The following is a 68,711-nucleotide window of genomic DNA, read 5'->3' as shown; positions in this document are numbered from 1 at the left end:
GAAAGTTTGAGGCCAACCCAAGCAACTTGCAAAACGTTATCTAAAAATACACAACAAAAAGGGCTGGGGATGTGACTCAAAGCAGCTCTGAATTCAATCCCCAGCACCACACACACACACACACATACACACACACACACACACACACACACACTAAAAATGTCCTTTTGTAGGGAACTAGGGGACTATAAAAGCTATGGTTCATCCACATAAAGGATAACTGAGCAGCTATAAAGAGGGACACATAATCTCCAGATCTGCTCAACATGATCTCCAGGATGTCTTTTTAAGTAGAAAAAAACAAAGCACAGGCTAATATAACTAATAGGCTACTTTTGTATGAAAGATGAATATAAAGATATAGTCTTAAAGACATCATGTGTGTATACATATCCAAAAAAAACCCTTTACTTTCAAAAAGAAACAAGAGAAGGGTAAACTAAAAGGAAACCTCAATAAACGGAGCCAGCACATACATGAGTTAGAAGCCTCTGACTAGGGAAGACGTCAGCCCTCCCTCGCTGGCATGCAGGGGAAACGCAGTTACTAGCAAAATACCAGCAGGAGTCTTTGGACGTACAGGCAAACGGGTTCTAAGGTTTATAGGAAAAGGCAAAGGAACTGAAATAGTCAAAGCATTTTTGAAAAATACAGATAAGCTGGAAGAATCACAGTATTTGATTTTAAGACATATTATATGACTATGCTCATCAAGATGGTATGGAGTCAGTACACATCAGCGCAGTAGAATAGTCTAGAAGTAGATCCACTCAACTACATGGCCTGATGTTGACAAAGGCACAAAAATAATTCAGTAGAGGAGGACTGGTCATTTCAACCCACGGTACTGGAAGGGTTTCACACTTGGCCAAAAAATCAAAAGGAATTCAATCTAAATCATGCCTTACACAAAATATGAGCTCAAAATGTAGAACTATAAAATTCTTAAATTCTATAAAAATCTTAAAATGTAGAACTATAAAATTCGTACGAAAAAAATATCAGAGAAAACTGTCGAGACCTAGAGTGTTGAGATATAACACCAAAGATACAATTCACTGAACAGGAACACATCAATAAATTGAACTTAAAATTAAAAATTTTTGCTCTGTGAAAGATCCCGTTGAAAAGATAAAAAGTTGCCAGGTACAGGGGTGCACGCCTGCCATTCCAGTGGCTAAGGAGGCTGAGGCAGGAGGATCGTGAGTATAAAGCCAGCCTCAGCAGCAAAGTGAGGCCCTGTCTCAAAATTTTAAAAAAATTTCTAAAGGGCTGGGGATGTGGCTCAGTGGTTAAGCACCCCGGGGTTCAATCCCAATACTGGAAAAAAAAAGATAAAAAGTCACAGATTGGAAGAGAATATTTGCAAATCATACATCTGAAAAAGAACTCTCCAAACTCAACACTGAGAAGACAATCTAACCTCAAAATGGAATGAAGACTTAAAAAGAGTTGAACAAAGAAAATGTGGGATTGCAAATAACTCCATGAAAAGAAACTCAACATCACTCGCCATTACACTATGACAAAACACCACACACACCTGTTAGATTAGCCAAAACTAGAAATACGGCAAATACCAAGTGTCGGAGAGAACACAGAACAACCCGAGTCCCACAGGCTACTGTCGGGATTGCAGTTGGTGCTGCCACTCTGGGAGAGCTCCGGCAGATCATTAAAAAGTACAATGCACACCTACGTACGACTCAGCAGCCTCACCCCTGGGTTCTCATCCTGTAAAACTTACTTTCGCCTGGACCTGTACAGAGCAGCTTTCTTTGTAACAGCCCACGCCTGGGAACAGGACCACATGTCCTTCACCCTATAAAGAATGGGAAAAGCAAAAACGGAGCTTCACCCATGCAGCGAAGAACTTCTCCACAGCAGAAAGGAAAGGGCTATCACTATTGCAGGAGAGGCAAACTTGACATCCACCCACCATAGGTTCTTAGCCAGCCTCTTTAATGCAAAGACGATTAACAAGAGAAAAATGGTTCATTAGCTCATGCAGTGCACATATCACGGGAAGGTAACTCAAGGCAGCGGGTACAACCTGCATCTTCAGCAAGGACCAGCCAAGGGCAGGGGCACGGCCCAGGGCTGGAGCACTTATTGAGCATGCAGGACTCTGGTTAGAGCCTCAGCACGGTGGGTGGGGGCTGGGGATGAATTCCTAGAGGAAACGACAGCACACAAGGAAAGCAGTTTTAGGCTTCCAAAAGCAGAGAACGGGGAAGGTGAATACAGGAGAGATTGCTAATGCAGTCAGCCATCTCTGCGCTGAGGTCCTAGTCATCTGCAGGAAGGTGAACTTACTTCCTCCTCTAGGCAGAAAAGCTTGGGGAGGGTAGAAAACCCGCCCCCTGGTGTTTGTGCTTCCCAGTTGCCTTTGGCTCAAAGCGATCTTTATGTCAAACATCTGGGGGTGACCCCTTCCTTCCGTACACACAACCATCTGGACGAGAAGGCAACCTCAGAAGCTTCCGTGTGTCCCCAGGGACACAGCTACGGCCAAGAAAGGGACTAATTGGAACATCAAGGACAGTCACAACGGCAACAAGGAAAACATCTGTAACACCTGGGATGGGCTGAACGGCTCAGCTCCATCATCATTCAAAACAAAACGGAAAAACTGAGCATCTTTGCGGATCACTAGGGCACCCCTGTTGGCCCGAAACCTGAATGACAGGAGTCAGCAATCCAGAAGGGAAAATGAGGGAAGGAGTCACTGATGCAGAGAGGGTGTTTTGCCTGGCAGGGGAGGGGAGTGGGCAGGGCTGCACAGGGCTCAGCCTCCGTTTCCCCGTCTCCAGTCTCTGGTCTCAGGCTGCTCCTCACTCTTCAATTTCAGCGAGCTGCAAGGGAGAAGCTGTTCACTCCACCCTCCCCTCCAAAGGTTTAATCCAGTAAAATAAACTGACAGTGGACAGATCAACAGGAGAAAAGATATTCAAATTTATTACGTGTGTGCACACAGGATCTCACAAAATCCATCTGCTGCGAGGGCCCATGAGGGAGGCTTCCTGTGCTACGGAAACCCAGGTCTGGGGCTTCTGTGGGTGGGCAGGGGGCAGCAGGTTCTGGGGGCGACAGGAGGAAGCACATGGTGGAAACCCAGTGTGGACGAGGGTTGCCTCCCTGTGAGATAAAGTTTTCTGGGTGATAACAGTTGTCTGCAGGAAGAACTGTCAAGGAGAGTAAGTGACAGCCTGTGACAGCCTGTGACAGCCTGTGGCATTGACCTTGGTTCTCCTGTGACAATAAATCTTCCCTGGTTGATGAGATGGGGGGGCTATGACAGCTGTGTAGGTTTTTGAAGGATCTACCTTAGGCAGGTGGGAACTGCAGGGGAAGCCCCTCCCCGCGCTCCGAGAGGAGAGAGAGGCTCGACGGGAGGTTAACTGGAGGCCAGAGAGACCTCAGTTCCTCCGCTGGAAGAGCAGGGAGGCCAAGGCGCCATGCTTCGGAGTCCTTTTACGATCCACAGCGCTGCCTTATCTGGTCCCTGGCCTGTGGAGTTGCTCATATGAGAGACAATGAGGCCGCGGTAAAGAACCAGATTGCTCCACTTGGCTCCCGCCACAGTAGCACGCAGACCAGAGAGCGCTGAGCCCCTCACGCACCTCAGGAAGCTTTTATTTTCCTCACCAGCCTATTAGTTGGCTGGCAGTTCCCAGCTGATCCCACCTGGGCCTGGCAGGACTCGTCATGCCTTGTGTCCGTCTGAGGGCCAGCTGGGTGCCCTGCTGACTGTGGCTGCCCGGATGGGGCCGCTGCAGGGACGGCCAGGCTGGTGAGGCTGTGCCACGTGCCCCGCCCTCAGCCGTCTAGCCCAGACACACGCTGCTGCTGCAGAGCTCCAAGAGAGCCAGAGGCCCGCAAGGCTCGCATCAGAAGCTTCCCACGGGGACAGGAGGTCACAGGGCAGCGCAGTTCCAAGGGTTGGAGAAAACAGACTCCAGCCCCCCTGCCAGAGGTGTGGACACCAGCGGGCAAGCAGAGCTAGGAGGGTTGATCCGCCACTCTGCCCTGTTCTGAGTTGGCTGAGAGCCGGCCCAGGCCTGTCCCCAAGGCCACCTTGAGCCTATGGATCCTGCATGGTCTTCCCGATTTTGTGCAGGGAGACCTGTGCAAAGATGCTTTGGTGAGAACCTGAACCCAGAAACTGAGGTGCAAAACCTCCGAGGCCTCAGGAATACACTGCGCACACGCACGCTCGCACACCTGGATGCATCCCCTCCGCTCCCTGCCGTGGGCTCCCTGGCCACTAACCTAATGTTGCACAAGTCTCTCGGGGGAGGAGGGTGACGGTCACATGGACCCCCTCCCAGCCCCGACACTCGCAGAGGGACCCAGCCATTCGCCGGCCTCTCGGGGCTTCCGTGCCCCTCCTGAGGATGGAAGGCTCCATGCTCTCCCAGAGCCCCGGGGTTGGGAGGCCAGTGACCCCAAGAGCAACTCCCTCAGCCCCTCCGCTGGCCCAGAGCCGGGTGGGGGCTCAGAACCAGGAGGGACTTGATCGCGTCCCAGAGGCGCAGCTCACAAGCAGAGCGACTCCCAAGCCCCACGCGAACAGCAAAGCTCTCACACACAAATGTGTGACTGCGGGAGAACAGAGGCGGCGGGGAGCCAGCGGCCGTGGCAGCCCGGTGAGTACCCAGCGCCCCTCCTGGAGGCCGGCCCCGGCCCCGGGGCATGATGGGGGGGCATGAGGAAGGGGGCGCATGGGGTCCCCAGGGAGGGAGAGGAAGAGACCACTGGACTGAGAAGGCTGGGCCCGTGGGTCTCCCCCTCACCTGGCACTCAGGGGGACAGGACAGTTCCCAGGGTCTCCCACGGGCAGAGATCTCCAGCTCAGGCCTGGGCCCCTTCTGCATGGGCAGGTAGGATTTTTAAAAAGGGGGTGTCTGTCTTCTCTGCTCAAAGCCAGGGACTGAGATGACTCATATGTCCCCGGAGACCCCAGGCCCTGGCCATCCTCCCAGGAAAAGCTCTCTCCCAAGCCCGACCCATCCCACACTGACCGGAGAGATGGTTTCAACCCGGATGCAGGCGCCCTGCCTCGCCCCTTCTCCTGGAGAAAGGGGAGGACCCGGCAGGGCTTCTGAGGGCTTCAGGACAGAGGTCGTCTCACCCTCATCCGTAGACGGGGAAATGGAGACTCAGGGAGGAAGGGCTGCCCCGGGTGGCACAGCAAGCACGGTGCAGCAGAACCCACCCAGGGCCAGTGGTGGGCGCGGGCGTGGAGCGATCCCTCAGGGTGCAGCCTGCCTCCCGCGGATGCCGGCTGTGCTGACATCCTTCCCAGGTCTGGGGGGCAGTTCTGGGCTGTCCTGGGAGGGCTGGTACCAAGGAGCCCAGGCCAGCCTCCTGGCAGCCTGATGCCCCCTGGTCAGACTTAGGCAGAAGGAGCAAACTCCTGTCTGACCCGGGCCACGGTGGGGCCTGGGGGCTGGGCTGTCAGTGGGGGAAGTGGAGCAGCAACCTCACCCCAGCCAACACCATAGCCGCCCATCTGACAGATGGGGAAACTGAGGCCCTGAGAGGTTAAGCCACTTGCCCAAAGTCACTTGGCCGGTTAAGCCCACGTGTGGCAGTGCAGATGCTCCCCAGGCCGACCCCCCGACCAGCACGCGAAGCTGCTCCTCCCGATGCATCCCGTGCATTTCATCCAAGACGCCCCACCAAGAGCCTCTCTCTTCCAGCTGTCGCGCCTCCCTAGGCAGCAGCTCCAGCCTGGGAATCCGGAGGACGCCCTGGCTGCCCAGCTGCAGCTCAGCCAGGACCACGGGCAGCCTCGGCTGCCCGCCTCTGACCTCAACTTCCTCATCTGCAAAATGGGGACAGTGATAGAATCCACGCCCACGCGGCTGACCACAGCAGAAGCTGGCGGGAATCGAGGCCCCCTGCGTGCCAGATACCACGCCAGGCACACAACGGGCAGTAGTCTCTTTTGAAAGCCACCGTGACTGTAGGAGGGGAACCGGGGCTGTCCTGTGGCTTCTCTGGCTGCTCTGCAGCCAAACAGCCTCCGAGTGTCCCGTCCTGTGCTGTGTGGCAGGTGAGAAGGGGACCGCGTGGTTCCCTCCTTTCCCACCGCCTGCCCTGCCCCGCGGCCGGCTCAGGTGGCATCTGAGAGGCGGGTGGTGGGGAAGGAGAAGACGGGGGCATGGGCTTGCCGGGGGCTGTCCTGAAGCCGGTCCTTCCCTGCAGGGACATTTCACGGGTTGTACAGAGATGCCCAGCACTGAGGGTCTCTCACCTGGTCCCCACCCCAAAACACCCCTCACTCAACCCCAGAGTCCGGCCAGTCTGACCCGCCGGGCCTGCGTAGGAGTCTCTCCCGCAGCCTCCTTAAGCAGCCTCCCTAAGCAGCCTCTGCCTTGTCTTGAGGCGAACGAGGGGCCGTCCCCCTCCTGCCTGCGTTCTAGATGCTCTCTCCCCATCTGCTCACCCGCTGCCACCCTGTGGGGAGGGTGTCACAGTCACCTAGCAGGTTCTCAGCCACCTCCTTTCTGCAGTTCCCTGCTCACCCCGTGTGGGGTCTCACGTCTCTGACACACAAGTCAGCCTCCAAGGCCACAGCCCAGCCCCCTCCGCCACACCACTCTTCTGACCCTCCATTTACCTGACTGCAAAATGGGTGCATCCCGGGCTGTGGGTAGGGTCTGTGTGAGAGCTCAGAAACCGGAAGGGCGGGCGCCCCAGGGGCTGTCACTGCTGTCACTGGGCGGATGGTTCAGCGGTTGGTAACATGCCCGTGGGTGTCAGGGTGCTTTCTTTGCCTCTGTGCCAGGGTGGGGGTGACTCCTGGAGGCAAGGGCTGTGCCTCTCCCTCCCTCCCTCCCTCCCTGCCACATGCAGCAGCCTTGGGCGCGTGGCTGGTTGGTGGGTCTGGCACAGAAGCCAGGCGGCTCTGGAAAGCCGCAGATGGGCTCGCCCCGAGGATGGGGGAGAGAGGTTTCTGAGTCCCAGGAACTCTGACACTTTCCTGCTTGTGATTGCCACCTAACCTGCCGGCGGGCAGAGAGCCTATTTTTGCAGTTGTTTTCTCCTCTCCTGAGGATCACGCGGTCTCTGTTCCGTCAGCCTCCTCACCTCCAGCCCAGGAGAGATGTTGTTCATTACGCACACCCTCCCTTCTGGGCCGCTCGGTCCCAAAGGGGCCCAGAGCCCCTCCTGACCCCAGAGAATATCCACAAAGGCACCCACAACCCACCGTGGTTTCAACAGTCCCCATGAAATGACAGCTAGGCAGGCAGAGTGGTGAGGCTTCCCGAGTTAAGTCCATTCCTTTTAAAGATTTTGCCCTTTTATCCTACAACGTCCTTCCTGCCTTGCTGCGGCTAAAACATCCTTCCCAGATGAACGCCAACACGGCTTTGTTTTTAATGAAGCTTCTTGGAGGAGGACAGGGTTGGCAGATGCAGTGAGCCCCGTTGGTTCTGAGTTTGAGGATCTGGGAATGCCTAGCGTTTCAGAATCATTACTCCAGGGAGTGAAGTGCACGCGTTGGTCCCTCACTCCAAAAAGTGCGGCTTCTAACCCAGAAGTGAGTGAATCCCGTAATGTCAGCGTCATTCCTACTGAGAGGAAGAGGCGCATGGATGGGATAGAGAGATGGAAGGAAAGGGAAGGAGCCAGCAGGAAGCAGCAGAGAGCAGGCTCCGAGGTCCCCTGCTTTAGGTCCTTGTCCTCCCTAAAGACGTCACGTCCCTGAGGTCCCTAGTCAGGGACGCTCTCCTGCCTCCCCCACCTCTCTCTTCTAGCAGTGGTCCCTCTACTTTGCAGAGACTCCCAGTCCCTGAGCTCAGTGCACACAGTAAATGCTCAATAATTGTTCGTTGGACTGAATTGCAAATTTCTCTTGCTTCTCCTTCCAGACTCCAGGCTCCTCAAGGGCATAGACCCTGGTGTCTGTGTGTGTGTGAGTGTGTGTGTGTGTGTGAGTGTGTGTGTGTGTGAGTGTGTGTGTGTGTGTGTGTGTGTGTGTGTGACATATGTTCATTTTGGAGGAGGGAACAGCCAGGAGAAGTCAGGTTATGCTGTTGTAACAAACATCTTAACACAACAGAGACTGAACTCTCCCTCGTGTTCCACGTCCCCTGAGGTGCTGCTCACTCAGGACCCAGGGGAATAGAATGCCCTCTTTGTGGAACATTGCTAGTCACTACAACACAGGGAAAAGGAGTTCTGTGGGATCCTGCGCTGGCCACTAAACTCTCCTCTCAGACGCTGTGCATTTACATCCACTCACTGATTTAACCAGAACAAGTCATGTGGCCACACCAAACCCTAAGGCAACCAGAGTGTGAGGACCAGAGCAATAGTCAAAGAACAGCATGATGGGGACAGGCAGCCATGGGGACAAGTGCAAGCTTTGCAAGGACCCATTTGGACTTGAATTCTCACCCTGCCAAGTCCCCCTGAGCATAGCCCCTCACTGCTCTTTTTCCTATTTTCAAGAATGTTCTTGTCCATTTTTGCACTTGATCCTATCAACCTCTGAGACAAGAGAGTAGCTGTGTTAGCCAGCTTTCCATCACTGTAACAAATGCCTGAGATAATCAACTTATAAAGACGAAAGGTTTATTCTGCTCACAGTTTGCAGGTTCCAGTCCATGATCCATCAATTGGCCCCATTGCTTTTGGGTCTGTGATGAGGCAGCACATCATGAGGAGCGCACAGCAGTGGAAAACTGCTCCCCCTAGAGTCAGGAAGTATAGAGGAAGAGGAGGGTCCAGGATCCCACAATCTCCTTCAAGGATACACCACAATGATCTAAGGACCTCCCACCAAGCCCCACCTCTGTCGTTTTGTTTTATACCACGGATTGACCCCAGAGGCACGCAACCACTGAGCCACATCCCCAGGCCTTCTTATTTTTTATTTTAAAACAGAGTCTTGCTAAGTTGCTTAGGGCCTGGCTAAGTTGCTGAGGCTGGCTTTGAACTTGTGATTCTCCTGCCTCAGCCTTCTGAGCTGCTGGGATGACAGGCAGGCGCCATTGTGCCCGGCTCCTGAAATTTTCTTTGACATAATATACATATGTACACATGCACGTGTGTGTGCACGTGTAATACATGATCTATATGTGTACATGCCAGTTGCTCAAAGTGAACAGCACGTGTGCGTCCTCCGATGCTCTGAGACCCTGCAGACTCTGCAGCAAATTTTCTGCAGTCCTGCCAAAGGCCTCAGCCGAGGGGTCTGCCCATGGCGTGTGTGTCCTGTGTGTTCTCCGGGCAGCCTCTGCCATTCGCTCTGTGACGGGTCTGAGCTCTGTTGGAGGACAGGCTGTGTGAGGGTCAGGGGACCAGAGGGAACAGCAGCAGGGGCTCTCAGGCGAGGCTTGCAGCGACGGGGCCTCCAGAGGCACCAGGGCGCACTGGCCGAGACTCCGCTGTCCTGAACGTTCTCTGTTCATTGCGAGTGACTGGTCTACGCATATTCAATTTAAGAAACTGTTTCAGGCCATAGCGTTATCACAAACCCCATGCAGAGGGTGGTGGAGGAGCTCACTGGTCATCTGGAGGGGCTTATGGACAAGGCTTCCCCCAGCCAGGGTGCTGTGAGCACTTGTGACCGCAGGGACAGGTCTCCATTGGGATCATGCAGCGCTGACGTGGTTGGGGCTCTCGTCTCCATGACCTCACGCTGAAATGGCGATTAGCAGGCGGGAACATCGCTTAGAACAGGGTTGGCAAGCTTTTTATTATAAAGAATCAGTAAATATTTTGGGCCTACGGAACCACAGGAGTTTCCTGTTGCAATCAGGAAACTCCTCTGCTGCAGTGCAGACAGGCGACACACACACAAATGGGCGAGGCTGTTTCCCTGAAGCTTTATTGACAAGAGCGGGTGGGGGGTCCTGTGCAATCAGTGGGCTGCATTGTGCCATCCCTGTTCTTAGAATACAGCCTGGCACATAGTAAGTGCTCAGTGAAATTCACCCACTGCTTTAAAGAACGGCTGTGTACGTTGATTATTTGCTGGGCAAGATGTGAGACTGCAGTGAGCTACCCCACCTTTCTGTAAGACAAGGGGAACAATGGCTGCTGCTGTAGTCTGGACCTTGAATGCTCACCTGTTAAAGGCCTGGTCCCCAGCTTAGGGCTCTTGGGAGGTGGTGGAATCTTTAAGAGGTGGGGCTTGGCCAGGTTCATGCCTACAATCCCAACAGCTCAGGAGGCTGAGGCAGGAGGATCACAAGTTCAAAGCCAGCCTCAGCAATTTAGCAAGGCCCTAAGCAACTTAGCAAGACTCTGTCTCAAAATAAAAAAATAAGAAGGCCTGGGGATGTGGCTCAGTGGTTGAGTGCCTCTAAGTCCAATCCCTGGTACCAAAAAAATGAAAGGATTTCAGGCAAAGAGTGTTGTAACAGGGCTGGGGAGATAGCTCACTTGGTAGAGTGCCTGCCTTGCAAGCACAAGGCCCTGGGTTCGATCCCCAGCACCGCAAAAAAAGAAAAAGAGTGTTGTAACAAATCAGCGTAAAGGCCGACTTTGATCAGGTGTTACGAGGCTGGCGCCAGTGTTACTATCGCCACTTTACTGGTAAGGAAGCTGGGGCAAGGGGAGGCGACAAAACCCTGCTTCTGTCTGGAGCTGTGCCCTGGCATGCCGCTCACTAAGGTTGACAAGAAGGCCGACTCTTTTCTTAATTATTTTTTTATTTTTACAGACTGCATTTTGATTCATTGTACACAAAGGGGTATCTTTTTGTTTCTATGGTTGGACACAATGTAGATTCATACCATTCATGTAATCATACGTGTACATAGGGTAAGACGTCTGTCTCAGTCCGCCATTTTTCATATCCCGCCTCATTTCCCTCTACGTAATCTAAAGTTCCTCCATTCTTCTCTCACCCCCACCCCCCACCCCCGTTATGTATCAGCATCCATTTATCAGGGAAAACACTTGGCCTTTGATTTTGGGGATTGGCTTATTTCACTTAGCATAATATTCTCCAATTCCATCCATTTATCTGCAAATGCCATAATATTATTCTTCTTTATGGCTGAATAGTATTCCATTGTGTATACATACCAGAGTTTCTTTATCCATTCATCTGTTGAAGGGCATCTGGGTTGGTTCCACAATCTAGCTATTGTGAACTGAGCTGCTATAAACATTGATGTGGCTGCGTTACTGCAGTTTGTTAATTTTAAATCCTTTGGGTGTAAACCGAAGAGTGGGATAACTGGGTCAAAAGGTGGATCCATTCCAAGTTTTCTTAGGATTTCTCCACACCGCTTTCCAGAGTGGCTGCACCAATTTGCAACTCCACCAACAATGACAAAGTGTGCCTTTTTTCCACATCCACGCCAACATCTATTTTTAATGACTTATAATCCAGCAGATTGGTCACTCTGCTGTTTCCTGGCTAACTCATCTCCTGACATCTGGCTAATGGCTGGTTTCTCTCTAAAATGTTTTGCCAGACCAATCATATCTAATGTTTCCATAATCTGTGTTTATCTTGGCTACATAATGACGGTCAAAGAGAAAGGCTCCCGCAGCAGGAAATGACCCAGGGGAATTATTTGCACAAGTTCAACAACTGCAGGCTGAGAGGCAGGAAGGAAAGAGTTAAGTGCTGAGTGAAGGGTAAAGAAACTGGCACTCTGGCTACGCTCTGCCTTTGCACAGTGAGGGAGCTCTTACCTAGCATGTAGAAGGCCCTCAGTTTGATCTCCAGCATAACAAAAATAAAGGAAGGGGGGATGTCCTTCCACATAATATAGCAAAAGAGTTTAAGAGCAGCATCTCTGACATCAAAGAGACCTGAAATCAAGTCCCAGGCTTACCTGTAAGCGCTTAACCTGGGACCTACTTCCATTCTGTAATGTTCCGCTTCCTCAGTATGATCAGGGATTGGGCAGCATCCTGGCTTCTAAGGAAGGACAAGAAGCCTTATGCAGATGTGTAACCACCACCGGTACCATTATTATCTCCCGAGCCTTTGTTTCCCAGGCCCCCTGAGCACGATGTCCGCACCTCCCGCCAGCAATGGGGTGTTCGTGGTCATCCCGCCCAGCAACGCCAGCGGCCTCCGCCAGCCCCCCGCCATCCTGCCGCCCTCCATGTGCCAGCCGCCAGGGATCGTGCAGTTCGAGGAACCACCGCTGGGGGCGCAAGCGCCCCGGGCCGCCCAACAGCCCGACCTGCGTCCGGTGGAGACATTTCTGACCGGAGAGCCCAAAGCTTTAGGGGTAAGAGGTGCAAATCCAGAAGATCAGAGGCATAGGTGCTGGGCAGGTAGTGAGCACCCAGCACCTGGGAAGGGGCAGCAGGCAGCGGTCAGATACTTAGGGAGGTCTGGGTGATGCAACAGAGAGACAAAGATCCTTTCCCCATTGTCATTGATGTGACAAGGCATTCGCCTTCTGTGGACACGTCCCACCCAAACTGGGATGGATGAGGGATAGATGGGGAAATGAGAAAGATGCTCAAGGCGATGTTTATTGCAGGCAGCAGGGGACAGGAGGGCACGTGAGGCAGTCGGGGCCGTGTTGGGAGCCATCGAGTTGAGACCAGGAAAACCAGATAGCGACACAGAGCGACCCTGGAGAGCCAGGGATCAGATCACGAAGCAGACGCAACCCGCTGGGTTCTTTGCCCTGTGGGTCCCGTAGGCTGCGGGGAGCTGGCTTTCTCTTAAAACTGTCTTTTATAGTTGTTATAATGATGTGACCTCAAAAGAACGGAATCTGAGTTTCTTTTGCCAGTCGCGGCCCTGAGCTGGGTGGGCAGGGCCGGCTGCGCTTTCCTGCCTGGCCGGCAGGGGGCGGCGCGGAGCCGGCGGCCCCCGGCTGAGTCCCCGCTGCTTCCCGCAGACCGCGCAGATCCTCATCGGACTGATCCACCTGGGCTTCGGCAGCGTGCTGCTCATGGCCCGCCGCGGCCACCTGGGGATGCTTTTCATCGAAAGCGGCGTCCCCTTCTGGGGAGGAGCCTGCGTGAGTGCAGGGCCATCTGGGGGGTCCCGCTCGGTCTCGCCTGGGCCCTTGCTTCACCCCCACTACTGTCCTGGGCTCATTTCCTCCTAGCTGGGGGCCAAAACACTTCCTACAAGAACCAGGGCCTAAATTAACTCCTGACCCCACACCTGAGCCTGTCGGCACCTATATATGAAAAGTTCCAGCAAACAGCTAGAAAAGACTGCCCGAAAGAGGGTGGGATGAAGGGGAATGGCCACATCCCAACCCCTGTGCCACCTGGAGCCCAAGGCTCACCCCACATCCAAACCCACCTGCAGAAGAAACCCCTTGGCTCCCTCTGAGAGCCAGGACCCAGCCTTCCATGAGCTCCATCCGGGAGTCTGACCAGCTCAGAAAGCCCTGAGCCGGGTCCGCTGACCATACCCCACAGCCAGCTGCCCACCCTTGCTGGAGGACCAGGTGAGGGGCTCCTTATCATCTCCAATAGGCAGGGGCCTTTCAGTGTTTGCAGAGTGAACGCTGTTGTTGGCGCCTTTGCCAAGACTTTGGGGTCGGGCCAGTGGGGTCTGAATCTCGGTCCCCAGGCTTGTTATCATGAAGTCCTCAGGTAAGTCACTAAACTCAAGCCTCAACATCCTCACTTAAGAAGGGGGTTCCTAGAAGTAGCCCTGACTCTTCCACAGTTTGCTGGGGAAATCAAGAGAGAACACAGATCCGAGCCGATGACTAACCCTCGAGTTCGGCACCTGATGGGGACTATCATTTGTGAGGATTCCCCTCCAAGAGGCACCAGGGCCTCCTGGAGAAGCAAGTGCAGGCACACGGCTTTCTTCCCCTGTCCAGGCGGCCTCCAGCAAGAGCCCCAAACCCCAAAAAATGGGACCCAGAGGGGCCAAAACTGCTGACACCTCTTTGCTAGAGCAGGATGGTCACTGGCCATGCCCTAGGGAGAAACCGTGGTTCCCAGTGACCCAAAATTGGAGGAAAATATGGGGAAATTGGAGACGCTACAGGAGAAATCACAACAGGAAGAAAAAAAGGCGTCTCTTTCTTCTCTGAGTGCCCTCCTGCCAGGCTCTGTCACCCACTGTGCCTCACAAAGACTCGAATGTGGCGGAAGGGAAAAATCAAAATGAGAACCTGCTCTTCAAGCTCAGGAGGCACCAGGGTCAGGAGACCCAGGCAGGACACACAGCCTCGACCTGCGATCGTTACATTGCAATTACACGTTGCCACAGGTATAGCTGTTCTCAGAGGCTCGAAGGAGTCCTTATTGGTACAGAAGGAAGGAGACAGGAGGGCTGGGATGTGGTTCCGGCTGGTACTCCCTCTCTGTGTGACCCTGAGCCAGTCACTGCCTCCCTCCGGGGTTCAGCTTCCTGGTCGGTTCCAGCGCCATCTTGACATTCCCACTTGATGCTGAAGAGGCGACTCCATAAATCAAAACTAAACTCAATTCCTGCCCTGTTTCCAACCGTATTCCTCCCCTCCTCTTGGCAAGACATCCCCAATCCATCCAGTTGTCAAAGCCAGAAACATCCAGGTCACCCTGGACCCCACCCCCTCATCTACACACCAGCAGGCCATGGGCTTGCCCTCCAGAGTTTGCCTGCTTCCCCTCCCCACCCCACCACCCTGGGGCACCCTTGTCTGGACAGCTGCGGTGGCTCCCTCCTAGTGCTCTGGCTCCCTGTAATCCCGGCCTCTGGGCCTCACAGCCTCCCTCTGGTCTTCCCCGTCACCCGTCCCTGGACCTCTCCAGCGTGGCAGCAGAGTGCACACACACACACGCTGCAGTGAACTGCCACCTGCCTGAAGCTCAGCCAGCCACAGAGCCAGCCTAGATCCACCGTGAGACAGCTGCACGGCATGTGGGCCGTGATACGGCCTAGCCGAGCTGTCCCGGAGCCGGCCTCTGCACCCCACAAACTCTGCCCCTCTTGCCGCACCTCAGAGGCCTCTCCTGCCTGTCCTCCAACATCAAGTACCCCAGTGGCTCCTCATCGCTACTCCCTGTAGTGTTCATGCTGCCCCATTGGAGCATAAGCCCCAGGCGAGCGGGGCCGGATTCCTGTCGGTCTCCAGCTGTCGTGTCCTTGGCGCGTGGCTGGACAGGGTAGAGGCTGGACGGAGTAGAGGCTGGACGGAGTAGAGGCTGGCTAAGTGAAGGTTTGAAAGGAACAACGTCTTCCTCATGAAGCCGGGATACAATGTCAGCGAGACACTGACCTCGTAAGCGACGGCCTGAATTCCCGGGACAGACCCTTACAGACCCCTTTAGACCCTTGAGAGAGACTCCAAGGTGCCTAGACAGCTTGGTGGCCAGGAAGCAGCTGCCGCCCTCTCCCTGGCACCTGTGGCTTCTGCACAGAGTCCTGCCAAGATGGGCCCTGAACGGTGGCCCTGCTGAAGCCTCACTGGGCCCCTCTTTCCCACACAGTTCATCATCTCTGGGTCCCTCTCTGTGGCAGCCGAGAAGAACCACACCAGCTGTCTGGTAAGTAGGGGTGGAGCTGGGGGACCAGGGGCAGAGGGCCAAGGCTGGATGCCACTCAGCTCTGTCCTCCCGGTCACTCACTCACTCAGCTCATTCAACAAGCATTTCCTGGGCATCTGCTAAGAGCCAGAGACAGGGCAACCCCAGGCCACCAGTCATAAAGTGCACAGGACAGGACAGGAGAGCCAGGACACCCTTCCGAAATACAGCCCAGGGTAGAAAGTGGGCATCCAGGGATGCAGTGCTCGCAGTCACTCGGAGACAGGAAAGACACACGAAGGTGCCCTGGGAGAGCAGGCAGCCATGCTGGGCCATGGCGGGTGGACAGCTCTTAGGATAGCCTCCACCTGGGGCTCTTCCACAGGGAGACAGAGGCAGAGGCCCGCTGCAAACCCTGCCCAGGGAGGCCACAAAGGTGACCAGGCCCTCCTCCCTAGCAGCTTCCAGAAGGAAAGGGAAGCAGCAGGGCATCCTCCTGAGGCCCAGGGAAGAGGAGGAAAGGAGAACAACCAAGAAAAACGACACGCGCAGGGCAGGGTGGCCACTGCCGCCACAGTGCCATGGCCATGGAGGCAGGGTGGGGGAGGCCGGGCATGCCAAGCTGCTGCCCTGTCCTTCGTCCTCCCTGCCTCTTTCCCCTGGTCCTTCCCCTCGTGTCTCTCTGTCCTGCAGGTGAGAAGCAGCCTGGGGACCAACATTCTCAGCGCCATGGGGGCCTTTGCTGGGACGGCCATTCTGCTCATGGATTTTGGTGTCACTAACTGGGTGCGTGGTCAGATGCCCCCAGGGTGGCAGAGCCACACCCAGGAGGGGACGGGAAGTGAGTTTGCAGCCCCAGGGTACTGACGGACCTGTGGGTCCTGATAGATCCCATAAGTGCGCTGACCCCACGACCTACCCCATAAGTGGGCATCAAGGGGAACAGAGGCAGCCTGGTAGGGTGAAGGGGGTGCGGGGCTGGCGGCAGGAAGCATGGCCCCGGGTGCAGTCTGACCACCAGGCACCCTTGCACCAGTATTCCCATGGGGTGGGGTGCTCATCATAGAACGCCTGGCTCGCCTTGACTGTGGACTTGGGTCCCCAGGATGTGGGCAGGGGCTATCTGGCCGTGCTCACCATCTTTACCATCCTGGAATTCTTCATTGCAGTCATTGCCACCCACTTTGGGTGCCAAGCCACACGTGCCCAAGCCAACACGGTGAGTACTCCTACCCCCCGCGAACTCATATATGGGCCTCTAGGGAGGGCTGGGGTGGGGAAGGCTCTCTGCCTTCCGCCCCTTCCCGCTTCCCTCTGGGAAGCAATGTCCAGGGACTGCGTTGCCATGACCTTTACGCATGGATGAGGATGGGACTGTTCACCTCGTGGCCACAGGGGGGCGCCGGCACCGCGGCGGCGCGGAGCCCGGAGGCAGAGCGCAAGCCTGGGCTGGGATTCCAGGGACCCTCCAGGAGCAGACTCGGGCATCGGAAGGGGCAGCGTGACTCTGGTGGAAGTTGAGCTTATTTTCCGAGAAAATGGAGGACAGAAAAATCAAAAAGGGGGCGATGGAGAGCATTCGAGGTTGAGGAACCAGTTAGAGCGAAGGCTGCCTGGGCAGGAAATGAAGCTGGGGATTGCTGCGTGGGGTGAGGCTACCGACGTCTTGAGCAGGGGAGTGAGCTGGGCTCAGGGAAATAGTCGGGAGGATTTGTCCAGTGCAGGGCTGGAGGCCAGAGCTATGGCCTGGCGGTTCCTCTGAACGAAGTCCTCAGTCAGGACAGGGACAGTCGGGAGAGAACACAAGGAGGCTCAGCTTCTAGAGAAAGGGGATTTTTGTCTGCTCTGCGCAGTGCTGTCTTCCCAGTGTCTGGATCGTAGTTGGCCCCAGCAAATGTTTTCTGAAATTTAGTTGAATGAATGACAAGTTCAGCGCTTGCTGTTCACGCCGGCAGGATTCATTTCGAGGGCGCTGTTCTCAGAGTGCCCACGAGAGGGTGCTACTGCAACACCCCCCGAAGGTTCCAGAGCCCTCCAGGACTTTCACGGGGTTCTTTTTCTTCGCAGTCTGTGATTTTCCTGCCAAATGCCTTCAGCACAGACTTCGACATCCCCAGCCCAGCAGCCTCCCCGCCCCCTGCCTATGACAATGTGGCATACATGCCCAAGGAGTCCTCAGAGTAGCCGGCTGTGACTCACAGGTTGGAGTCCAGCCTTTACCCTCTCCTCTGACTCCCCACCCCACCTTGTTCACACAGGGCAGCCTTCCCCAGCTGTCCCCTTCACGCCACACATATCCTGGCACTGAGTGAAGCCTTCCCCAGTGTTTTCTTTCCTAAAAGATGCCAGGCTGATATCCAGGGTTCATGCCCCTCAGTCCCTGAGCCCTGCCCACCCTTCCAGGGATGCCCCTGGTGCTGCTCTGCATTTCTCTCTGCTCATTAGGTAAAATCCTGACCTTGTTGGAGACTCAGACTGAGGCCTGGCCTAGCCCACAGGTCTTCAGAAGTTCATTAAGTTCAGAACCCAGAATGTTCCAGAATGGAGTGGTACACAGTGAAGGTGGCCTCCCTTCCCAGGGTGGCTAGGGACCCTTCTGTGCCTTTCTGTGCTCCTCCCTGACCCCCACTCCCTGAGGAACAAGGATGTCCCTGAAGGTTTCCATGGGATCTGGATCTCCCAGGGACATGGAGACACTTCCAGCCCAGTATCCACAGGTCCCAGCGTATGATTTGTCTCATCCATACCACAGAGGAAAATAAACCGTGTGGCTTAAATTTCAAGCTTGTCTCATTTCAGTGACTTACTTCATAACCGCAGGAACTTCTAAGGGTTGTCTCAGGTGTATCAGAGGTCCTAAGATGGGAGGGGGGAGGAAATCAGGGAGGGAAAGAGAAGGAGAGAGGGAAGGAAGAGGGAGGTTAGCCTCAGTCTGGGATCACAGCCCAGCCCACTGTCCTCTGCTAAGTCCCTCAGGGATTGTGTGGGACCAGGCATGGTGGCACAGGCCTGGAATCCCAGCAGCTCTGGAGGCTGAGGCAGGAGGATCGCAAGTTCAAAGCCAGTCTCCGTAAAGGTGAGGTGCTAAGCAACTCAGTGAGACCCTGTGCCTGAGTAAAATACAAAATAGGGCTGGGGATGTGACTCAGTGGTGGAGGGCCCCTGAGTTCAATCCCCAGTACCAATAAATAAATTAATTAATTAATTAATTGCGTGGGGACCAAATACCACAGATTAGTTAGGAGGAATTAAAGAACTAGGATATTTCCTCAAAACCCAGGCTGGAACTTGAGGAAACTGAAAGTCCCCTGGAGATGGTCCGTGTCCAGATGGCATGGGGCCACATATAAAAATGGTTGGAACTGTGCCTGGAAGCAGAGCCCTGTACCCCCATGCATTCCGGGGGGCCAGTGACCAGATGTGTGCAGTGTGGATCATACGAGACTGTAGCATTAGAGCAAGTACAAGTGGGAACAGTGTCCACCACTGAGAGACCAGGCAGATCAACCTATACCTCAGCAGAGGCCACAAAGTACAGGACTTGTGAATCGGAAGTCATGGAAGTTGACTGAGTTACCCTGAATTTGCAAGTTTAATCTTTCTAACACTGAGAGCAATGGGAGCTAGAGGTGGAATGTCCATGAAGAAGAATGCTGGAAGCTACAGAGCTATTAAAAGAAGGTCCATGTAAATGAAGAGGTATACTATGTTCATGGATTGGGAAGCTCGGTGTGTTAAAATGTCATTCTTCTCCAAAACTGATCTATAGATTAGATAGGATCACATTCAAAATTTCAGCAATTTGTTTGAGAGGAAATTGGCAAGCTAATTCTAACCATCCTATGGAAATTCAAAGGACCTAAAAGACCCAAGAAAAACTCAAAGATAAACAAAGTTGGGGGACTAAAATGACCAGACATCAAGACATAGTATAAAACAATAACTCAGAAAACATAGTCTTAATAGACAAATATACCAATGGAACAACATAAAGAGCCCAGAAAGAGACCCTCACATAGTCACTTGAGCTATGACAGAGCCCAATTGCAATTCAGTGGGGAAATAATGTTCTTTTCAATAGATGGTTCCAGAAGAATTGGATACTGGCACAGAAAATAAAATAAACTAATTCCTCCCTCATGCCATTCATAAAAATCAATTCTAAATGGGTCCTAGATCTAAATTTTAAAAGTAAAATAAGCTTCTAAAAAATAAGAAAAATATCTTTATTTCTTTGGAATAAGTAAAGATTTCTTAAACTGGACATGCACACAAAAACAATAATGATAAATGAGAAGATCGATAAGTTGGAATTTATTAAAATCAAGAATATCATGAGTGTGAAGATGCAAACCATAGACAGGAAAAAATTTGAAATATGAAATATCTGAGAGAGGCCTCATATGCAGGATATGTAAATAACTCCTAGGAATAAGAAAGGAAAAGATTGACTCCCTAACTTAAAACAGGCAAAGGACTTGAGTAGCCACTTCACCAAGGAGGATGTCAAAATGCCCATTAAAGCCAGGCACAGTGGCACATGCCTGTAATCCCAGTGGCTTGGGAGGCTGAGGCAGGAGGATCACAACTTAGCAAAGCCCTAAGCAACATAATGAGACCCTGTCTCAAAAAATAAAAAGGGTTAGGGGTTAGGGAATGTGACTTAGTGGTTAAGTGCCCCTGGGTTCAATTCCCAGCACCAAAAAAAAAAAAAAAAGGGCCATTAAATGTGTTCAACATCATTGGTCATTAGTCTAACTGCTAACATTGATGGGTTTGGGGACTACATTGCTGGTGGAAGGATAATGAAATAACTATGCTGGAAAAAATGTTGGGCCACATCTACTAAAGCTAACCACATGCGTATATTCTAACCGGACATTCTACTTCTGGATACATACCCTACAGAAACGAGCGAATGTCCACCAAAAGACAGGTACAAGGGTTTTCGATGACAACTTTATTCATAATAAAACTTGAAACTTCTCAGATGCCACCAATAGTAGAAAAGGTCATTAAATTGTAGTACACGTATTCAAAAGGAGTAGATGTAAAAGAACAACCAACCAACATCCAACACGTGGGTGAATCTCTAACTGAAAAAAGGCAAGTATTAGGAGCTTTGTGCTATTGGTATGAATTCCAAGGATGGGCATCCAAAACTAATGGTGACAGATGTCAGCGCAGCCAATTGCCCCAGGAAACAGCAGTGCTGACTGAGCCCGGCATGAGGCCATCTTCTGGGGCACGGGCACCTCTGTACCCTGATCTGAGCGATGATTACGTGGTTGAGTAAAAATTACCCTAACTGGAAACACTTAGACATTTCACTACATTATCACTTCTGCTTTTCAAAGTGGAGCAAAAATAGAAAACAGTACTGTCTTACTTACGTATTTCTGCAGAATGCAAACATGGTGGCTTTAACCACACCCAATTATTATCAAGCAATGCCTGTGGTCCGGATCCAGGTAGGTCCTCCGCCTTGGGTCTCTCAGGCTGCAACTGAGGTGGCAACCGGGCTGTATTCTCATCTGGAGGCTCAAATGGTGAAGAATCCGCTCCCCGGCTCCCTCGGGTTGATGGCAGAGTTCATTCCCTTGAAGCTTTGGGGCGGGGGCACCCAGCTGCTCTCTGGCTATCGGGTGTCAGCTGCCCTCAGTTCCTGGCCTCTTGGGCCCCACGGACCTCTCCGCAGCCACCTGCTAGGGAGGCAGTCTCCCATAACAACCTAATGACGCTCTCCGGGGGTCGCAAGCCACAGGTCCCACCCACTCTCAGAGGGAAGGGTTAGTGGGGGCCCCTAGAATCTACCCACAGTTACATTTCTGCTCATTTGAATTTTGCGAATGTGACAATGGGTTGTATTTAATTGGTTCCCAGTTTTAAAAGTACCACCCTGAGCCCTACAGCCCCCTAGCTCTGGGTTTCCTGTCCTCTCCTTACGACAGTCTCCACTTCCTGATCCGCTGAAATCTCTTCTCCAAGACTGCTGTCTTGGACCTCGTTGTCACCAAAATCAGCAGGCTTCCCAAGTCCTCATTTCAAACGTCATCGCTGGGGCCATTTCTTCCGCGTCCCACTCTACATGCACCTCCCACGGGCCCTGGAAGATCACAAACTGCTTTGACTCCGTTTAACCACTTACTCCGCAGGTGTGTTGGGGATACCTGTGAAGTGTCCTGACCCTGGGGACGGCAGGTGTCAGCCAAGGTCCCTGTCCTCACAGAGCTCACATTAACCCTCTGTCCCCATCCGACCGGTCCACCTCTGCCTCCCACCCAGATCTCTTCTCTGAGGCAGCGCCTTCGTCTACTTTGATGGCCCCTGGGAAGGAATTCAATCACCCACTCAAGCCCCTCTCCCTCCTGGGTCGGATGGTAGTCCATGTCACCTCAGACCTTGCTGCCCAGACCAGAAAGCGGTCCTGGGTCTGACTCCCTTCCCTCAGCCACGCCTCGTCTCCCCTCGGGTCGTTCTGGCTCGTCCTTCCTCACCCAGTCCAGTCTCCTGGACCTTCCCCGGGACTCTGACCCATCATTATCTGCAGCCTGCAGCCTGGCGTTGAGGCCCCTCACCTCCCAACCCATGCCCAGTGCCAGGCTTGCCCAGCCCATCGCTTGAGGAGATAACAGGCTGGGGCATCCCTCTAAAGTGCACAGGTCATTGAGTTACTGTTCTCCCCACGGCATCTGAGGCTCTGCTTCGCCTCAGGCTAAAGTACGAACTCGGAGCCCTGGAGACGGAGCCCCCACCTCTGCAGCCTGGACCCTCCTCTTGCACTTGACCTTCAGCCACCGTGGACCTCTGTGAGACCCTCTGTCTGGAGGGCTGTTCGCTGCCTGCCTCCTGCTCTCCCACCTGCCCTGCCTAACGCCAACCCTCCTTCAGGTCTCTGGTGAGAGGCCACTTCCTCCGGGTGGCCTCGCCTGCCCTGGTCCTCTCCCCCCGTCAGGTCTCCGCCCGGCCCTCCTGGTGCCTGCCTTCCCAGTGTCACACTGCTGACCAGACCAGAACACAGACTGGCCTCCCTGGTCTCTCTTTCCCCTATTGCTGCCTGAACAAGAGACCACAAACGAAGTGGCTTGGCCCAACACAGACTTACCGTCCCACGGTTCTGAGGTCAAAAGTCCCAAAGTCAAGGTGCCGTTGTCAGGACCGAGTTCCTGCTGGAGGCTCGGGGAGAATCCCATGGCCTTGTCTTTCTGGTTTCTGGAGCCTGGCGCCAGCCTCCACCCTCCTGCCTTCCCCTTGTGGTCACGTGGGGCCCACCGATAAGCTGTCATCTGTAAAGACCTAACTCAGTCACATCCACAGAGCCCTTTTTGCACAGAGATAACAGGGTCACAGGTTCCAGGGATTAGGATGTGGATATTTGGGGGACCATGACCTCAGACTCCTCAAGGGCAGGGGCAGCCTCTCGCCCTTCCCTGGTGCCTGGCCTGCAGCAAGAGCTCACGAAAGCTTCGGTACCGATAAGTCAGTCAATGAACAGGGCCATGGAAAACTGCAGGGCCTGGAAAGAGTCACCCCACAGTTGAGGAGCCAAAGCTGTGAGTAGTAGAAGGTCACGAAGCCACTGGTGGCAGGGGGCAGCAGCACCATGTGTCTGACACCGTGGCAGGTGGAGAGGGCTTTCCAAAGCCGCGAGCTCCCAGCCCCACTCCTCGCCTTCACAGGAGGGCTGCCCCACCCCCACCCCACAGGCCTGAGAGGGGTGAGTGCCCCCTCAGCAGGCATGACGGACAGGGAGATCCTGCCCTCTGCCCAACCATGCCGTGACCTTGCAGTGCACATCCCATTGAACCTGCAAGATAGCAGAGTGTGAGTGACCCCTGAGAGTGCACAGTGACCACAGATGCCAGCTGTGGCCTTCAGCATCTTCCAGGCCGGAGGGTTAACTCCTTTAACCTTCCTGCAAATCTCAGGTACTATTAGCCCATTTTACAGAAGGGAAAGTGGAGCCCCAGAGAGTTCACATAACTCACCCAAGACCACATGGCTAGTAGAAGTGGTAGAATCAAGATTTGGATTCAGACAGGTGGACTCCTGCACCAGCTCTGAAGCGCTAGGCTGTGCTCGGCAAGCTGAGGTCAGTACCCCTGGCACTGGGGAGGGACGGTCTGAGAATTCCTACTTGGTGCTTCCCTGCTTCAGCTTGGGAAGCTGGAGAGAGAGGCCAGACGGAAAAAGGAGCCCAGAGTGGGAGCTGGGGGATCCTTGGAGCCTGCTCCCCACCTCCTGCACCAGAGCCTCTCAGAGGATCTGCAGATCCCCAAGTGGGCACCGTGCTCAGGGGCGGAGCAAAGCTTCCCCCCGGGGCTGCCTGATGCAGTTCACCAGGCACGCCTGGATCCTGATTCCAACGAATCATCTGTGAAACTCCAACGTGGACTAGATACTTTATATCTAGGGAGTAGTAAAGCTGGTTTCTAAATGCACAGCAGAGATCTGCAGGGCTGCAGGGTTTCGCACTGAGCATGAATACGCCTCAGGGGACACAGGACTTGCTTTAAATTTTATTGTTGTGATCACGTGGCCATCCTTCTAAAGAGTCCGTATCTTTTAGAATTAAACACCAAAGCGCTTGCCAACAAAATAGCGGGATGTCTGGGTTTCTCCCTTACCAGCCAGGAGCACAAGATCAGCCAAGAGCTAATGACAGTTCTGGCTTGGGATGGGACGAAGGGGATTATGACATCATTCTCTCCACTTTTGTGAATGCTTGAGTTTTTCCAAAATCAAAAAGCTTCTTTCAAAATGCTCAGCCTCTGACTCCCTGAATCCTGCGCCCAAAACTGATTGACCTGTCCTGTCGTCCTTGCTGAGGAAACTTGCAACCAAAAGAGAGACACTAAAATTTTCACCTGCCTGCGTTGGGGGATTGGGGGAAGGCTCTGGCGGCTCCCACACCCTGGGCACCAGACAAGGGTGGGTCCGGGAGGGAAGAGATACAAAGTCTAAGGTTGTAAAGATGTTCTGATTTCCAGGGCTGAGCGCACCGTGGGGCTGAGGCAGCTCAGGGTTCCAGACATGGCTGAAGCTCAGAGCAGGGGTCCCCAGGCCTGGTGAGTGAGCCCTCCCCACAAAGACGGGGGTGTCTTCGTGATTCTGTGAGGTTGGAGGTGGGCGGGTGTCATTTAAGCTCCCAGCAGGGAGCAGGTGCCAGCCCTCAGCAACCGGCAGCTAGAGCATGGGTGCCCCGTGCCGGGGAGGACCTGCGAGGGGGAGCACCATCAGCCTCTGCCCCCGGGAAAGCCCCACCCTGCTGCCAGTCACTGCCCGGAGAGCTGGGAGGAACCTCGGTCCCCTCCGTTCCCGTCCTGGAGACACATACGTAAAAACAGTGTGGAGAAAGCAGAGGACCAGAGAGGACAGGGACCTGTCCAGGGCCACCTTTACAGAACAGAGGACTCTGTTTCCCACAGACCCTGGAACCCCTTGCAGGTGACCTGTCTATGCCAGGACCCCAACCCGAGGCACTAAAGGGGGTGGCTTTGGCACATGCAGGTGTTTTCTAACTGGCGTATGCTGAAGCCCGATCCTCTAAGGGACCCACCGCCAGCCTCTGTCACCTGGTGCAACTCAGTGCCTCTGGACTCCCACCCGGCTGCTTGGGGCGCACGCATGCGCACACACAGCCCTCGGGCGCTCTCGCTGTCCTCTAGGCTTTGCCACACAGTCCGACCAGGGTCACGTCGCTCATGCCCAGGTTTCCTGCGCCTGCGTGACCACAGACCTCACTGACAGACAGATCTCACCCGCATGGGTGCTCTGCTGTCCACTTCAGAACTCCACAGACTGACCGTGAGCAGCCGTCCGGGCTCTCGGTCACCGGCTCCGCACACTGGGAGCTCCCCTTCCCTCCCCACAAGCTCCCGGCCTCGCCGGCTGTGGGCAGGAGTCAGGTGGAGGCCATGAACTTAACTCCCAGAGGCGGGATGTGTCCTGTCTTAACAGGGGGCCAGACGAGGACAAGGTGGGGCCCAGCTGGCAGGATTCCAGGTGTGCCGTGGGCATCCAGGCCTTGGCCCGGAGCTGGCTGACCAGGGTCACTGAGGGCCAGACCCAGCACCCCATGACCTGTCCCCTAATCCTCACAGCCGTGCACAGAGATGGCCCTGGGCTCCCTGTGTGCAGATGAGGAGAGACAGACACCGTGATGTCCACAGCTGCCCAAGTCACGGCTCCCAGGAGTAAAGCCAGGACTGGGCCCTGGCCTGGACCCTCCCAGGGCTTGTGGTCGGGGCCACTCTGCTGCTCTTCTAGGGGGCGGGAGGCTCCTGCCAGCTCTGACCCTGCCCTCCCAGGGCCACAGGAACAAAAGGCATGTGTGCGGGACCCAGGGAGCTCATGACTCTGTACCGAGCACCAAAACCCTGCTTGGGGTCCCTGGGATGCCAGGCCAGCAGGACTGTGGGCCCTGAGCTGGCCGAGAGGCCTGGGGCGGGGACAATGCTAAGGAATTTCCTCCCCTCTGCCCTATTCTGCCAGCCTACCTTCACCCCCAAGCAGCCCTGCCCAGGGTCTGCAGGTGCTGTGGGCAGGGGCAACAGGCATGCGTATCACAGAACTCAGCTCACACCATGGCGGCTCTAGAAAGAGGCAGTGAGACCACCGCACCTTCCCTCTGGCTTCCTGGCACCTGTGTGCCTCCCCTCCTTGGAAGAGCCTCTACCCCAGGAGGAAGGGTTCAAGTTGGAAGCCATCCTAGATCAGAGCCAATCACCACCTCCGCCGTGGTGCAGATGTCCACAAGAAAGCTGAAAAGAGAGCAAAAAGGTCAAAACATAAAAATCAAATCCTCCAGAACCACAGGTGTGAAAGTTTAAGGTCAGTCTGACCAAAAGCAGGCCCTGCAGAATACCAACTGCACAGAATCATTGGACTATGAGGGGAAAAAAGTTCCTATGCCAATTCTGTTGGCAAAATGCCCTTAGTACTCAGAGTGCTCCACTGCAGGAATCCTGGGAGCAGTAATAAGTGAAAGAAGAAGGTGGCAGCCAGGGTTTTCCAAAGTTATTTGATCATGGAACCCTTTTATTGCAGATCTATTGAGGCCAGGGCTCCATGGAACATACTTTGAGAAAGGTCACTCTGTATTCTTAAATCCAACTTCCTACTGGATATTTGGACCACTTTGTCCACCACAGCACCCATAAGCGAAGGTCCAGGTGGTGGCACTTCTCTAGAGCCCAGATACTCACTACCCCACACTGTCACTGCAGGTCAGTGGAGATGTCAACCAGCAGCCCAGGTCCAAGAGCACAGGCGATGGAGTCGGACCACACAGGGTTCCAATCCCAGGCACTTCCCCACTGTGTGACCTTGGCCAAGGCAGGGGACCTCTCTGAACCTTGGGCTTCTCCTCTACGTAATGGTGCTGACTTCCTGGGAATTGAAGGAGGTTAGCATGCAAAATTGCCTCCTCCACAAGGCTGGCACGGAGTGCTCACCAACAGCAAGGACAATGTCTCTTGGATAATGTCCCTTTCTTTCTCCCCTGTCCATGACAGTCACCAGAGCTACTAGTCCTTCCCAACCCCCGCAAGGCTCATTCCCCGCTACCCCGCCCCATGGAAAGGAATCAATTCCAGCACCTCAGTGATAAACAAAACAAAGAAAAACCTAAAAAGTGTGGGTGTTCCAATGGGACCCCCTGAATTCACAAGTCGGTCTTAAAATCAAGGAGTTCCCCTGCTTTATTTTGTTTCTTCCAGGATAAAGAATCTGAGAGCACCCCACTCCCTTAATGACCCACTCACGAGCCCCAGCCTCAGGGAGAAGCCATTTCCCACCTCAATCCCACAAGCCAGCTCCCCTCCCCTCCCCTCCCAGCTCTTTGCTCCCCTGAGAAAGACTTCAGTTTTCCTCACAAGCCACCAGCAGCCCTGGAAGTCCTGATATACCCGTGGCATCCGTACACACTGTCACGGCCAGGTCCATATTGGCAAGTGGTGCTTTTAACCCTCTGCACAGCTTCTCCCACCCCTTTCTCACCCATTAAGATATCCAGAACATTCATCCCCATTTGCTGAGCCAAACAGCACACAAAGAATCGATGCCCACAGGCTCTGGTCAGCCTGCCGTGTTTCCAGTCCCCGTCATTTATTGGCTGTGCAAACTTGGGCAAGTGGCTTAACTGCTCTGAGTCTCGTTTGCGAAATGGGAGTGAAGACAGTATTTTCCTCGTAGTGCCAGAAGGATGGTAAAATAGGTGGTGCATGCAAAATGCTTATCCCAGGCCTGGAACCGAGAAGGTGCTGGTGAACGTTGGTGTTGAGACTGTTCAGTATCGACCTCCTGCCGTGTCAGCTCTTGCGAAGCCCTCAGCAGTTTTCTTCCCTTCTCTTCCCCTCCCTGCAAACCCAGGAGGTCTGCACATCCCCATAGGGAGTAGGGACAACAATTCAATCCCCTCCTGCCACCAACTGGCTCAACCCAGTCCAGTGGATGGGGACTGTGTCCTTGTAACCCCAGAGAGACGGGGAATAGCTGCTAATCCCCACTCCCAGGGGCCAGGTTGCTCCAGGTCAGATGGTGATCCGGGGCTACCAGACGGGCCAGCACTGTTCTGAAAGGCCCCAGCAGAGGGCAGGAGTGACAGGTATGATGTCACCAAGTACGAGCCTCAGAAACAAGACCAGCTGATTCAGCCTTTCTCCTTGACCCACAGCCAGGGTCCCCAGCCCACGGCCCCAGAAGTCGGTGGCACAGCTGAGGAGCTCCCATGGTGGCAGGGCCTCAGCCCGCCCCAGCCTGGGCAGACAGGCCCACCGGACACAGCCACTCAGCCCAGGCTTCTGGCTCCACACGGGCCCCGGGAGAAGCCCTGGAAGAGGAGCCGCCTTCTCTGGGAATTGGGTGTGAGTGTCCACTTCCCGGGCCCTGAGGGAGAGTGGGAGGGGAGGGGTTCAGAGGTGCTGGGCAGAAGGGAGGAGGAGGTCTCCAGCTTCCCTGCTGAATGCTCACCCTAAAATTCAAAAAGCAGGAGGGGAGAACCTGCCTGCAGCTGCTGCCCTGTGAGGCCTGGGCAGGGCCCAGGGTGCTGGGCACCAGAGCCAGTCCTGGGACAGATGCCCCTGCCACGTGGGACCCTGGCAGCTGGTCCTGGGGAGTGTCCTTCCTTGCAGACTAGGACCCCTGAGAGCACAGGGAGAGAATGCACTGGAGCTGGCAGGACCCAGGCAGGACGGCCACCCCAGGGCCCGCAGCCTGGGCCCCGCCTCAGCCACTCGCTCTTCTCCCGCCAGGCCTTCCACTGCGCCATTGCCCTGCTGCACCTGTTCTTTGGGGGCTACCTGCTCGCCACAGTCCAGAGTCTTCACCTGGTGGTGCTGAAGTGCTGGTATCCGTTCTGGGGGGCTGCCTCTGTGAGTAGGAGCCAAAGCCCAGCCCGGGGCTGGGTGGGCAGGGCAGGCTGGACAGCCCTGGCTGGACAGCCTGGGGCAGGCTTGGGCAGGCCAGCACCCAGGAGAGAAGAGCAAGCCTCCCCTTTCTCCAGTCTCCCCATCTCAACTTCCACCATCAGCCACGTTGGCCGTAGCTCCGTTCCAGGACCCTGTTGCTCCTGAGTTCCAGAACATTCCAGGGCTCTCTAGACCCTCCCCTGATTGAACAAGTGCATTCAGTAGGGAGGAGGGCCCTTGTGACTGGGGCCAGCTCCCTTCCTCCTCTGACCAGGCTGCCTTTGGACCCCGCAGCACATTGCTGGAGCCCGTGACATCTGTGTCAGGGTCCTTCTGCAGGCGCCCACAGGATGCAGCCTGTGGCTCCTGTCCTCCCAAAGCCATGGCCGAATGGGGAGATGAGACGAGACCAGTGCCATTTCCCTGAGGCTCCATGTTCCTCCAGGGCTCCGGGGCACCCACCCCATCCCTGAATCCCCTGTGGGAGAGCCGCTTTTGCCCTGTCTCAATCCCAAGGACCCTCTTGGGCAGGTGTCTGACCCCCCAGCTCCACCTCAGCCCTGTATCCCCATTGCCCCGACTCAGAGCATCACAGGATGCTAGAACCTTCTGTACAGGCGGTGCCTGGTCATCCTTTGCACCCAAGGACTGGCACAAAAGTGCTCAGCAAACGTCTGAAAGAATGATCGCACAGCCACACAGCCCTTAGCCCAGGCTAACACCCTCCCACTGCGGATGCAGAAACGCCTGGGCAGGGGTTAAGTGCAATAGGCGTGGACGGGAAGGCCTTGGGGCAGGGGCGGGAAGGGCCGTGGGGCAGGCAGGACCTGCTGGCTTCATCTGAGGACGGGCTCTCTTCCTTGCCTGCCACCAGGGGCTGGTTTTCTTGGAGAATGGAGGGAGGGGAATTGTGGGTTTCAAGAACCCCAACTTCTCTCCCTTGACTTTCAAATGTGGCCTGCAGTATCTCATTTCAGGGATCTTGGCAATAACGGTGACGACATTTCCTAAGCCCTGTCTGGTGAGTTGGTGCCTCGAGATCCTTGCTACCCATTCCAAGCCGAGTGTAACTTCAAGGTCATCTGTGGGCAGTGGCGCGTGGACAGGCCACTGCAGGGGCGGGGGAGGGATTTGCCAGGAGCAGTCATGGGTCTGTAGGACAGCAGAGGGCGTCTGAGCAGAAAGGTCTAAATGCAGACGGTCAAGGGCTCGGCTGGGAGGAAAGGAAGCCGAAAAGGCTCCTCCCCAGGTCGTGGGGCGGCAGGGCACAGCTTCCAGGCACCCAGTCCCCCCGTCTAGAGCGGAGCCTTGCTTCCCCGGCGAGTCTTCCCGGGTTCTGATCTCAGTCACTACGTGGCCATCCGCCCAGAAGCCAAAGTCCCCCACGGCGGAAGTTTGAGAACCACGCTGGCTCTGCCCTCATTCCCCGGTCCTGGGTCTGCTTCTGGACACCTGCTGCCCCCACACGCTCCTCTCCATCCTGCATCCTCCTCGGCCCCCGTGCTGGCCCTGTCACTCTGACCTGAGGGTCACCAGCGTGTTCTGCACACACAGCCTGAGGAAGTGCTGTGGAACACAAGTCCCCCCAAGCCCGGGTGCCCGGGGCGCTCAGCTTGCCTCCCACGTCAGCGGGCCCCAGCCGGCACCTGGGTTTCCCTCCTCCCACCTCAAAGGCCAGGCAGATGGACCGCCGCCCCGACCCTTCTGCCCTTGTGCCCTGTCCTGCTCCTCCGCACTCATCTTTCCCAGCTGTGACAGTCCCCATTCCTCAAGACTCTGCTTCTTCCTCCTCCTGGAGGTCTTCCTGCCAGCTTCTGTGTCCCCACGGCCCTTTGGACTTACCTGGGCAGCAGGTGTAACAGTATCTTTGTAGCCAAGAGTGGCCCAGGTGGACACAGAGTAGACATCCCACACTTGACTGAGAGGGTGGAAAGGAACAGATGACGGAAGGACACCCCTGCGTATCACAGCCCTTGACCTCAACCCATGGCAGGTCCTCCTGCCCCTCCCCACCCTCTGCCCCAGAAACCCTGGCCTGGTCCTGCCTTGTCTGTGCCCCTCCGCCTGGACGGGGGTGTGGCCGTTCCCTGCCTTCCTCAGACAGAGAGGAGGAGGGAGTTGGTGCAGTTAGCCCAGCAGAGGCGGGGGAAGCTCAGCAAAGACCTGCCCATTCCGCAGGCCTCACCTGCCTGGGCTGAGAACTGTAAGATCCCCACTTCCGACCCCTGAGCACAGGGACCCTCTTACTGTGAAGAAATCCCATTCTAATATAAAAAGCTGTAGATTTCGTGAGTTCATGGTCTTTCCTCATTATAAGGGTTTGCATTTGGCCATGTGTTCTTGGAATAATGCTTAATTAACCCAAGAGGGTGATGGATACAGGACCACTGTGGAATGGGTGGGGGGAGGGCAGACCTTGGTGTGTGGGGCTGGGACACCTTCAGGGATACTCCTGTGCTTTCCTGGGGGGTGGTTCATTCAGGTGTCAGGTCCCTGGTCAGTTGGCATATCTGACATAGGATGGCCGGGGGACCTGGCAATGGGGAGTCCTTCCTACCAAGCTCTGTGGCTCTGGCAGGGTTCTCCTGATGTAGCATGGGAAAGCTGGCCAGGTCCTCCTCTGGGGCCAATACCGCAGAGCCTCATGTGTGATGAGCAGCTTCAGGCCCAGAGACTGGCGGAGTCCCTCTGGAGTCACAGAGGAAGCTCCCAGCAGGCCTTGGGGGAGCACCTAGGCCTGAGTCTCGAGGCATGGACCCTGGCTCCGACGCCTCCTCTTCGCTTGTAGAAGGGGCTGTGCCTGACGGCGAACCTCGTCAGCTTCCTCTGCGTGCTGGCTGGCCTCTTCGTCATCGCCAAGGATCTCTTCCTGGAGAATTCATTTCCGTGGCCAATCTGGAGACCGTACCCCAACTCCACAGTGAGTGCACAGCCCCAAAGAAGCCTCTGCCCTGGGCTTGGCTGGAGGAATCATCCAGCTCTTAGGAAACCTCCTCTGAAGTTCAGGTGCAGGCAGCCGAGCCCGCGGCTGCTCTGTGCCCACCGCTCCCCAGACACAGCAGAAGGGATGTCCAGCCTTCTCCCACGTCGGCTTCAGGGAACTGAACAGGGCCCAAGGCCACTGATCTGACCCTGCTTTTATAGAGGGACAAACTGAGGTCCGGGGGGCTGTCTGAGATCACCTGGCAAGTTGTCACAAAGCCAGGGCCGCGACCTAGAACCGCCCACTCCCCAGCCAGGGTTCTAAATCCCACCCACGGTGATCCCTGTCACCCACGAGGTTCCAGCAGCCTAGAGTTGGCCCAGTCGACCTCGCTCTTCCTGTGTTACAGAGGTGACACTGAGGCCCGGAGACGCTAAATCCGGTGACTAAGGCCTCACGGCAAGTCAAGGGTACAGTGACAACTCAAAGCTGGGCCTGTGCCTCCAGACCCCACCGGCCACACCACAGCTGCCTGCACAGCAGGAGGTGACCAGGATTCCTACCAGTGCCCCTGGGCAGGTCCCAAAGGTTCTGACATGGCCACCGGCTCTCACACCCACACAGGCACACACACGTGCACACCCACACAGGCACACACGTGTGTCCCTACTGAGTATACATCAGCAGCCTTGGGAGCTGTCACCCAGCTGCTTGGTGGTCCTCAGCCCCCTCTTCCCTTCCCCCACTGTAAAGGATGCCCCTTCTGGCCCAGGTATCATCACCTGTGGTGAAAAGTTGAATCAGATGACCCTGAAGGCCACCTTCAGTTCTCTCAGAGACCCCCCGAGATTTCCCAGTCCTCAGACGTTAGACAAGGACCCAGACGTGGAGCAGTAACTGAGCCGCCCCAGCCCCAGAGCCCCTCCCCTCCCTCCCCATGAGCTCCTGAGCACTGAGGCTCCTGCCACTGAGCTTGGATCTGACCCCAGCCGGGCAGGCCGAGCAACCGAGACAGACGCCCAGCAGGGCCCGGCCCTGTCCCTGTCCCCTCCCCCTCCAGAGCCACGTGCAGAGGCTGGAGCTGGGCCTGCTCTGCTTCGCCTTCCTGGAGCTCCTCCTGCCCGTGCCCTCCGCCATCGCGGCCTGTCGTGAGGACCGCCAGGCTGCAGAGGTGAGTCCTGCTGGGGACAAGGGGCTGGGGAGATGGCTCCGTTGGTAGAGTGTTTGCCTCGCAAGCACAAGGCCCTGGGTTCAATCCCCAGCACCACAGGAAAAAAAAAAAAAAAAAAAAGATAGGGACAAGAGGTGGCAGAGACCACAGAAAGGGGGTGAGAGCAGACGGGTCCTGAGCAGCCGTTCCACTGGCTCATTCATTGGTCACGTTCCTGAGACCAGTGAGCAGCAGCACCCTTCAGGAGGGGAGAGAGAAGGCAGGCGCAGGGGAGAGGTTGGGGGCCCGCAGAGGAGGCACCAGGGCGCTCAAGGCCTCAGGGAATCCCACGATGGAGACCCGGCAGGATTCAGACCTGCAGGATGGATGGAGGAGGGACTTCCAGCAGAGGGGCAGTGTGAGACAGGACCAGGATGGCCTGGGAGCCTCAGCATGTGAGCGGGTGAGGCGCTGGGCGCGTGGAGGAGGCCTGAGCTCCGTTAGGCCCCCGTTAATGTGAACAACTACATAGAGTCACGTGCAGGCGTCTAGCACACAGTCTTCTACATAAACATCCCTGCGCCTTCCCAACCGTCCTTTTAGGCAGGTACTTACTTCCTGCTGCGCAGATCAGTAAACGGAGGCTTAGAGAGGTCACCACTCCCCAAGGCCAAAGAGCCAATGAGGAAAAGCCTGAGGCACATCCAACCCACAACCAAGTCCTTGTCCATTAGGAGGGTGGCAGGGTGGCAGACTGGGACTGCCAATGACCCCAACAACCCCAAGGTCCCTGGTCAGAATTATCTCCAAGTCTCCTTTCTTTAATGGAAAAATCGTTACAGTATAATCTCAACCTTAGAACCCTGTAAAACATACATTCCAAATCCCCGGAAGCCCGCGCTCAGACTGAGCATCTCCATGCAGTGGTACCGAGTTACCGATGTGACTTAGTGGCCCTCGAGTTGCACTTACCACCAAGCATAGATGCCTGGCCCTCTGGCAGGAAGTCCTATCAGGACCTTAGAGAGCTGGACGGAGTCCCAAGCCAGTGAGGCCCACCCCGTTTTTAAGGATGGGAGACTCAGGCCTCTTCCTGGCTGCTGGAAGTAACAATAATTGTTCCCATTTTTCGGCACTTGCTGTGTACCAGGCACGGGCCGAGTGCTCCAGGGGGCTGTATTTGTTCCTTACTGCTGCTGTAACAAATTATCACAAGTTATGTGGCTTAAACTGATTCCGATGTAGCTTCTTAGTGCCCCGGAGATTAGCAGTTAGCAGTGGGTCTCGACGGGCTGGAACGGAGTCAGGATTGGCAGGCTGCGTTCCTTCCATGACGCATTAGGGAGAATCTGCCTCTTTCATCTTTTAGAAGTGGCCGCATTCCTCGGCCTGTGGCCGGGGATTAAGACATGGACATCCTTAGGGGGAGGCTCTGCCCACCACACTGGGACTTGCAGCTGTTCTGGGAGTCAGGCTCTGCCGTCCATCTTAGAGAAGAGGGAAAGAGGCTCAGAGGGTTAAGTGGCTTCCCTCAGTCACACAGCAGTAAGTGGCCATTCTAGGCCTCCCCTGAAGGCTCCTGGGCCTCCTCCATCTAAGAGGACAGTGCCAGGGACAGGTTGTGCAGCACTGGCTTGGTGCCACCTGGTCACCAATCAGGAATGAGAATGTGGCAGCAGTCAGAGGACGCTGCAGGCGTTAGACATGCCCGTGGCAGGTACTCCTGCGACAAGGGACCTGGCCCATCGCCTGGCCCAGCTGGCCTGGCCTGGCCCACCTCAGGGAGCCCAGCAAGGTGAGTGACTTACCTGTGGTCGCCAGGACACCTGTAGCGGGACCAGAACAGGGGCCCCGTCCACTGACCGCCCCCCGCAGGCTTTTCCCCCTCCTTCCTCAAGACCAGGGCGGGCGGAAACAGTCACATCAGCCCAGGGAGGTCACTTCCTCCATGAGGCCTCAGTTTTCATCTTCAGAGGTGACCCAGTGGACAAGGGCTTTGTGAGCAGCCAGTCACACACAAGCTGGGCAGCAGGGACACTGACTCCTCTTTTGCAGGACAAGGATGATCCCTCCCTCACTCCCGACACGCCACTGGAATTCAGGGGCCTGTCCCTGGGGCCTCCACCATCCTACGAGGATGTGATTCAAGGTGAAGGAAAACCTCAGAGGTGAAGAGGCTCCGCCCCAGTCACCCCGGGACCTCGGAACCGCCCTGGTCCCATCCTCCCGGCACAGACAGCAGCCAATGCCCAAGGGAAAGGGGCAAACGGCACTGTTGCTAGAACCTTCCGTGCCAGGAGAGGTGGCCAGGGCGGGGTGGCCCCTTCCCACCTGACTTGACTGGCGGGAACTGCCTCCTCTGAACCCGAATGTGATCAGACCCAGTCGCCCACCCCCCGCCAGCCTCCAGAGCAGACCCCGGGCAGCAGGTGTCCACGGTGGACACACAGAGGGCTGCCCGGTAGCCAAAGAGGGAGCTCTTCAGCATGAGGGGGAAGCTGTGTGTTCCAAATGCCTGGATTTGGGGTGGAGGTCATGAGTCACACAGAAATGTGTGACCAGTTCTCTCCTCCAAACTACCAGTGGGTCTCTGCCTCCCTGGGCCTCAGTGTCTCCATCTGTAAAGTGGGTGGTTAAGATGATTCAGGAGCCTCTCCGGATCTCAGAGGCCAGAGGTCAAGAGAATTCAAGGTTCTGGTGGTGACCTCTGAGGCTGCCAGTGGTCCGCAGCCTCTGAATCCCAAACCCCGCCCCGCTCACTACCCAGGGGCCGTCACCAAGGAAATGCCTCATGGTCCTGGCTTATTGGTGAACTGTGTTATATTCTTACTATTTCCTTAAAGTGATTTTTTTTTTTTTTTTGCTTATTTTAAAGGGGCAGCTTTGTAGCAACAAGTGGGAAACCATTATCTTTCCATAAATAGACACTAAACCCCAAATAACATAGATGTGGTGAAATTAACCAAAACGTGACTCCCCACCCCACCCTAAGATCTCACCAACTGCTCCGTCCCCTTGTTCCCTGGGGTTCCCTGAGGTTCCCTGGACCCCCCAAGCACACCCCACCTCTGAGCCATCACCCTCGGCTCCCTCTGCCTGGACTCTCCTCCCCCGGGGTGTTTGCAGAGTTCCCTCTTTGTATCTTTACTGGACCACCAACTCTAGGCCAGCGTCAATATCATCTGACCTTTGTGACCATCTGGGATGCGGGCACTGTGACTATCCCTTTCACACAGGCTCAGAGAAGTTCAGTAAGTTGTCTAAGGGCACACAGATAGTGTACACCCAGGGCTGTCCTGGGTGTATTTGCCCTTGCACTGAATATTCCAGGGTTCGGGGTTCTCTGAATTTTGCTCTCTGCTTTGTCACTGCCACTTCTGACTGTCACCTCTGGCTAGGGTCACTGGCAGCTCTGATCTGCTGCTTCTAAGTTTCTATGGGTTCCATCTGGCTTTAGAATAAAATCTAAAACTGAAGTCCCTAGGCCCTGACAGATGGCAGGGGAAGCCATGTAAGTGTCTAGAACAAAAACCTTCTTTCAAAAGATGAATGGACTTGGTGGAGTGAATCTCAGCCTGGCTCTCGGGAGACCTAGGTGCTAACCCCAGCTCCGCCAGTAACTTACTGTGTGATCGCCACTCAGCCCCTTTCCCTCTCTGGGTCCCGGTTTCCTCATCTGTGGAAGAGGACACTGCGCTAGATGGGTGCTTGCATCAGTGAAGATAGAAATGGCCCAGCTGCTCGGGAGGCTGAAGCAGGAGAATGAGAAGTTCAAGTCCAGCCTGGACAACTTAATGATTCCATGTCTCAAAGTAAAAGAATAAAAAGGACTTGGGCTATAGCTCAGGTGTAGAGCACTTACCCAGCAGGTGTAAAGCCCTGGGTTCAATCCCCAGTACTGGGTGGGGCTGGGGGAGGAGATATAAATGGCACATGACTTGATTCATATTCTTTAAAGTTCAGTAAATAAGAGCTTGCCAAAATGATCTCTTAAAAGGGATGCAGCCTCTGCCACAGGTCAAACAGGATAGGCAGACCTCAGAGGAGGGTGGTGTCCTCAGTAGAGAAGGCAGAATTTCTAACACCAGGTCAGAAATTGCGAGCGGACTTGACCACGGTTGATGCTATAGTTAGATTTGTGTCAACTTGTCAACTTTTTCTTTTTCTTTTTCTTTTTTGATCATACTGGGGATTGAACCCAGGGGCTCTCTGTCACTGAGCTACATTCTCAGCCCTTTTTATTTTTATTTTTTATTTTGAGACAGGGTCTCACTCATTTGTCCAGGCTGGTCTCAAATTTTTTGATCTCCTGCCCCCAGCCTCCCAGCATCATTTTTACCCATTACAAAAAATACTTATACATACAGAAAAGTTAAAAGAATAATATAACAAATACCCTTAAGCCCTTCACCAAAATTAGAGAGTTAACATTTTGCATGTTTGCGTTCTCTCTTTCTGTACTTATATCTTATGTATGTACGCATACATGTGTATAAAGCACATATATACACACGCATATACATAAATTCATATCTATACCATTTTTTAAACTATCTCAAAGTAAGTTGTAGATATCATGATTCTTTGCCCCTAAATTCTTTCACCTGCATTATTTCCTAAAATAAGGACATTCTTCAATTGATAATCTTAATTGTCACACTAAAAAAAATTAGAAATAATTTCATCATTCTAATATCTTGTTCCTATTCAGATTTCTCCCACCAAACCAAAAATAGCTTTATTGTGATTTATTTTTAACCTGGACTCACATTTCATGCATTATATTTGATTGTTACATCACTTTTTTCCCCCTTAATCTAGAACAATCCTCTACCCTTGTTTCATGACATGGACTTTTTGAGACACGGCAGTTTGTGGAATGGCTGATGGTTTCCTGGTGGGTCCTCTCATGGTTCCTCCTCCCTGTAGCCTGGCAATAATGTCTAGACCCTCAGGGCTTGGTCTGATGCAGGAACCACTGCTGAGAAGAACATTCTGGAAAGGATGCTGCATTCCTCATGCTGCACCCCCTCTGGGGCACTGCAGCGGGGGCTGGGAAGGCCCTCGTCCCTCAATTAGCAATGCTGGGCTCAGGGGGACAGTTTTATTCCTTTTCCTACAAGAGTGTTTTTGTTTTTGTTTTGTTTTTTGCGGTGCTGGAGATTGAACCCAGGGCCTTGTGCTTGTGAGGCGAGCATGTTACCAACTGAGTTATCTCCCCAGCCCCAAGAGTTTTTATTTTAATGAAGCAGCATGCATCACTTATCCAATAGGAAAACGTTGCGATGTGTCTTTCTGTAATATAACAACATACGCTACAGGAAAATTTCAAATGTTCTAAACCTTAACTTCCTAGTACTAGATTGAAAGCAATGTCTTAAACTCAGTATCTTTTCTTTTTACCCAGAGTTGCTCTTTATCACATGCATGCAAAAATGCAGAGTCTCTGGGAATGTAGATCCCTGAGGGTGCATAGGATTACCAGTCACAGCCAGGTCACGGGACCGTGTGAGTCTGCATACAGGCTGGGGACGTCGAGCTGAAGGATCAGTAGCTTATCTGCCTGCTCTGGCTCTGGACGCTTCCACAACCAGGAGCCAAAGAAGGAAGGGTCACAGCTGGCATCGCTAAACAACACCTCCTGCGTTCAGATGCCAGCTCAGTGGACTTGGAGCCAATTAACCAGAATCCTCAGGTGCCTGGGTCCCCACAGATAGGTCTTTTCCACTCCCTGGTGAAGACAAGGTCCAGTGAACCTTGAACCTGGGGAGGGACAGGCTGTGTGAGCACATACACCCTGCTGAGGTCAGGGGCAAGAGCAGCTGCGGTGGGGGTGGGGTGGGGTCAGAAAGAGCACCTGGGGCCCCTCCACCACCTAATTTCCTCCTGCTTGCAAAACTTTACATATTCTAAAAATCATTGAACTGTAGGGGAAAAAAATAAGTCCATCTAAAGCCATTTATTAAATAAATAATGATATAGCTGGGCGTAAAGGCACACGCCTATAATGTCCCAGCAACACGGGAGGCTGAGGCAGGAGGATCACGAGTTCAAGGCCAGCCTGGGCAACTTAGCGAGACCCTGTCTCAAACTTAAAACTAAGAAGGGCTGAGGATATAGCTCAGGAGTAGAGTGTCACTAAATAAATAAATATAATGATACAAAACAGAAATATTTAAGAATCTTGCAGATAGAGCTGGAAGCTTCAAATCTGGGAAATAGAGAAAGAAGATCTTTTCACCCCAACCGGTTTGCAAAAAAAAAAAAAAAAAAAAAAAAGGATTTGCCCTCTGTGGTTGAGATTGAAAATCCCCTGTGGCCCTTGAACCTGGAATTCTACTATCGACTATCATTGAAATTCCGTGTTGGAAGAATCTGTGTGGATCATTTTGCCCCTCATGTGACAGATGGAGAAACTGAGGCCCAGGAGGGAGAAGGGGCTTAGTGAAGGCAGCCAGCAGCCCTGATGGAGAGGAGACCAGAACCCAGGCCTGTGGGGTTGCCCCTCCGCCCATGGCTTTCCCAGCCCCAACCTCCTGCCCCCCGGGAGCCCGAGGGCACAAGAAACATAAGTCCCCTCTGCGTCTGACCCCCACCCTGAGTCTCTGGCTCCCAAGCCTACTGTCTCCTCCAGTCTGTGAGGCAATCCTGCAAACTCTAACCCTACCTCTGCCCCAGGATTATCCAGCAAAGCCCCAAAGGCTCCCTGAGGTAGGTCACAGAGGCTTGTCAGCATCTGGCTCATTTATCCCCCGCTCTTTCCTCCCACAGGTAAAGACTGAGCTCCTTCTGTGCTGTGTCCCCACATGCCAACCCCAACGCGTCCCCAGCCTCCCAGAGGTCTCTCTGTGGGGTGAGACGGGCCCGAGTCAAATGATCATACAAATAAATATGACCTCTCTCAAGAAAAACTGAAGAATTATTAGGGAACATGATGGAAACCTGAGGAGGAATTTGGTGGGGTTGGGGAGGAGCGGGGGTTGGGGGTCAAACACTCTGGGACAATGGGTACATCTTTTTTTCCTGTTTCCTATGCTATGAAATTATAGCATAAATGAATACTTGATCCCAACCATGAGACAAAGATTGATAGCACTGGAAATGACCTTGAAGACTGCAATCTCGTCCAACATCTCCATTTTACAGATGGGGAAACTGAGGCCCAAGAGGGGAAGGGACTTACCAAGGTCAACCAGCTTGTACTATTGGAAGCAACCAACTTGCCTCCCTCTCTCATTAGTCCTCCGCCTACTGACGTCTCCAACCAGCTCCTGCCAAACAGTGAGGACTATTCCTGGTCCCTTTGCCAACTCCCACACGGGGTCCCAACCCCAATAGCACCACCCTCCAGCTTTTCCGATGGTGGCTCTGCCCCACTGTCATGACCCACAGAGGTGGCAGAGAAGTCTAGGGAAATAATCCCTTAAAAAAAAAAAAAAAAAAAAAAAAACAGAAAGAGCTGAGCATGGAGGACGTGGGAAGGACCAGCACTGGAAGCAGAGGCTGTGAGCCTGGGCTCGGGGCCCTCCCCCGGACGCCAGCCCCAGCCACATCTGCCTGGGTTCAGGACAGCCCAGGGAAGATGGCAGGATTGTAAACACGCAGGCTTTGTATAGGGATGTAGCCTTTTCTGCAGGGCATAGGCAGATATCTCCAAAGGAAGCCTCTCCTCAGGGCCTCATGACGTCTACAGGACCCTGGTGCACACAATCCCAAGCCTCAGGGGGGCCCACCCCATATTCTTGCAGCTGCTTTACGTCTGGCACAGAAGATGACACCAACATGTACGGCAGCCACCTATGTGTGTCACAGCTGTGAGGGACACTTTGCACGTAGTATTCCATCTAGTCCCACAGGGTCCCATGGAATGGGTCTCTTCCTCCATGTTGGTGAGCTCTGGGAGGTTCGCTGGCTTGCTCAGGTATGGAGGCGTGTGACTCACCGCCAGGAGGCCTCAGAGCATCGCCAAGGCCTAGCCTAGCACAGACAGCAGGACAGGAGGGTTAGGAAGGGCCAGGGTTCTGCAAACTGTCCCTATCAGAAGCGTCACCTGGGACACACTGAAGGCAAGAGCTTCCCCGGGCGCCTCCCTCGAGATCCGATTCTGATGGCCAGGAATGAGGCCCAAGTGGGGGTATTTTCAGCCAGTGTCCAGATGATTCTTAGGATCAGGCAAGAAGGACCAACACCACAGAAAAGGGTAGACTGCAGGTTGTGGGCAGGGTTTGCACGAAGATCCCGAAGCTAGGCTGAGAAGGCGCATCTGCAGGGTAGGCAGGGGCTCAGTGGGGGCGAAAGGGATGCTGGGGAAAGTGAGGAAGTGTCCAGGAGCCTGTGGGGCCCCAGGGCCAGGGAAAGGCCCCAAGGCCTCAGGCCTTCAGGTCCTGGGGCCTCCAGCTCTCTGTTTCCAGGTTCACTGGTCACTTGAGGTGTTTGGGGGGTTGTATTTTTCTTAGGAAGGCACGAGGTGGCCGAGTGGACCGGTATGGGGTTGGAAGTTTGGTGCTCTGTCCCTGTCCACCCACAGCCTGACTGACCTGAGCCAACTGAGGTGATGCCCCCTCCTTGCCCCAAAGGAGGTCTCGTGATGAAGCAGGGGACCAGGGTGACGTCTCCAGCCCGTGATGAAGAGCTACCCGGAGAGGTGGAGCTGTGGGTTGGGTTATTAACGAGCCTCCAGCAGCACAAGAAGGGGCGGGAGGGGCGAGAGAGCAGGAGCAGCCAGGCTCGGCAGCCAGCCGTCCCGGGCCCAGAGCCCAGCGCCACCAATCCTCAATGGTTCTAGCTCTCGCGGAGCCCGCGGTTCTGGAAGGCAGGGTAGGAACTGCAGAGGGAGGGCGGAGGGAGAGAAGACCAGGTGAGCTGCAGCAAGCTCCCAGCCTCCAGTGCCGACCTGCGTGTCTCTGGGTTGCGACTCGGTTCGGGGATGGTCTTCATGCACACAGTTGATTCTGTAAATGGCACTGTGACGTCTCCTCCTGTTGCCTCTACCCCCCTGAACCCCCGTTTCAGACCCATCCACATTGCTGTCTCTGGCGTCCTGTCCTTTGCCTTCGGCTGCTACGAATCCCACCCTCTGTGTCCTGCCTACTGCCTCCCCTAGTGAGGAGGCTTTTCAGAGAAACTGAGACCCAGGATGTGGGCGTCTGCCTGAGGAGGCCTCTCCTTCCCGGGCCCCAGAGTGTGTGCTACAGGCCTGCCGTCCGAGATGGCGGAGGCCAAGAACGGGGCCCCAGCTCCCTGCCACGGGCTTCAAGCAGCCAGCTCACAGCCCACCTGCCCTCCGAGGCCAGCCCACCCATGGTGACAGTCCAGCCAGTGATGGCCTCTTCCCTCGAACCCCAAGGGCACCATGGCAGAGCCCAGAGGCCCTGGGGAACGCCCACCCCACCCAGCAAGAGCCCTTCCTCCAGGGAAAGCCAGCTTCCCGCCGGTAGGTGGACGCCCCCATGCAGCTGCTGCCAACCTGGAGGTGCAGGAAGAGCGACTGGGAATACCGGGGACATGAAAGGGCCCATCCCAGCAGTGAGCAGGACCAGGGAATGTTCAGCCAGACCGTGAGAACAGAACCACTGGGTCTCCCCACAGGCCTCCAGCTCTGGAAACTCACAGGAATGGGCTGGGGCTCCAGCAGCTTCGGGAGGTCACCTGCTTAGTCACTGCTTGGTCACCTGCAGTGCCCCCAGCAAGCACCTGTCCCCTTCCCAGGGCCCTGCAGCAGGTGACGTCCTCCTAGTGCTGCTCTGGGTGAGGGCGGCTCCCCCCCGGACCCCGTGTCTCCTACTTAGTTTTCTGATGTCCCCACCTGTGCCACCCAGGGCTTCCCAGCCGGCCTGCACAGATCTCAGAGGTGAGACCAGCAAGTGGGCACAAGACTGCGCCTGCCCAGCTCCGATGTCAACGCGGGCAGCTGAACAGAAAAAGTGGCTGAGCCCAACGTTCAAATCCCAGCACCTCTGTTCACTGCCTGTGTGGCTCTGAGCCCCAGGTTCCAAAATGGGGTCTCACCGACCTTGCTGCAAGCCCCAAACGCTAGCGGGAGCAGAAAGTGCCTGGGAGAAGCTACTCCTCTTAGGCGACCCTCAGAGGCACGGTGTCAAGTTCAAGGTCACAGACGCCTAGGAGGCTGCTGGTCACACTCTGGGACAAGCGACCACGTGCTTCTGACCTAGTCATGAGTCAACCCATGTTCTAAAAGGAGAGTGGAAATCGGAGATGCAGAGGGTAAGGAACTCTGGCTTTGGGCAGGACACAGTCCCACGGTCCCAGCCCTGGTTCCCCACCTGAACCACAGCAGTGAAATGCCACCTCCTGGCCTCGGTACCAGGAGAGGGGACTAAATGACTCAAGGCACAGGGTATACGCAGCCCACTCAGTGCCCCGCACCTTGGCAGTAACCAACATTACAAATTGATATCAATCTCTCCCAGGATTACAAATTAATATCAATCTCTCCCAGGATTACAGATTAATAACAATCTCTCCCAGGATTACAGATAAATATCAATCTCTCCCAGGATTACAGATTAATAACAATCTCTCCCAGGATTACAGATAAATAACAATCTCTCCCAGGATTACAGATTAATATCAATCTCTCCCAGGATTACAGATTAATATCAATCTCTCCCAGGATTACAGATTAATAACAATCTCTCCCAGGATTACAGATAAATAACAATGTCTCCGAGGATTACAAACTAATAACAATATCTCCCAGAATTACAAAATTAATATCAATCTCTCCCAGGATTACAGATTAATAACAATCTCTCCCAGGATTACAGATAAATAACAATCTCTCCCAGGATTACAGATTAATATCAATCTCTCCCAGGATTACAGATTAATATCAATCTCTCCCAGGATTACAGATAAATAACAATGTCTCCGAGGATTACAAACTAATAACAATATCTCCCAGAATTACAAAATTAATATCAATCTCTCCCAGGATTACAGATTAATAACAATCTCTCCCAGGATTACAGATTAATATCAATCTCTCCCAGGATTACAGATTAATAACAATCTCTCCCAGGATTACAGATTAATAACAATCTCTCCCAGGATTACAGATAAATAACAATGTCTCCGAGGATTACAAACTAATAACAATATCTCCCAGAATTACAAAATTAATATCAATATCTCCCAGAATTACAAAGTAATAACAATCCCTCCCAGAATTACAGATTAAAACAATCTCTCCCAGAAGGGGAGCTGGGCTCCATGCCTGAGAAAGTTCTGACCCGGCATTTCTGGGGTTCTCCAAACCTCTGACACCCCCAGGTGATGGGAGGTCTGATCTGCCCCCCCTCCGCTGGTTGGGTGAGGTAGGCGGGTCTCTCCCCGTCTCCTTGGCTGACGGGAAGGAGGAGGATGGGGCCTCTGCCTACCGCGCCTTTCAGCAGAGACATCTAGATCCGCCCAGCTCGGCACCCCTGGGAAGCAGCCCCCTGCGGGGAGGCACCGCACCTCAGTCCCCCGCCCTGTTCCCACCCCGACATGGCAGATCTCCTCGGCTTTCTTCACATCCCTTGTGGGGGTGTCCTGGCTGCTGCTCCAGGGTCCTTCACGGAGTTTCCCACTCCTTACTGGTACCCGATGGCCGGAGAAGCCCTCGTGAGTACCCTGGAGACCTCACCCGGGAAGGAGCCACCAGGAAGGGCTGCAGGGACACAGGGACTTCACGTTCCCCAGGCCCACCGGGCGAGTTTGAGTCTGTGAAGTGGGACTGGGTTGCAGGATCAGAGCTTTCTTGGCTGAGGGGAGACCCGCGCCCACCGGGGGGAACACCCACACAGGACCGGATGGCCCAAGACGGAGCAGGACTCGGGGCCACACGGAAAAGGACCCCGCCCCAAAATACACGGCCCAAGGAGGAAGAAGGGTGACGTTTCCCTGGGATGCTCACCCCATGATGGGACTCCAGTCAAGAAAGGCAGCCCCCAGGCTTGATTTCTGGTCCCAGATCAGTCTTGTCCTGTGACCGGGCAGCTTGCCTCTCTTCGCTCAGCCTTGGTTTACTCATTGAAATAAGAAACTGGTCTCTCCCTCCTCAACGTATGGTCCAGGGACAGCGACTTTGGCATCACCTGGGAGCTGGTTAGAAACATGGCCTCAGCCCCGCCCCAGGGGCAGGGTCAGCCTGTATTTTATCTGGAATCCCAGGCTGTAGTCAGCAGCGGGGAGCAGGCTCCTGTCCTTACCTACCTACTGGCCAGTGTGAGCCCTGAGCACCCTCCCTTCCTGCGGGAGCCTCCTGCCTCTAACTGGAACCTAAAGTCCTGGCCCCTCTCCTTTTTTACCACAGCCCCCCTGCTGGCCCCCGACTGTGGCCACCATGTTGCCCCCACCAGATAGGGAGGATGCAGATGGAGGACATCCTGGGTCAGACCGCCAGAAGGGCATCCATCCAGTCCCAAGCAGCCCCCGCAGGGCCATCTCTCTGTCCAACCTGGAGAACTGGGATGGTGTGTTCACGTCCTAGGGTGGCCGTACCAGTGACCACAGCTGAATGGCTTGAAACAGCAGAAACACGGTCTCCATCCTGGAAGATGAAAGCCCCAGACCAAGGCACTAGCGGGACTGCATGTCTCTGAAGCCCGGGGAGGATCCTGGCAATCCTTGGTGGCCCCTGTCTCTGCCTCCACTGCCACATGGTCTCTGTGTGTTCCTTCTCTTCTGATAGGGGGACACAAACAGAAATCCAGGGTGACCTTATCTTAATGTGAGTCTCTTAGTAGGGTCTCTGCAAAGACCCTATTTCCAAACAGGTCCCCTTCGCACACGTAAGTTAGGACTTCAGCAGATCTTTGGGGGGGAATTCAAACCACAAAGATAAGAGTTTTCTGTTCAGGTGGACTCCGAGGATTGGTTAATGTTGTCTGCCAGGGCCAGGAGGCAGTGGCCACATGCCTGCTGCGCAGACCACCTTCCACAGAGCCACCTTCTGGTTGTTCAGGCTGACTTAGCTCTGGTGGCCCAGGGGCTCTCGCAGCCGGAGCAGAGATGTCTGGGGTCACCGGGTCCTAGCCCCCGGGAGCGGTTAGAAGCTTCTCCCCAGGAGGCCAGCACCCTCCCCTGCTGGCTGCGTAGCAGGGGGCTCTGGTCTCTCGGCAGATGAAGGTCAGCGCAGGGCTAACCTGGCCAGCTCTTGGTGTGGTGGCTTCAGAGTGTGCGCCCTAGTGTGGAGTGCGGTCAGCAGCAGGTACACTCAGGTGAGGCGCAGCGGAGGAGGGAGACGGGGCCAGGGGACCCGCGCCTGCCTCCTCGTGCACCTTACCATCCTGGAAACAGCCCCTCCGAGATGTCGCCTCATCCCCCGTGACCAGAGCCAGGCTGGGGAGTCGGGTTGAACTGCTTTTAGCAACAAATCCAGAATCCCTGAGAAAGCTGGTCCTCCGTCTCCCTGCCCGGGTTCCTGCCTCTCCGCTGGTTCTCCCGGTTGATTCTGGGGTGAAGAATGTTTTGCATCAAGATTCTCCAGCCCGCTGTCCCCTTAAAGGGCTAGGGGACAAGGGGACATCAGGAAGACTGCAAAGCTGAGTCGGTCCCAGCCCCCTCTGACTGGGGTCTGTCGGGTCAGATCTGTGAGTCGCACGCGATACCACACCATGGTGGTGGCAGGGGTCGTGACTTCTCATGTCCCAGCAAAGGAGCAGGAGAGGCCAAAGGCTCCCCTCAGCTCAGTGGCCCAGCTGTCCATGATCCCAGACCGCCCCCGACAGCCGGGGTCCCCACACCACCCCAGACTCAGCTTCCCGCCCGTGGCCCCAGCGTACCTAGATCGTAATGCAGCCCTCTCCCTCTTCATTCAGAGGACAGTGTTCCTCCCAGCGGGCTGCCCCGAAGCCCTGTGTCCCTGTCGGACCACGTAGCACACTAGACGCTTCCAAGTGTTCTCCCACTCGGCCTGCCTGTGCTTGCTGCTGCTGGAGGTCTGGAGGCTGAGGACGTGGGACTCGGCTCTCCTGTCTGCGGCTGCATGACTTCCAACAACCTCGGTTACCTCCTCTGGGAAACGGGGCTCAGGAGAGGACCTACCAAAGAGGCTGGGGTTTAAATGAGCACGTAGCACGTGCTCAGGAGACAACTGATCACTCACCTCCCCGAAGGCTCCCTTCCTGCCTCCACCTCGCCTGTGGTCAGTCAGCCCGCTGAATCTGGGGCAGGCTGCCCCTCTGCCCCTAGTGGGGTGCAGACTGGGTCTGCTGCTGCTGCTGGTGTCCAGGTGCTGGGATTGGGAGGCTGAGATGGGAGGATCACAAGTTCGAGGCCAACCTCAGCAACTTAGTAAGATTCTGTCTCAAAAAATAGAAAGGGCTGGGGATGTGGTGGTAGAACACCCCTGGGTTCAATCCTCTGTACTCTCCCCACAAAACAAATCAGGAATGGGTGCCCAAAAGTCAGAGGCTTAAAAACAACTGAGAAATGAGGAAGCCTTGACTGGAGGCTTCCTAAGGGGACACCCAGTCTGCCACACAGGAAGCGCCCAGGAGCTTTCTGGGGATCTTGTCCCCTTTCCCATGTTCCAAATCCACTGCAGCCACCAAAATCCCCACTCTCTTGTCAGCCCAGGCTCCTCCCCTGGGCTCACCTGCACTCCCGAGGCCCCGCCCACATGAGTCAGGGTCCTGCAGGATGAGGTAGAAGGTGTGGGGTGGGGGAGGAGAAAACGGCTCACTTGGTCGTGGAGGCTTGGCGAGTCCAAAACCTCATGGGGTGAGCTGGCAGGCTGGAGATGCCGGGAAGCACTGCAGTTCCATCCCAAAAGCTGCCTGGTGGCAAAATCCTTTCTTGCTCCTGGAGGTCTCTCCGTTCTCTTCAAGCCTGCGACTGATGGGGTGAGGCCCACCCACGTTAGCCCCGTCATTTGCTTTTCTTAAAGTCCACCCATGAAATGTGAATCAGAACCCCAAAGTCTTCACAGAAGCATCCAGAGAAAATGTTTGACCAAGTATCTGTGCACAGCAGTCCCGCCGAGTTGACATACAAGATGAACATCACCCTCCTCTCCACAGAAGCTGGTGGGATGATTGGTGTCTTCTGACAGATTTTCTTGGGGGGAATCCTGTGGTGCGATCCTCGGGGACAAAATCTACTGAGCGGCCCTCTGTGCCAACCCACCGCAGGTGCAGGTGGGCTGCCTCGCAGAGAGGCCGGCAGGGGCGACAGGCAGCTCTGGCGGAGGCGAGTGGCTGGGGAGTCCAGGGCGGCGAAGCTCAGAGGAGCCGGCAACCAGGCCTGGGGGTGGCGGGCTGCCAGGGGAAGAGGGGAGCACAGGCCGAGCCGGGGGGAGGCCTCTCCACGTCAAGGGAGCGGCGGTCAGTCAGCCGGGGTCTGAGCGGAGTCTGGGCCTCATCTTGGGGAACAGGGGGCAGTGCGAGGACAAGATCACATCTGTGTTCCGGAAAGATCCCTCAGTCGCAGCATGGAGAACACCCTGGAAGGAGCCAGGACAGAAGTGATGACACAAATCAAGAAGAATAAGTCATTATCCAGGTGCGATGGCGCTCACCTGTCATCCCAGCGGCTCGGGAGGCTGAGGCGGGAGGATCCCGACTTCAAAACCAGCCTCAGCAACTGAGCGAGGTCCCACCTTCACATCTCGAGTTCTGATCTGACGTCTGACCTTCTCCCTCCCAGCTGAGCGAGACCCTGTTTCTAAATAAAATATAAAAAGGGCTGGGGATGTGGCTCGGTGGTTAAGCACCCCTGGGTTCAATCCCTGGTACCAAAAAAAAAAAAAAAAAAAGAAAGAAAGAAAGAAAGAAAGAACAAGGGATGATGATAAACGCACAATACGACTTAGGTTTTGCGCAGGCCGTTGTGACTCTCACCCCTCCGCATCCACGGGTTCCGAAGCTGTGGATCGGAAACGTTCAGGGAAAGAAGCTGCGTCTGTCGAACGTGCAGGGACCGTTTCTCTGGTCACTGTTCCTTAAGGACACGGTATAGCGACGATTTCCATGGCATTTGCATTGGGTTAGGTGTCATAGTGATCCAGAGATGAGCTACAAGAGGACGGGTGCAGCTCACGTGCACACGACACCTTTTTACGTAAGAGACTTGAGCACCCGTGGACTTCCGTATCCATGGGATCCTGGCACGATCCCTCCTGGATACCCCGGTCACGTATTTACGCTTATTGCTCTTCGTGTCTTCTAGGCACTGTGCCGAGTACTGGATGCATCCTAAGTCCTTTAATACCACCCCACTAGATGGACACTTTCATTATCTGCATTCCACAAAGGATTCTGAGGTTCAGAGAGGTTAAGTGACTTGTCCAAGAACACACAGCTACCAAAGGGCAGACCTGGGTTTCGAATTCTGATCCCAAAGGTCAGGCCCTGATCCCTCAGAGACCATCCATTGCAGGTCACCCAACCCCTCCAGAGCGTCGACTGGAGGACAGCCTTCTCGGAAGGTGTGTCCTCGGGAGGGAGGATGGAGGAGGCTTGCCACTCCGTCTTCTGTGACTCTTCCTTCTTCCCCGACCCACGGTCCAGGCCTGAAGGATCCTGCCCATAGGGGCATCGTGACCTGAGAGAGGCATTAGTTCCTGTTTCCTCAGCAACCCCCCTACCCTGTGCCTGGCCCCAGGCCCTGGACACAGGGGCTGCAGAGGTTCGGGGCCCCACCCGGTCCTGCCCTCAAGGAGCCGGTATAGAGCACCAGCGGCCTGCCACTTTTGTTTGAAACAGGAGTACTGTGCTAAAATGAAATCTCATGGGAAACCCAAACTTTCAACAGGCGCGTGCAGGCGTGCGCCAAGTAAAGATCAGAGCTCTAGGTCTTGCTCCTTTGGGGCAGCCACGTGTGGCTACACAGGTTGGGCACTGCACAACTCCAGGCAGCATTGTGTTCACAGACAAACAGTGTGAATGGTGCTCCCTAGAGTTGAACCATTAGGTCCCCCCATTTCACCTCAACCCCTGTCCTTGTGTGTCCCTGTGAGTAAATTTGATCCACTAGAGACTGCTCTAGAAAACCAGGCACTCTATAAAACCAGGAGGGAACATTATTTCTATTTCCTTACAATATCCCCACGAGCTCATTTATTATTACATTGATTGTGCAGATGAGGAAACCCAGGCCCAGAAGACAAGGGAACATGATGGCTAAGGGCACAATCTCTGGGGCCAGATTGTCCAAGATAATTCTCAGCTCCCTCCTTCCCTGGCTGTGTGATCTTGGGCAAGTTACTTAACCTCTCTGAACCTCCATTTCCTCATACACAAAATGGGGCAAATGACAATTCCTCCTGCGTAGGGTCATGGTGACCGTCATGTGAGCTAATACATGTGAGGCACGTCCTTAGAAGAGCAGCTGCTTCTAGAAGACATTTTCTTAAAGTGCTGCCTACTCAGGGCTTTGCCCCGAGCCTCCCATTCATAAAGAGCATCTTGTTGATTCAGAAGGAAATGCCGCTGCCCGGCTGCCCAGCCCTGGAGGAGGAAGATGCCACCCAGCCACTGAGGAGCATTCAGAGCACCACTGCCAAGTGCCAGCCTCTGTCGGTGACGGCCGATTGCGGGAGGCACATCCCAGTAGCCGGGAGGCACAGACATAGTGACCGAGTGTCCCTGGCATAGACCTCGTCTGCACCTGCTGTCCTGGCGACTCGTCTGGACAGAAGCCCCCAGGTGGACGTTGAACGATCCCCGTGGACCTGGGAAAGTTGCTCTCTACAGACTGGCCACCCTGACGCTCAGGCCGGTGACCACCAGGAGGCGCTGTGGCACCAAGCCTTGCCCTGGGGCGCCGCCCGGGGCGGCAGATTTCACGCATCTCCTGGCCTCGGTGGTGGCGCTGGCACCACCCGCCAGGGGCTCAGGCACCGGCCCACAGGACAAGCTCTGCTCCCGGCTGCACCCGGAAGAGTGTCCGCCTGCGGAATGGAACAGAGCTGGGCAGAAGGGAACCCCAGAAAAGCCGTGGCCAAAGGCACCAGGCTGGGGACTTGGGCTTCCACTGACAGCCTGAGCCCGCACTCAGCACAGTCATGGCCTTGGGGACATTCTGAAGGTGTCCCCGTGAATTATCGGTGGTAGGTCACCTACACTACTACTCCAGGTGCCACCTGGAGGGCAGGTCAGAAACAGCTGGGCCCCGGGAGCAGGCTACAGATGTCACCTTCCCGGTGCACAGTCTCCCGGGAGACGTGAGCCAGGGTGGAAAGGGGCCGTTCCCATCAGTCACGCCTGGGCCGCTCCAGCTCAGCGTGGTGTTCAACTGGGGACGTGTCCCGCGGCCAGCGGACTCCTCTCCGCCGGCTCCCCACACGGCCCAGAGAGCGAGGCTCCCGCGGCCCCCATTCTGAAGCAGCCGCAGTCACCAGGGGACGCCGAGCGCTCTTCTGGGTTCTCTTCATATGTTCCGGGGCATCAGCAGTTGTCCTCTGTAGTCCTCTTGTGCGACGACGTTTAGGAGATACTTTAAAAGCTGGCAGATTCCTTCTCGCAAACGGTCCTTGACAACATCTCACTTGGTTTCAGAACCTGGGCTGCCCAGCAGGGCCCTGTCCAGGGCTGCCAGGTGGATGGCTTCCGGGGCAGACAGGCCCTCGGATGCAGCGACCTGCCATGCACGTCCCGAAAATACCCCACTGAGCGGCACTGGGAGGAGTTTTTCTTTCTCTGTAAGGGAATCCCCTGTTTTAGCAGAAGGGACCCTCTTTCCTGTCCACCTGCTGTGGGAGACCTACAGGTAGAAACCGAGTCTCTGCAGCCTCTCAGGGTGGCCCTCCAGCCCAGGACCCTGCTCCACCACACCAGCCTGTCAATCAATGCCCTCCAGGGTCACCACCCGCCAGGCACGGCTCCCCCGGTAACACAGACTTTGTCTTCTCTCTCCCACTGAACCCCACAGAGCTGGAGGACAGCACCCGCCCCTGGCACTGCTGTTTTGTGGTCCCCGTGACACTCAGCACGTGCCAGGGGACATGGGAAAGCGTGGTTGCATTTGCTTGTTGACTGATGCCGAATCCTTTAAGAGAGGATCCAGGAACGAGTTCCTTGAACAGAATCCTCAGTGCAGGTCTGGAGTCCCCAACCCTCACTCGACATACTGTCAATGACTCATTTTTTTCCTTTATTTAAGAAAAGAAAGAAAAAAAATATATGGGACTTGGGACTTTTGCCTATTATTCTCAGAAAATTCCCACCATGACGCGAACTTTATGTCCACCACTGACACAGATATCTCAGCACAGGAAGTCATTTTATTTCGTCAGAATAACCAGGACATGAAGACGTTAACGAAATTGTCTGCAGGGATCATTTTCAAAGCTTGCACGCAAGTCAAGTTTCACCCCATCCATTCATTTGACCACAACTGAAGTCTAGGTTGGGGGAATCCAACAACAAATAAAATGGGGGTGGGGGGGACTATCCAAAGGGAATTCATGTTCCAGATAGTGGGAAAGGAACAATAAACAAGGAAGCAGGCAGAATTATTGATACATTATGACCAAGGAACAAGGAGGGCACACCTACCCAATGCAGATCTGTTGAAGGAACAGAGCCAGGATTGAATATCATCCCTGCCAATCATACTCACCCCAGGAAGAGGTGCAAAAAGACCAAAGACCCTCCCCTCTTGAGATAGACACTTGATTGTTAGTAAAACTTTCCATACCAGTTATTTTGCCAGGTAACAAACGGCCCCAAAACTTAGTGATGTGAAATGACCATGTTATTTACTCATGAGTTTTGTGGCATAGAACATGGATAGGGAAAGACTATCTCTGCTCCACAATTTCTGGGACCTCCGCTGGTCCAGACTGAAGGTTGGCAGTGGGACTCTGATGAGTGAGGGCTAGAAGCATCTGGAAGCATGTCCACTCGCACCAGGTGGACAATGCAGGTTACCAGCATTGCCCTCTCCAGGTGGTCTCTACGTGTGGAATGATTTGGACTTCCTCACAACATGGAGGCTGAGTTCCAAGCGCCTGCATCTCACAAGAGTCAAGCAGAAGTTCACAGCATCCTTATGATCTGTTGCTCTGGCATCTCACATAGCAGCGGCTCCACCATGCCTCTTGGTAATCACAAAGATCCATCTAATTGGAGAAGGAAGGGACAGAGACTCTACCCCTCAAGGGAAGGGGTAACCTGGTCACTTACTTTGGAGATGCCATGAGGGCCAACTTTAGAAAATGAGATCTTCTACACCTGGGGTGTTGAATCTCCAAAAAGTAGGGTATCTAGATCTCCCTAGAGTTATCTTGAAAGTAGAGAGCTAAAACCACTTGAACAGAAGGTGATAACATCTGAGTGTTGTGTAATATTTCATTTTGAGCAGAAAATAAAAGAGCAGCATCAAAACATTCTGATGGGTCGGCCGCCCCTGCCCCACATGGAAGGTACTCTTAATAATGTGGCTTATTTTCATAGAATATAAAATTTAGGCATAGGCTAGAGAAGGAACTTATTCCTGATTTAGCTCAAATGCACAGCTGAGGGAGCGGGGTGAAATTAGACACAATCCGGAAGCAGAGAAATCTGCTTCGAGCCACTGTTGTGCCACTGGCCAGCTACCTGTCCCCAGACAAGTTTCTTCACCTCTGATAAACAAGGTCATGAGATAATACCTGAAAACAGACTCCATATTATTAGTTAGCTATGCTGGAGAGAATCTTGATCATTTAAAATATTGGTGGAATTGGTACCTTTTAATGTTTTTTTAATCCACTGCAATAAATGTGCTCTCATCAATATTGGTTACCATCTCAGTCCTTAAAAATGATACGTTTTTCAGCCTGTAAACATGTAAATGGTGCTTTTCGGGGAAATTATGTGTGTTTCTATAATGACCCAGGCACATTCAAGAGCCAGAATAAGCCTTGCTGATCCACTGGGTTCCAGGGAAGCCCCGCCAACCTGTTCCTGGGGGGCCTTGGCATTCTGGGGGTTCTGTGAGAAGAGAGATGTAAGACTATTACCTTAGAGGAAGGCTTGCCGACCAACCTGAGTCAGATTTGGGGCTGGTTTGAGTTCACCACGAGATCATGAGGTGGAGACAGCAGAGATTCCTCCCACCATAGGATCCACAGATTCCCACTGTTAAACCAGGGACCAAGTTAGTCCATGGTTCAGAGAAGGAGCCTCGTGATCTGACTCTGGTGTGCTGTTCCTGATCACCAAGGCGAGGCCTCTAGGGGTGGCCATGGGGATGAGGCCGCCATATTGATCGGGAGGAACCACCATCGCTGAAGCAGATCTCTCACGGCAGAAGGACCAGAGCTGTAAAGAAGCCAAATGTTAGAGGAAATGAGAGGAAAGAGATACATAAACAGAGAGGAAGGGAGGGGAAGTGACTCATTGTGAAACTCCGTAATTGTCCATGACTTAGGAACTGAAAGAGAGAGAGAGAGAAAGGGAGAGACTGTCTGCCTGACTCTCTCTTATGGATAAAGATGAAGCCCCCAGATGTCACCATCTGGCAACATGTAAGCAGGGTCTGCAGCTCTCCCATCCAAAGCCAGCCCTATGAAGCCGAGGTGGTTCTCAGCCAGGGAAGGGGGTCCACATTTCAAGTTCGGCAGTCCTGCCATCACACTTGGGTGGCTTTCAGCAGGCCATGTCACCTCTCTGGAATGCTATTTCCCCACCCATCCATTAGGGGAAATAATTCCTGCTCAAACAACCCCAAGGATCGTTTTCAGATTTCATACCTGAGCCCCCAAGTGGGTGTGAGTTCCATCAAGATGGAGGTCATGGCCACCCCGTTCCCTGCCCCCTCTAGTGCCTGTCATAGAGTGAGCATTCCACAGATTCTTGGTGACTGAATAAACAATAAGGTAATAGGGAGCTTGGCCCCCACCCTGTGTGGAAGGCCAAGAAACTCTTCATGGGCTGACCGTCCCCTCCAGGTCACTGCTCCTCAGAGGGTGATCCCCGGACCAGCAGCAGCACCTGGGAACCTGTTAGGAAGGCAAATCCTTGGCTGTACTGGGATTCCCTAGAGGAACCAAAGCAACGGGATGCTGATACAATTATCAGAGGGGACACAGCAGACGGGCACATAATTAGAGGCTGCAGAGTCCCAGTGGCCAGCTGTGAACCAGAGAAACCAGTGGCTGCCTCAGACAAGAAGGGACCAAAGATGCAGCCCCAGTCCAAGGTCGAAGGCCTGGAAACCCTCTGCAGAGTCACTGGGGCAAGTCCAGGTTCAAAGGCTGAAGAATCTGGAGTCTAAGGTCCGAGAGCGACGGCAGCAGCAAACACTGCACCCGCCCGAGAAGACTGGAGCTCCTCCTCCCCAGGCCCCCAGCCACTCGGACCACGCCACCCACGTTCCGGGTGGCGCTTCCCCCTCTGTTCCGTGGCCTACAGGCTAATCGTCCCTGGAAACCTTTTACTGACTGGTCAGAAGCCGGCCTGACCACTTCCCAGGGTCTCTCAAGTCGGAGCCAAGGTCCTCCATCCCAGGGGCCCCACCCCGACCTGCTGAACCATGGTTTCTGGAGTCGGGGCTTCTCGCAACCCCCACGTGCCTCCCAGGCTCGCTGCAGCCTTGCTATGGGGTGAGGCGGGAGGGGTGCGAGCGGCCACACCTCCCACTTGGGTGCCCACCTCCCACCTGCCCCCCGTGCTATTTCCCTCCCTTGGCTGCTCAGGGCAGGGGAACCTGCAAGGGCCTGTCTGAGGCCCGAGGACAGAGGAGGACCGTCTCGGGCACCGGCACCTCCATGGCCTAGGGGGCGGGGACCGACGTGTCCCTAGGACCTGGAGGTAAGCCCTGCTCTCCTTGGTCCTGAGCAGCAGCAGAGAGACGAGCTCTGCTAAGGCTCTGCACCCTGCAGGTGCCCGGCAGGGACCGCAGGGCCCACGCCCATCCCTCTTCCCCTACCCCTGCCCTCGGCTCAGGTCTCTTCCCCAATCTTCTCAAGGATCTGAAACCAGAGCGAGCTGTTCAGAACACACAGAGGAGATGGGCCTCCAAGATAAGCTCTCCTGACAGGCAGGGGCACGACGGTCCACGGCCTGCTCCCCTCTCCGGAGGCTGTCCACACCTGCCAGAGGAAGGGCAGCAAGCAACAAAGAGGCCAAAGCAAAACCCAACGGGGACGGAGGAGCCTGCACCATCCGCAGAAGCCAACAGCTCAAGCGAAGATCGGGAGGGACAGCCGGGCAGCAGTGGGTGATGGAGGTCCACAGGTCAATGGCCGCCAGGAAGAGAAGCGAGACCTGGCCACCCCGTTAGGGATGAGGAGGAGCAAGGCACCAAGCCACTGGGCCGTCTGCGGGGCCAAGGGAGGCGTGGGCACCGCATCCCGGAAACATGGAGGACTGGCCTCTCCCCAGAGGTTCACTGTGTTGACCGGGAGGGACAGCTGGAGGAGCGGGAGAGGTTCAGCCCCGTAACAGACAATTCTGCAAAAGCTGCAGGGCACACGTCTTCAAATATTTAAAATGAGTGGAAGAGAAAGCAGCCTGCTTTCAAGCCGTCTACACATACAAACTCCTCACACACACCCCGAGAGGCAGGTGCACTACAGAAGGAGGCACAGAGAGGCTAGGACACTGGTTAAGATCACACAGCAAACAAGTGGAAAAGGTAGGATCCAGGCGTTCGCTGTCTGACTCCAGAAATACAATACTCAACGATAAATCCCTGTTACCCAAGTAAGGAAACCAAGGCACAGAAAGGCTAAGGGGCTTGTCCAAAGTCAGAGAGCAACCGAGGAGCCAGGATGATGGTTCCAGAGCTACCGCTTAGCGACCTGGCACGTGGGCCTCATTTGCCACCTCCCTCCCCTGGCCCTGGTCTGTGCACAGAAGGTGCTGGGTGTCACACGTACCGTGTTGTGCTGAATCGGCAATACCCAGCTTATTTATGTAACTGAGATCTGCTGAGTGAAGGAAACCAGGGCCCACAGATGGGCCAAAGATGTGAATCAGGTGATCTCCTCTGAGTCACTGACCCCTCCCAGCCAGGGAGAGCGACGTTGACAGGCTTTGACAGTCCCTCCAGCCTCTGCTTAACACCAAGACCAGAGATGGGCAGGAAGAGGGCCCCTGGCTGTTACCAGCACCTTAACTGAGCGTCTCTACGTGCTGGGCCTCTCCTGGGTGCTCACTCAGTCCCCTGGAAGCTCTGTAAGTGCTGGTTGAAGAAGTCACTGGCTCCTCCTCAGGACCAGCAGGCAGGGGAGACCATTCCCATTTTACCGAACAGGAAATTAAGGGCCCAAAGGGCTGGGATGTAATAAGAGGTGTCACAGAGACAGGGGCAGCTTCTGGCCTGGAACTCGGCCCACTCCTGACCCAAACCCTTAACCTCCAAATCCACTGGGCCAGCACCAGGACCCCAGATGTGTAAGGACTTCCTCGGTAGGGGTATCTCTGGCAACTGGGCCACAGCGTAGGTGGTTAGAGCGAGGACAGGACCACAGTGAGGCAGAGGTCACACTGGGCCACCCCGCTCTTCATGGAGTCTCAGTCCTGTGGGCCCCAGCGCTTCAGGCTGGTTTCTCCAGGAGCCGACTCTGAAATAAGGACTGTGGTGCCAACAGTCTGTTAGGAAAAAGACCCCAGCAGGCACCTGTAAGGAGTGGGAGAGACAGGGAGGAAGCCTGAGGGGACACAATGACAGGTCACCTTCATGGGCAACGGGGCTCAGCCCTGCTTGGAATCACTGGGTGACAACAGAGAACCCCACCCTCAGAGACGTGTACTGCAGGAAGCAAAGGAGTGGAAGGGGACAGGGCCCCAACAGTGACGGCCACACCAGGGTCCTCTGACTGCAGGAGTCTCCTGAGGTCACACACATAATAATGACAAGCACAGACAGAGAGGAGGAGCAGGTTCTGGGCTAGAGCTCAGCTGCAGCTGAGGTCGGTGAGAACCACTGACAACAGAGGGGGAGTCCCTGAGCCCCCAAACCAGGTACAGAACCTGGAGGAGGGGACACGCGTCCCCAGCAGCAGGAAGGGAACCAGGAGGAGGGGACACGAGTCCCCAGCGGCAGGAAGGGAACCAGGAGGAGGGGACACGAGACCCCAGCAGCAGGAAGGGAACCAGGAGGAGGGGGACACGAGACCCCAGCAGCAGGAAGGGAACCAGGAGGGGGACACGCGTCCCCAGCAGCAGGAAGGGAACCAGGAGGAGGGGACACGAGTCCCCAGCGGCAGGAAGGGAACCAGGAGGAGGGGACACGAGACCCCAGCAGCAGGAAGGGAACCAGGAGGAGGAGGACACGAGTCCCCAGCAGCAGGAAGGGAACCAGGAGGAGGGGGACACGAGTCCCCAGCAGCAGGAAGGGAACCAGGAGGAGGGGACACGAGTCCCCAGCAGCAGGAAGGGAACCAGGAGGAGGGGACACGAGTCCCCAGCAGCAGGAAGGGAACCAGGAGGAGGGGACACGCGTCCCCAGCGGCAGGAAGGGAACCAGGAGGAGGGGACACGAGTCCCCAGCAGCAGGAAGGGAACCAGGAGGAAGCGCACCAGTCAAGCTTTCATGGATTCAGCCTGGAGACCCTGAGGGAGCAGTCACCCTGACCCCCAAAAAGAAAGACAGAAGGGGGGTGGGGGGGTTCTGGAATTTTCATGGCTTGGTGCATCTGAAAGGCACTTTCCTTTCTTGTGTGAGCACCTCACCCTTCGGGAGGAGCCCCCAGCCGGCCAGTCTGGAGCCAAAGTCCCCCTCTGTCCTCTGTGCTGCCTCCTGTTCAGTCATCCTCGCTGACAGGAGAGTCGCTGCAGCTGCTGGAGAAGACGTGCGGAGGGGGAAGAAGCACCTATGTGGAGTACCAGGTCAGGGCCGGGTCGGGGCTTCTTCTGCCCTTTGGGCAGCCCCGCTCTGGCCAGCTTATCACTGGCAACGCTCAGGCAAAAGCACCCTGGCTTCAGGGACACACCTGGTGTTCTGTTGCTGTTCTTTTTAGACATCATGGCAGTAGAGTGGGCTTGGACATATTATACACACATGGAGTGTGACTTATCTCAGTTAGCATCCCATTCTTGTGGTTGGACATGATGTGCAGTTTCAGGTCGTGTGTTCATATATGAGCATAGGAAAGTTATGTCCAGTTCATTCCACTGTCTTTCCTAATCCCATCTCCTTCCCTTCCCTTCATTCCCCTTTGTCTATCTACTGAACTCCTATCCTTCCTTCCCTGGCTTATTGTGTGTTAGCATCCACATATCAGAGAAAACATTCTACCTTTGGTTTTTGGGGACTGGCTTATTTCACTTAGCATGACAGCCTCCAGTTCCGTGCATTTACCGGCAAATGCCATTATTTCTTCCTTCTTTATGACTGAGTAGTATTCCATTGGACACACCTACTTTGAGGTGACTGAGACAATGAGGGGATAAGGAAGAACACATATTATGTTTTTTAAAGGGTAACAGGCTAGAGTTCAGGGTCAAAAAGCAGGAAAAAAGCACAAAGTCTGATGACAGGCTGTTAAGGTCCCAGGAGTGCTTCTGCCATTTTTTGTGGGGAGGGCAAGCTGACTGTTTCACCTTCACATATGTCTCAGGGACACCCGAAGCCCTCCCTCCAAAAACAACAACTCTCTCTCTTACGCTGCTCTGGTGGGAACCTGGGATCACCCCTGAAGTATTTTAAGCAGGGCTGGGATTTGCACCAACCAGCATGTGCAAGTGATCCCTCCCAGCGGGGGACAAGAGTCAGGAAGCAGGGGCTTAGAGCAGGTGACCCTGCCAGGTGACCCTGGCAGCCCACACCAGCATGCTGCTATGTATTGGACCATTCAAGTCTCCAAGAAGGGGCAGGAAATTCTAGGAGCCCAGTGGAGCTCACTCCTGAGGGCTGGGGAGCCGCAAGAGCTGGGTCAGGAGGTCCCAGAACTGCTTCTGCAGCCCAAGGGACACTGAGGCAGGCGAAGCTTCCCGAAGGGCTCTACTTGGCTCAGGAACACAGGGTACTGAGCCGGCAGACAGAGGCTATGAAGAGGGGCCAAGGAGGCAGAAGTGGACACATAATGAGCCCAAGGGTTCATCTGCTTCTGACAACTTTAACAGATGGGAAGAAGGTGTGCCATCTCCTTCCCCTTAGGAAAGACTCACACCGAGATTGTCATTTTGGGATGCTGTGTGGGGTGACAGGTGGTAAAGGATGCTCGACACACTTTTCCATCTTCCAGGAACCTTTTCACGGGTCATGTTCCCTGCCTGCTCCCAAATCAGCAGCCAAGATGTCCTGGAGTGTCCTGGTACTTGCTCCTGCTCCAGGGTTGTTAAGGTGATCCAGCAGCTGGGAGTTGTGCTAGGTGCTGAGACCCCCTGGCCGTCTGCCCTGGCCTTCCTCTAACCCCTGAGGATCCTTGGACAACTTCCCAGCCCTCTCAACCCCCAGCTGCAGAAACAATGGTTTCTCAAAGAAGCCACTGGAATGTACTGTGCAGGGGCCTGGGATCCCTGAGGGCCAAACCCAGGCAGTTCAGAAGAAAATGCTGGGAAGAGCTTGGACCAATTCCAAGACATTCTTCCTAAGCAGCGGGCTGTGCATCCATCAAGCCTTCTCTCCTGGGTCTTAGGCAACCCCTGTCCCCAAAGTCTTCTCTAGGTACTGGGAGGTCCAGAAAGCAAGGCCTGCCCTCTGATGAGGCCCCAAAGCTTAGTGAACAAGGACATGAACAGGTGAAGGGAAGGGAGGCAGATTGACGCACACCCTGGAGATAAAAAACACTTCTAGCCAGAAAAGATGATCCAAGGGACCCTAGCAGATCCGAGCATGGAGGCAGAAAGGGGACCTGGGAAGGTGTGCGGCATGGATACCACAGGACAACTGTGGGGCACTTTACTGGTACCTCCACTTCACTCAAAGACGTTTCAGTTGTTGGCAAGGGACAGTCATGGATTGAATACTTAAGGGCAGAATGGGAGAAGGAGACGGGAACGGTGCGCACATTTAACACAGACTTAGATTTTCCACCTCGGGGGGCCCGTCAGGGCCATTTTAGCTGCACTAAGCTGAAGCAAAATCACCAGATCACAAAAGAGAAACAGGCCCGTGGCCAACTGCACGGGAGTTAGCGGCATTTCCATTCGGTCTCGCCCAGCGACTCCTCGAACCGTTTCCAATTCTCTTCTCTACCAGAAATGGTCCCCTGTCCCCTTCCCTTCTCTGCCTGCGAACCCTCTTTTCAACCCAGAAAACGATGCTCGCGAAGGCAAAGGTGAAACCCACCCAAAGGACTCGTGGGTTGCGGCTGAGCCCACGCGCACTGCGCATGCGTCCGCTAAGCTCTGCCCCCGCCGGGCCGGGCCGACGGCCCCGCCTCTCCGCCCCTCACCAACATGGCCACCCCGGCGACAGCCCTTCCTTCCCCGCACGGCCGGGGTGTCTCCGACGTCATAGGAAGGCGCCGCCGGCGGAGGCCGCACGTGGGCTCGGGTTTGGAAACTTTCGGGCTGGGCCATGGATACGCCGCTTAGACGCAGCCGGCGGCTGGAGGGCCTAAAGCCGGAAGCCCCCGAGAGCCTCGCCTCAGTTTCGCGGGCGAGACGGGCCCTTGTGGAGTTCGAGTCGAACCCAGAAGAAACGCGGGAGCCCGGGTCTCCTCTCGGTGTGCGGTCACTTGGCCTAGAGTCTCCCCGACGCCAGCCGGGGACAAGCCCGGGATCACCCAGCCTGCCGCAGCGTGCAGACTTGGGGTCCCCCCGAAGACAGCCAGAGCCGGGCCCAGAGTCCCCCCAGCATCGGCAAGAGCCCCGCCTGGGGTCGCCTCGCAGACAGCCAGAGTCGAGTCCCGAATCCCGTCAGCCTCAGCCAAAGCCGAGTGAGGAGTCGCCAAAGTGCCCCCAGGACCGAGGAGAGCTGGACTCGGAGCTGGCCCACAGTAAGGAGGAGCCGGCCCCGGCCTCCCCCGCACATCAGCTGCAGCCGGGAGCAGGGTCACCAGAGCCCTACCCGGGTCAACAAGCGCCGGGTCCCGAACCCTCGCAACCACCACAGGAGCTGACGCCCCCAGCCCCCGACTCCCCCGGGAGCCAGCATGAGCCAAGCAAGCCGCCTCCATCCGGAGGGACGGTGACAGGCGGCCTCAGCGCAAAGAAGCGAAATGGATCTTCAACGCAGGCCCCAGCGTCCAAGAAGTTGAAGAAGGAGCAGGAGGAGCTTCCTGTCATCCCTAAGGGGAAGCCCAAATCCGGGCGGGTATGGAAGGACCGCTCCAAGAAGAGGTGAAGTGGGGGGCAGCATGGCGGGGGTGGGATTCTTTATGTGTTTGGACCCTGCCGCAACCCCGAGGCGGCCCCAGAGCTTGCTTCAGTGAGGTTGTCCCCAAACAGGTGATCAAAGTCAGGATGTGATCAAAATGTCTGGGATCCCAAGAGGGTGAGACCAGACCCTCAGAGGTCATTTCCATGGTTTCTTTCCCGGGTCTTTGTGGATCTCCCCTACAGCACCTAAGCCCCATATTCATTCAGTAGACCTTTCCCATTGTCTGCCATCTCTACCAGGGAGGCAGAGGCAAGTAAACCAGCCATTACTTGGAGAAAAGCAGTGAGGCCTTCACCACTAACATCTATTTGCAGTTATTTGCCCTTATGATAAAAAATAAAAATATTACCGAGCACTGATTACATAGGATGGTGTGCTCTTCCATGAGGATTGGCCGGGGAAGAGCCTTTCAAACACAAACAGGGTGCCATTGCATTAAGTCTGCACCTTGGCCCAGTGGAGCAGGTCTGTGTCTGAGGAAACAGGCTAAATGAGTGGTAGACAGAGAGAGAGGCTTTGAAGCTGGAGTGGCTGGAGAAGTGGCTGGTGGCACTGCCCTTCCTGCCCGTCCCAGCAGGTTATAGAATATGGCCACATCCAACCCTGAGGGCATTGGTTCCAGTGGGAAGAGGATGAGCAAGTCAAGCTTGAGGAAAGTTGGGTCCTGGCACTGGGACAGCCCAGGGGAAGGATGAGCCTACTGAGCAGGAGTGGGCTGGGCCCATGCACAGGTGAGGGAGAGAGGGGCAGGGAAGGCCATTGGTCCCAGCTGCCTGCCCCAGCTGACATCCCTTTACACGCTCAGGCATGATTCTCATCTCCATGAGGGACAGTGAAGCCTCCGAAGCTGCCTCACCCAGGGTCACACAGGCAGTAGGCAGTGAACTCGGGCTTGCATCCAGGCCTGTTGTCCTCCGATGTCCAGATAGGACCCTGAACTGGACTGTCCCAACGCATGAGCCATCTGCCACATGTACCTATTTAAATTAATTGGAGGTGAATGAAATCTGGATTTACTTTCTCAACCCCAAGCACAGTTCAGGTGCTGTGCAGCCACCTATGAGTGGAGGCCTCCCTACTGGACAGCGCAGAGGTGAGCATTTCTACCCTCACAGAAAGTTCACCCGACACCACTGTGTCCTGTGGCCCTGGTGACTCCAGGCTCCCTCCACCTTGTCCCTTCAGGGTTCTCGTAACCAGTGTGGGAAGCCCAGCTTTAAGACCAGGGCGGAGGTCCCGGCAGCCCGCACTCTTCTGTGTGTAGAGGTCGGGTCTAGAGCAGCAGGCCCTGGGGACGGGAGAGGGCGCGCTGGGGCCAGAGGCTGGCATTGCAGTGGGAGGGGGCAGAACCAGGCTCTCCATGGAGGGGCCTGGCGTCAAGTGCTGGGCTGCCTGTGCCCAACCCCCTGGAAGGGGGAGGGTGACCCAGAAGAGCAGCGTCGCCCCTTCCCGTGCACGGGATCCACTTTGCCCAGCGTGCACTCGGGCCGTCAGGGGCTGGCACGGTTTGGGGCATGCTACCATGGGTGTGGGGAAACAGGAACTTTTTCACCCCCTCAGAAGAAATTAGTGCGGGGAGCAGGAGGGCCACTGTGAGAGGATCTGCAGAGGAGCCTTGGGAAACAGGGAAAGGGCCAGACTGGGAGTGAACAGTGACAGGAGAAGGACTGAGCTGGAGGCTTGTTTTCACTTTGTGTCTGCTTTTTATGAGGGAAATTCTCGAGCACACAGACAGGGAGCGCACAGGGTCACGACCCCCACGTTCCCATCACCAGCTTTGACGCTCTCGGCGTTTTAGTGGCCTCACGTCATCTTCGTCCTCCGCGTTTTCTCTCCCCCTGTTTCCTGGAATATTTTAAAGCCCGTACACTCCCGCAGGACGCTTCCTTGGAGAACATGGCATTCCTCCTATGACTCTCGAAGATTGCCACTCTTTAGAGGGTCCCTACTTCCTTGAACTCCCCTAACCCACCCCACCTTCGCATGCCCCAGCCAGGGGGAGAGGCCCTGCCCAGCCTCGCCTTGGGAAATGGGATGGCGGCCCACAGGGAGTGAAGGCCCCATTACTCGCACGTTCTCACACCTGGCGGAAGTAGAACTTGACAGCAGAGGCCAAGGCACCTGGACCTGGCAGTCACCAGTGGGTTCGTGTGCTAACCGCCACTCAGGAACAAGGGGTCCCTGGGCGGTTTTGGCCTCTCTCAGCCTTGGTCTGCTCCGCTGTAAGATGGAGAGAATGAGAGTGCCCCCTCAGGCACAGAGCCGGCATGACCGGAGGGCGGCCCCGCAGGTGGAGGTGACTCAGACTGGCTTCTGGAAGAAGGCCCAGAGCCCAGAGTGATGGCAGAGGGGGCAGGAGCAGCGGCCCACAGACCCTGCAAGCCCCTGCTTTCCCCTCCAGGTTCTCCCAGATGGTTCAGGACAAGCCCCTGCGCACATCCTGGCAGCGGAAGATGAAGGAGCGACAGGAGAGGAAGCTGACCAAGGACTTCGCCCGGCACCTGCAGGAGGAGAAGGAGAGGCGCCGGCAGGTGAGAGGCCAGCCAGGCTGAGGCCGCAGCTCCGGAGGGCTGACTTGGTCATGAGACCTTGCGCCCCAGGAGCCCCCAACCCGAGAAGCAGAGAGCAGTGTGGACCCACAGGGTGGGGAGTGCAGTAAGTCACCCAGCCCACCTGGGCTGTGGGTCAGGAATGGGCAGGAGGCCCAGAAGTGGGGTGCGGGGGCCCTGAAAGAAGCCCCAGGAGGCCCTCGCTGGTGTAGGAGCATCCAGTGAGATGTGATCAGGGTCCTTTCCCCAGGACCTGCCCAGCTGGGAAAATCTTGTCCCCAGCTTTGCTGCTGTCATTCAAGAAGTGGCTTCCGCACACCAGCACATGGACAGTTCCACACTTTTCCTCTAGTTCTCTCATGTCACTCATCCCAGAGCCGGAAATGTCCATCAGAGGCTCACACCCCATGCCCCACATCTTCAGTCTCCAGGAAGTAAAGGGCCCCAGCTTCACCCGCATCACCAGGGCCTCTCAGTGGGAGTGGAGAGGGCACTCAGCAGGCAGCATCCAAAGGAGCCCGGTGGTGGCTGCACTGGGCACAGTGCTGTCCCCAGCACCAGAGTTATTGGGGATCCTGCCCATCAGGTGACCCCAGGGTGCAGGAGGAGCACTGAACCAGGGTCAGACAAGTCACCCCTCCTGTTGAGTGGGCCCAGGTCAGCCTGTGGCAAGACCCTAGGGACAGCGTGGCTACGCCCGTGTGCTGAGACCTTACCTCACTTCCTGTGCAGCCCTGGCCGCCCCTTGAGCAAGACAGTGTCTTCTCCCCAGCCCAGACTCCCCTTGATACCGCAGGAGCCCAGGTCTCACTTCCCCTTTCTCTCCAGGGGCCCAGACTATCCCACTACTCCAAGTTAACAAAGCCAGGAGAGGCCCCTGACCATGCAGCAGCCTGGGCGCTGACGTCCCCACCCTGGACCTGCCAGGGGACCCTCAGTGCAGCCAAAGAGCCTGGCTTAATTGCTAGGACAGACTCGATCTAGGTTCCGAGAGTCCCGACAGCCAGTGCTGTTTAAGACCTGCGAGTGTGCTCGTGCACTGACGGCACAGATAGGAGCTGGGCACTGGGGTTGCCTTGCTTTAAATATGGGGGAGCTGAGGCACTTACCTGTCTAGCAGAGTTACCTGTCGCAGTCAAGCCTCAAACCTGGGCCAGACCCCCAGAGCCTCTCTGGGCAGCTCCTCCCAGCCCCAGCCCCACCTGGGAACACCGCCAGAGCCCAGCCCCACCCTGGCCTTAATTTTATGGCACTTGGACCTGGGGGAGAGGGAGACCCTGGGAAGGTGGGAATGAGGGATCCACCTCCCTCAGCGCTGATGAGCAGCGTGGTGGAGGGCCTGCTCCCTGCACGCGTGTGACTCCAGGGAGGGAGCCACCCAGTCTTCCTGTCTCACCCCTTTCTCAGCTGTCTGTCCAGGTACCCTCCTTCTAATGTGGGGTCGGGCACCTCCAGCACATGGGCATCCGGACACCAGGCCCATGGCACAGGTGTTGCTCTCTGGTCCTCCCCGGTGGTCCCCAGGTCCCCCGAGCTCATACCACCAGAAGCAACGTGGAGCCAGCTGGGAGTCCTTACCCCACTCACTGGGCTGGGACCTGAGGGACCAGGTCACCTTAGCTCCCAGCCTCAGTTCCTTCTCCTGTGTGTCCAGGAGAAGAAGCAGCGCCGGGCTGAGAACCTGAGGCGCCGCCTGGAGAACGAGCGGAAGGCTGAGATCGTCCAAGTGGTGAGTGTCCCCCTCCCACGGGCCAGGAGCAGACATGGCTGGGCCAGGCCTTTGAGATGCCCTGCCCCATGCCCTGCTTCTTCTGCCATCCCAGCCCCCTGCAGTGCCTTCCCTTTCCCACAGGGACAGGGACAGAGGCCCTAGCCACCCTAATGACTTCCCCTTCTACCACCCCCCAGATCCGAAACCCTGCCAAGCTCAAGCGGGCAAAGAAGAAGCAGCTGCGCTCCATTCAGAAGCGGGACACGCTGGCCCTGCTGCAGAAACAGCCACCTCAGCGGCCGGCAGCCAAGGTCTGAACTGCGGACAGCCCCAAGGGCCCCCAAGACCAACAGTCACATCAGACACAGCCATCTGGCCCCTCAGGCCAGTAGTCAGACACCTCTGCTGGAGCCAGCACTCCAGCCAGCGGCCTCAAGACAGGGACTTCGCCCTGGACAGGACTCCTGGGCCTTTGAGGGGTCTTGGGCAGGTTTCTGGGGGACAGGCTGCGGGCGGGAAGAGGTTCCGCTCCCTCTCCTTCCTCGTCCTCCAAGTACCTGCCGACCAAGAACAGTAAATTCTGGTTTCTCATTGAGCTCGCAGTGCATGTCCTGTCTGAGGGTCCTGGATCCAACCCAAGCCTGGAGGCCACCAGTCAGGGCCCAGGTCCCCCACACTCTCCCAGAGGCTACCTCTGCACGCCACTAACTCTGTCCCCCAGCAGACGGAATCAGGCTGCTCCCTATGCAATGCTGAAAGATTGACATGGGGAGACTACAGGAAGCAGAGTTTCTCTATCAGCCGCTCCTTTTCCCCTACACCACAAGTCCCAAAGAGCTAAGCCATGCCAATCTGGTCTACAACGAAAATATTGAACACCTCTGGTATACAGGTGCAACTCTAGGCACCAGGGAATACAGACAACAGACCAGGGTCCCGGCCTCGGGGAGCTCTCCTGATGGGTAAACAAGACAAGTGAAGTCCATGGTGTGTCCGGTGGGAAAGTGAGAAAAGCGGGAAGCTAGGAGGCTGCAGGGGCGACATCTGTCAGTTGGTGGTGCACCTGTGGGCTGCCCCTGCCTGGCACCCAGAATTCACAGCTGGCCACCCTGGCCCTCGGCGACCCCAGATCCCAAAACTTGCACATTGCTGCTCTTCCACTGGTGTTCCGTCCACCAGACAAACGTACTGGCACCAGCCGTCAGTCCCTGGCATGCAGCGCAGGGACAGCAGTCTGCCCTCCAGGCCATGGTGGGCGGAGGTACCAGGGACCATGCAGTGGAAGTGCTGTGCAGGCTACAAGCTGCCCTCCCGCCCACCCCCCCATGCGGTCAAGTGGCAGGTGCTGCAGAGACCTTGAGGTTACCTGTGCCCGGAAGGCATCTTGCAGAATGCCAGTGCTGCCCAGGCTCGGGAAGCTACGGTCAGGTTGGCTAGGAGACGTCATGTGCTGTAAACTGCTGCATGCCCACTGGACTTTGATGAGCCAGGTTTCCCAAGCACTTGCCCATGGCACCCCTGCTTCTCCCACCCGTGAGCACGTTGGGCAATCCTGGGTCACCCGGCTAGAGACTGGCTCTGAGGAAGCTGCTCCTGGAGTAGCTTGGGTAGGTCTTGGGTGTGCTTTCACGCAGCCGAACAGGGTGCAGACCCTGCACACTTAAGCTCCCTGACCCACAAGGAGCTGACCCCGAAGATGGCAGAAGAAAGCATTTGCTCACACGTTGGCCGAGTAGCTAAACGGAAGGCCTGAAAGTGGAATGGTGCTTCTCAAACCTTTTTCTCAGATTACTCCAAAAATGTGTCACCAGTCCAATGTAAAACTATCCTCCCCGCCCCCACAGTCCCAGCAGCTGGTAAGCTACACGAACTGTATCACCTGATGGGGTCTGGCAGGATCTGGGTACCCCATTTAACAGTCTTGAGGGATGCTGGAACCTTTAAGAGACGGAGCCCAGTGGGAGGTGACGGGGTCGTGGGGGCCACCAGCCCTGGAAAACAATCAATGCCCATCTCATGAGAGTGGGTGGGGTGTCATGGGACTGGACTGGTTGCTGTGAGACAGGATTATTATAAAGTGGGCTCAGCTCTCTCAGCTGGCTGTCCTGCTTCCTCTACTACCCTGTGACTCTCTCACTCCATCTGTCTCTGTCGCTGTCGGTGTGTCTCCCTCATGCATCTTCTTCCTTGTGTGCCAGCCTTTACCGAGCTGGAGAATAGGCTTCCCACCTGACGATGAACAAGCACGAGCCCTCACTACAAACTAAACTGATGCTGGCACCATCCTCTTGAACTTCTCTGCCTCCAAAAAGTCAGCCAAAACAAACATCTTCCCTTTATA

The 68,711-nt window shown here is 55.4% G+C and overlaps 4 protein-coding genes across 5 annotated transcripts in view; 3 read left to right on the top strand and 1 right to left on the bottom strand.

Moving 5' to 3' along the window:
* Window positions 1-11,981: 11,981 nt before the first annotated feature.
* Window positions 11,982-18,122, top strand: Ms4a15 (membrane spanning 4-domains A15). 2 transcript variants are annotated; one of them, XM_047519516.1, is made up of 6 exons: window positions 11,982-12,218; window positions 12,843-12,965; window positions 15,388-15,444; window positions 16,117-16,209; window positions 16,529-16,642; window positions 17,491-18,122. In XM_047519516.1, exons 1-6 carry the CDS (start codon window positions 11,994-11,996, stop codon window positions 17,605-17,607), a joined length of 729 nt encoding a protein of 242 aa, XP_047375472.1. In that variant the 5' UTR covers window positions 11,982-11,993; the 3' UTR covers window positions 17,608-18,122. The 2 variants fall into 2 exon arrangements, with proteins under 2 accessions (XP_047375472.1, XP_047375471.1); XM_047519515.1 differs by lacking the exon at window positions 12,843-12,965 and having other exon boundaries at window positions 11,994-12,218.
* Window positions 18,123-20,837: 2,715 nt separating this feature from the next.
* Ms4a10 (membrane spanning 4-domains A10) lies at window positions 20,838-39,811 on the top strand. Its single transcript, XM_047516485.1, has 8 exons — window positions 20,838-20,894; window positions 28,005-28,289; window positions 28,677-28,796; window positions 29,797-29,853; window positions 31,621-31,752; window positions 32,816-32,926; window positions 34,961-35,073; window positions 39,677-39,811. The coding sequence occupies exons 1-8, from the start codon at window positions 20,838-20,840 to the stop codon at window positions 39,678-39,680; spliced, it is 879 nt and encodes a 292-aa protein (XP_047372441.1). The 3' UTR covers window positions 39,681-39,811.
* A 21,412-nt stretch (window positions 39,812-61,223) lies between these two features.
* On the top strand, window positions 61,224-66,965 carry Ccdc86 (coiled-coil domain containing 86). The gene is made up of 4 exons (XM_047518209.1): window positions 61,224-62,070; window positions 64,512-64,641; window positions 66,314-66,388; window positions 66,568-66,965. Exons 1-4 carry the CDS (start codon window positions 61,307-61,309, stop codon window positions 66,685-66,687), a joined length of 1,089 nt encoding a protein of 362 aa, XP_047374165.1. The 5' UTR covers window positions 61,224-61,306; the 3' UTR covers window positions 66,688-66,965.
* Ptgdr2 (prostaglandin D2 receptor 2) overlaps window positions 63,812-68,711 on the bottom strand; it is a 9,328-nt gene continuing 4,428 nt past the window's right edge. The window contains exon 3 of the mRNA XM_047518208.1: window positions 63,812-68,711. This exon is cut by the window's right edge and continues 2,248 nt beyond it. The gene's annotated coding sequence lies outside the window, so the exon portion shown is untranslated.

This window comes from Sciurus carolinensis, chromosome 11, assembly GCF_902686445.1.
Source record: "Sciurus carolinensis chromosome 11, mSciCar1.2, whole genome shotgun sequence".
NCBI classification, from domain to species: domain Eukaryota; kingdom Metazoa; phylum Chordata; class Mammalia; order Rodentia; family Sciuridae; genus Sciurus; species Sciurus carolinensis.
This window is presented reverse-complemented; position numbering and strand designations above follow the sequence as displayed.

What these genes read in the sequence shown, in the direction of transcription:
- Ms4a15 (XM_047519516.1), top strand. Translation starts at nt 11,994, where the DNA reads ATGTCCGCACCTCCCGCCAGCAATGGGGTGTTCGTGGTCATCCCGCCC. An exon ending in AGAACCACACCAGCTGTCTG is followed by an intron (nt 15,445 to 16,116) that starts GTAAGTAGGGGT and finishes TCTGTCCTGCAG; the next exon opens with GTGAGAAGCAGCCTGGGGAC. An exon ending in ATTTTGGTGTCACTAACTGG is followed by an intron (nt 16,210 to 16,528) that starts GTGCGTGGTCAG and finishes TTGGGTCCCCAG; the next exon opens with GATGTGGGCAGGGGCTATCT.
- Ccdc86 (XM_047518209.1), top strand. Translation starts at nt 61,307, where the DNA reads ATGGATACGCCGCTTAGACGCAGCCGGCGGCTGGAGGGCCTAAAGCCG. An exon ending in AAGGACCGCTCCAAGAAGAG is followed by an intron (nt 62,071 to 64,511) that starts GTGAAGTGGGGG and finishes TTTCCCCTCCAG; the next exon opens with GTTCTCCCAGATGGTTCAGG. An exon ending in AGAAGGAGAGGCGCCGGCAG is followed by an intron (nt 64,642 to 66,313) that starts GTGAGAGGCCAG and finishes CTGTGTGTCCAG; the next exon opens with GAGAAGAAGCAGCGCCGGGC.
- Ms4a10 (XM_047516485.1), top strand. Translation starts at nt 20,838, where the DNA reads ATGGTGGCTTTAACCACACCCAATTATTATCAAGCAATGCCTGTGGTC. An exon ending in TGCCTGTGGTCCGGATCCAG is followed by an intron (nt 20,895 to 28,004) that starts GTAGGTCCTCCG and finishes CTGTTCTGAAAG; the next exon opens with GCCCCAGCAGAGGGCAGGAG. An exon ending in CGTTCTGGGGGGCTGCCTCT is followed by an intron (nt 28,797 to 29,796) that starts GTGAGTAGGAGC and finishes TGTGGCCTGCAG; the next exon opens with TATCTCATTTCAGGGATCTT.